General features: G+C 47.7%; 1 protein-coding gene across 1 annotated transcript; it reads left to right on the forward strand.

The window, feature by feature from the left end:
• Positions 1-4738: 4738 nt before the first annotated feature.
• On the forward strand, positions 4739-51897 carry Atp6v1c1 (ATPase H+ transporting V1 subunit C1). Its single transcript, XM_051159493.1, has 13 exons — positions 4739-4948; positions 28440-28603; positions 29743-29810; positions 31909-31994; positions 33510-33604; positions 34526-34617; positions 36300-36398; positions 37695-37763; positions 46089-46181; positions 46292-46385; positions 47431-47528; positions 49569-49695; positions 51031-51897. Exons 2-13 carry the CDS (start codon positions 28472-28474, stop codon positions 51124-51126), a joined length of 1149 nt encoding a protein of 382 aa, XP_051015450.1. The 5' UTR covers positions 4739-4948; positions 28440-28471; the 3' UTR covers positions 51127-51897.
• Positions 51898-71064: the final 19167 nt, after the last annotated feature.

The raw sequence follows: 71064 nt of genomic DNA on the forward strand, positions 1-71064 counted from the left end.
AGACTTGCCTGTCCCTCAGGCTCTTGTCTCAACCATCGTAGCCAGTTGGCCGTTGCCACCACAGGAGCTGCTTCTGAAACTTGCTGAGGTAGCGAGCTTCTGCCATTTGTTGGCCATTACCTTCTGGGCTTCTAGCAACTGTTCCGAGCTCCATCCGCCTTGGCCTAGAGTCAGGCAGTGCTTGGATGGTCCAGGGAGAAGTGTCCTCCCTCCGGACTCAGTGCCGGGCAGGAGTGTCCAGGAACCCCGGAAAGGAGCAGAACCACAGTCATACTTAGCTAATGTAATTAAGAGGTAGTGTTAACTTTTTAAATTTTATATTTACTTATTTAGTGTGTGCACGTGTATGCTCATGCATGTGTGCTGTGGAGGTCAAAGGAAAACTTGAGGGAGTCAGTTTTCTCCTTCCACTATGGGCATCTAGGGAGTTGAACTCAGCTCACCATGAGCTTGGTGAGCATCAAACCTTTGTCCCCCTGGGTTTGTCTCACTGACCTGCCTTTAGGTCTTTTTCTGGCTTTTGCCCACACCCCTGCAGCTTGCCTGAAGGCTGCAACACTGCTGTATCGTCACAGGATTTTGAATGCCCATGTTTCCACTGATGTCTGGTACCAGCAATCTCATTCTAAAAGAGCTGACCGTGACGCCCAGGGGGAAACCCATTTCCACCTCCCCGATGAGACACAGAGCCCAGACCAGCACTGGGCAGAATGACAAGAGCCCGTGGCGGAACCCTGTGCTCTGGCTTGCCCTCTATAACTTGCTCGGTTTGCTTTCTTACACGATCCAGAACTGCGTGCCTAAGAGTGGCACTCAGCACAGTGGCTAACTCTCCCACATCAATCATAAATCAAGAAAATACCCCACTAACATGCCCAAGAGGGCCAGGAGAGGGCATTGGAATCCTTGGAACTGGAAGTGGTTTGTCAGCTGTCTGATGGGGACTGTGACCTGATCTCTAGTCCTCTGGAAGAGCAACACACTCTCTTAACCACTGAGCCATCCCTCTAGCCCTTTAAGTAGTTGGTTTTGAGGAAGGACCTTTCAGCAATACTCTCCTGAAGTTCTCTCCTTTCCAGTTAATTTATGAAGTGATCAGTGTCAGCCCAGGACACCCCAAGAACAAGTTCCCAGGACAAAGGAAATTTATCTTTTTTTTTTTTTTTTTTTTAAGATTTATTTATTATGTATACAGTCTTCTGCCTGTTTGTATACGGGAAGGCCAGAAAAGGACACCAAATCTCATTATAGATGGTTGTGAGCCACCATGTGGTTGCTGGGAATTGAACTCATGACCTTTGGAAGAGCAGCCAGTGCTCTTAACCTCTGAGCCATCTTTCCAGCCCCAAAGGAGATTTATTTATGCTGGGACAAAGGGCTGGCAATAAGAAACAAAGATAGAGGTTGAGGGAAAAGAAGAAGGTAACAAGGTGGCAAGATGTGTGTGTGTGTGTGGGTGTTGGCGTTGGTGTTGGTATTGAAGGGGTGTTTGTCCTGGAGGGGAGGAGGAAGGACTGCCTTTGTATAGAGAGGAGACAGATACGGCCCATAAGAACATAGCAGTTTATAAATGTACAAAGGGAAGCACAGAATTAAGATGGGGTGTTTTAAAAAGTGGCTTTTGGTTGTCGGTAGTCAGACTCAGGAGGAGGAAGTGGTCAAGTAAGAGACAGACCTTGGTAGCCTTAGGAATATAATCTAACAGTATTTAGCAAGGCAGAGAGAATGCGGGAGATGGGCAAAGCCTGCCAGTGCCCCACTCGCTCTGCTGGCCTGCCAGTGCCCTGCTTGTTGTCCTGGCCTGCCAATGCCCGGCTCCCTGTGCTGGCCTGCCGGTGCCCCCGCTCGCTGTCCGGGCCTGCCAGTGCCCCCTCCCTGTGCTAGCCTGCCAGTGCTCCCCTTGCTGGCCTGGCCTGCTGGTGCCCCGCCCCCTGTGCTTGCCAAGCTCAGGCTGGCCAGAGTCCCTTCAATTTGTGTTTCCACAAGTCGGAACTCTCCATGAACACCTGCTTTTTCTGTGTCTACCCTGCCTGCCATTTATTCGAGACCTCTCACTCAAACTGCACTTTTCACGTATGTCTTTTTTCTGATTAAGAGCTAAGAGCGGTGAGCAGTAACCGTTCCGCAGGCTGGGTGTTACACTGTCATAAAATCCCTTGCTAAATAACTTAGGCCATTACTTTTGAGCTTAACCTTAAATTTTTAAAACTTAAAATTTCAAGACACAGCTAGAATGCAGCCAAGTTCTTTCCCAGAACGGGACACACAGGGTTCTAGCCTAGTTCCCCATGGAATCTTTGTTCCCGGCTGAGACCTAGTGAGTCAGGACTCCATTTACACGTCTGTGGGCATCTTGGTCTTCTCCACCCCACTCAGTATTGCTCATTAAACTCTGCTTGCAGCCTTCGAGAGCGGTTCCAGGCCACAGTTCCAAACTCTGTCGCATTGCTCTTGCAAGCCAGTTTCAAAGGCTTAAGAAACACATGTTCAGGTTTTTTAGAGTGAGGCTAACCCTCACTCTAATTGCTAACAATTTTGTGTATCTTTTGCCCTTCCCCTCATTGCCCCAAGCTCTTGACAAAAGCAGCTTAAGGAAGGAAGCTGTGGTGCTTTGAAAAAGACAAATGGGCACAGCCTTAGGCATTTGAATACTTGGTCCCTGTTTGGTGGGACTGTTTGGGGGAAGTTTAGGAGGTGTGGCCTTCCTGGAGGAAATGTGTCATTGTGAGGTGGGCACTGAGAGTTCAAAGACTCACGTCACTTCCAGTTTGCTTCCTACTTCCTGCTTCCTGCTTCCTGCTTGTGGTTTGATTTGTGAGCTCTCAGCTGCTCCCATTGCTGCCACACTTCCCTGCTGTAATGGTGACAGAGTGGAAGGCCAAATAAATATTTTCTGCTCTGAGTTGCCTTGCTTCTGTCCTCTGTTTTGGGCAGGGTGGTAAGAGTAACTCTAGCTCTGAAGGCAGGAATCTGAGAGAGCGGGTCACATGGTATTGGTAGTGGAGAAGCTAATGGGGATGAGTGTCAGGGCTTAGCTTTCTCCTTAAAAATATTACTCAACACTTTTTATTACATTTATTTACTTGTGGGTGCTACAGTGTGCATGCCTGTGGAGATCAGAGGCTGTCTTGTGTAGTTGGTTCTTTCCCACTATTTGGGTCTTGGGGATACAACTCAGGCCAATAGCCTTGCTGGTGCAGGGTGTGGTGGCGCATGCCTTTAATCCCAGCACTCTGGAGGCAGAGATAGGTGGATCCCTGTGAGTTCGAGGCCAGCCTGGTCTACACAGCGAGTCCAGGACAGCCAAGGCTAACACAGTGAGACTCTTGTCTCGAAAAAACAAACAAAACAAAACAAAAACATAGCCTTTCTGGCAAATGCCTTTACCTGCTGAACCTTCTCTCTCTAGATTATTATTATTATTTATTATTATTATTATTATTATTTGTTTTTTTCCAAGATATAGGTTTCTCTGTGTAGACTAGGCTGGCCTCGAACACAGAGATCCGCCTGCTTCTGCCCCCCACCCCAGTGCTGGCATTAAAGGCATGGGCCACCACGCCCAGCTCTAGTTATTGTTTTTTAAGATTCATTTTATTTGTAACTGTGTGTACGCATGTTCGTCTCTCCAAGTGGGCACGTGATCACAGGTTCTGGAGGAGGCCAGACGAAGCCATCGGATCCCCTGGGGGTAGCTGGAGTCATCGACACTCGGTGTGGGTGCGGGTAACGGGATTCAGATACTCTACAAGAGCCGTATGTGTTCTTAACCTGGGAGCCATCTCCCCAGGCCTTGAAAACAAAATTCTGTGTTGGCCCCCAGCCCACAGGATGGTGCTGTTCATACACAGCAGTGTCTAAGTTCAACCTGTCAGGAAATTCCCTCAAAAGCACACCCAGAGGCTTGCCTCCTCGGCAATCCTAAAGCCAGTCAAGCTGACAATGAGAATCTATTATTGCACACGCTAGTGAGGACAGGCGGGACTTAGTGTCAGGAGGGACAGTCCTTTGTGCAAACAGCTCCATGAACTCTGGGTCTTCACTTTGCTAAGCTGTAAAGTTAAAAACGATTAAAATAGAAAACACTCCAACCCCCGAGTTTATAAAATTCTGAGATATGTACCACCTAACTTCCCAAGCAATGAGATGTGCATGGTTTGGGAGAACAGCTTGGTATATTCTCCTCTGGAACCCAAGGCTGATGGTTTCCCTGACCAAGCCTCTGTCCTGAAACCTTCCTTGACTTCCTGTATCCATTTTGGTGCCCCTAAACCAGATATGGACGTCCTGACAAGGGATCACCCACTGACTAATCCCCCCCCAAAAAGCAGATCAACAGTGTTCGCTGTGCAATAACTAAACCTGAACGTTTTATGGAACAAGGTGGTACCAGATTGGATGAAAACTGTTACTCCGCTAAAGTGAACTATTAGAAAGATTTCCCCCGAAAACTGGACTGTCAAAACTTGCAGTGGAAAAGTCGCTACAGGAGGTTGGGGGCGTCTGAATCGCAGAAACCTGTGGTGGTCGACTTTAGGGTGAGCGGGGTGGGGGGGGCAAGGGGGAGACGGGGGATGTTGCCAGCTGGCCGGCGAGCCTGTGCAGGTGCACTTAGAGGAGCGGCGGGCCCCGCCCACCCGGAAGTCCGCTCGGGGCTCTTTTTAGCCCCGCCCACCCCGGAGGCCGGGCCGCGTCGGGCTTGCGCGCACAGCTGCGCGCGCGCGTAGGCGGAGCGGCGTGCGCCGCGGTCAGCTGATTGCTCCGGCTGGCACGTGACTTGCTGTGGGCGCAGGGGTCGAGGAAGCCGAGAGGCCAGAGCTTAGGTCCGGGAGGGATGGAGCGCTGAGCGGTTAAACGTCTGCCAGGCTTCCTGCCTCCGCACCTGTCGCCGCTGCCGCCGCCGCCACCGCCGCCACCGCCGCCACCGCCTCCTGCGACACCTTCCCGGGTCAGTGAGCGACAGTCCAGCCCGGAGCCTGGCGCTGCAGTGGCCGCCGGGGAAGGATGGGGGCGGGCGCGGGGGCCTAGACTGTGGCGTCGGAGCTGCAGCCGCCCTGGGCGCCGCTTCTCCGCATCTCGGGGCCTAGGGTTGGTGTCTTTGGAAGAAGGAAGGGGAAGGGTCCCTGGCGGGGAACTCAGTGGCAGAAGGAAGAAGTATAATACACTAGGGCCCTCCTTCTTGGGTGGGAGTCCCAGCGTGCCCTGGTCACTTGTGATAGGGTGGACCGTGCTAGAATGGCGCGGATGGGGATCTGGGCTGGTGTGTGTATGTGCAGTCTCCACTGGGCGTTCTTGTCTGTATATGAGTAGAGGGATTGCCAGTTTTCAGGGCCGAAGAGGTACCTACTGCAGGCAGGGGAGAAGTCATAGAGGACACAGGGTCATTGTAGGCAGTGGACGGAACAGGAATACAGGCAGCAAAAACCATTTCACTAGAATGGGGGGGGGGGTTGTCTAAGCAAAAACCCCTGAAAAGGAACTTGCGGGCAGAGTCTCTTATAAGGCAAATTGAATCACCTATGAGACACAACAGGGAAGCTAGTATTCTTTTCAGAGGAAAAAAAATGTAACGTGGGGGGAGGGAGCGGGGAGGGGAGGGGGAATTGTCTGGTTAGTAATTAGTGCTGCCCTGGGAATGGAGTGATGGGGTGTGGATAGCCCAGCCCTAGAAGTTCACACTGATGATGGTAAAATAAGTCACAGGGGAAAGATGAGGTTATACGGAACTAGTAAAAAAAAGAAAGCGGACAAAAGTATCTTGGAGGAGCTGGAGAGATGGCTCAGTGGTTAAGAGCACTGCCTGCTCTTCTAAAGGACCTGGGTTCAATTCCCAGCACCCACATGGTAGCTTAAAACTGTCTATAACTCAAAGATCTGACACCTTCATACCAATGCACATTAATTAAAAGTAAAACAAAAAAGTATCTTGGAGGAAAGAAAACTTGAATTTAGGTCTTGGCAAGTCACTGGGATTGGAGAGAATCCAGAACTTTCTAGTCGGGGAAAGCCCCATTATTTGAGGGCCAGATGAGAGAGAAGACAATGTTTTAGGGATGCCAAAGGCCAGGTTTGTAGTAGGCTGCACTGTGTGAAAGTGGCAATAGTTTTGAGGTCTAGTGGTACTTGCTCATAGTGCATGCTCGATACTATGGGGGCGCTAAGGCGTGAGAAGCAGACAGGGTCTCTGCTCTCACAGAACTTACAGACAAATATGGAGGAGATAGGCTTTAATGATAGACAGGGGTGTGTGGCAGCACACACATTGAATCCTAGCACTTGGGAGGCTAGGCAGAGCTAAATAGTGAGACTGTGTCTCAAAAAAGAAAAATGTTAATACAAGGCTATATGTGCTCTGAAAGAGCAATAGGGTGGTACAGAGGTGTTCAGGAATATGACCTTTGTGGAAGACTCAGAGAAGGCTTTGCTGAGGGTGTGAGTTGACCTAAGGCCTGAAAAGTGGATTGTGTGAAAAGGGGACGAGCAGGCTGGAGTGAAAAAAAAAAAAAAAATCCAAGCTGAGGGAGCAGAGTTTTCCAAGGCCTGGATATGAGAGGAAGAATACACATTTCTAGAAATTGCAGGGGGCCTGGAGTAAGAAAGGTATGGCAGCAGGGAATGGACAGCAGGCAAAGATGCATACGTGTGGGGACAGCTGGAGTCAGACTGTGCAGGAGGTGAGGACCAGTGAGGGTTATAGGCACTGGAGAGAGTCAGACCGTGGCCTTAGAAGAAAGAGTTTTGTGAAGATAACGAAAGGTGGCAAAAGTCACAGAGACCAGCTCAGGGGGACACAAGTCCTGCAGGCTGCTGAGGGGTTTGGAGGCACCCTCTCCGCACGGAGGGATTCAGGGCGAAGCGAGAGAAAGGTTACAGTCCACTTGCCCTGTCCCGAGGTAGTTACCCCAGAGCTGTGCGGAGACCTGAAGTGCACAGTGGCGGCTGGAGTGTCCTGAAGTCAGTTGGAGGAGACTCTTGCCAAAATGTGTAGTCTTTCTCATTTATCCTTTGTGGTGTCGTCTGTTGCCCCATTTCATCTTTCTTTTGTTCTCCGGGCTCTTTGAAGGACAGTAGCTGAAAACACTATTCATTGTATAGATAGGAACCCGTTTAGACTCTTGGGACTAGAAGCAGAGAAGCCAAACTTCCATTTTTTTTGTTTTGTTTTGTTTTTTGTTTTTTGAGACAGGGTCTCTCTGTGTAGCCTTGGCTGTCCTGAACTCACTTTGTAGACCAGGCTGGCCTCGAACTCACAGGGATCCACCTGCCTCTGCCTCCCGAGTGCTGGGATTAAAGGCGTGAGCCACCATGCCCGGCGAAACTTTCATTTTTTGTTTTTTTGTTTTTTGTTTTTAACCTCAGACGAATTCTTGCTGTTACCTGTGTTGTAAGCATGGCCACGTGTAGAGGGAAGGATAAGGGTTTTGAGGTGTGTGATGCCGTTGGGTCAAAGCTTTTGGTGAAGCTCAGCTAGTTAGGACAGCCTCAGAGATTCTGCAGTTGCAGTTTGCGCTTTAGAAACTGCTTCTGAGGGCTGGAGAGGTGGCTCCGCGGTTAAGAGCACTGACTGCTCTTCCAGAGGTCCTGAGTTCAATTCCCAGCAACCACATGGTGGCTTAAAGCCATCTATACTGAGATCTGATGCCCTCCTCTGTACATGCGGATAAAGCAGTCATACACATAAAATAAATAAATCCCCCCCCCCTTTTTTTTTTTAAGAAACTGCTTCTGGGCCTAGTGTGACACATGCCTTTAATACCAGCACTTGGGAGGCAGAGGTAGGTGAATCTTTGTGAGTTCAAGGCCAGCCTGGTTTACAGAGTGAGTTCCAGGACAGCCAGTGTGGTTGCACATAGAATCCTTGCCTGAAAATAACAATAACAAGAGGAGGAGCAGGGAAAGAAAGAGGTGGGGGGGGGGGGCTGCTTCTATAAGCTGTGTGTGGTACACACTTGTAATTCTAGTACTGGGGAGGTGGAGGCAGGGGAATTCCCTAAGTTTGAGCCAGTCTGGCATATATAATGAGTTGCCGGTCAGCCAGGGCTGCGTAGCAAAACTCTGGAGAACCGCAGAAGTGCGTTTCTGTGAGTGTGGTGTGGGCTTCTGTGTGCTGGGGAGCTGCAGCGTGAGCTGAAGGCGTCAGTCACAGCCCTTTGGCGACAAGTGAGCCACAGTTGTGCTGAAGTTGGAGCCTCGGGTTTTCGGCTCAGAACTACAGGATCCTTTTCCCTTCTGGTTGCTTTGTAGCTACCAGATTAGATCTCAGGAAATAGTCCTCTGCATCCTGAATGTTGAGAGCAAGGTGGCTGCTGTAACTGCATTTAAAGCAGCAGGGCTTTATTTTACTTTATTATGACAGGGTCACTAGGACTCCCTGGCTGTCCTGGAACTCATTGTGTAGACCAGGCTGGCTTTGAGGCTGGCTTTGAACTCAGAGATCTGCCTGCCTTTGCACCTTGAGTCCTGGCACGTGTGGTGAATGTATTTGTGTGCCTGTTCATACTTTTTTTTTTTTTTTTTGAGACAACAGGGTTTCTTTGTATAGTCCTGGCTGACCTGGAACTCGCTCTATAGGCCAAGCTGGCCTACACTGCCTAGCGTGTCTATAAATCTCAGCATCCTCGTTTATGTTAGTTGAGTTTTGTTGTTTTTAACCTAAAACTTGTGGGCTTCAGAAACTGGATTCTGTGATTCTTGCCGCTTGTGGAGTAATGTCCATTGGTCAAGAGCAAGACTGCAGGACTAGCCACAGTGGACCTGGCAAAGGGCCTCCGCCGTCCACATGTCCCTTAGACTAGCACGCCACACTGAACCTGGCAAAGGCCTCCACGTCCACACGTTCTTACGCCTCCTGCAGCCCAGGCTGGCCTAGGGCTACCCGGTCTTCTCTCCCGCCTCCCAGTGCTGGGACACAGGTGTAAGCCTCTCCCCTTCTTTTGTACTTGATTTTGCTTAGGCATAGCAACAGTTTTGACTCAGTGCCTTTTATAGTTTATCTTTGTACAGATTGTAATCTGTCTGTGGGTGCATTGTTGTCACTGTTTGGATGTGGAGCTATATTTCATTTTAGCTGCAAATACTTGCATTTGATTCCATTTCATCAATTTTTTTTTTTTCCCCCTCTTGAGACAGGGTCCCTAGCTGTCATGAAATTTCATTTTGTAGACCAGGCTGGCTTCAAACTCTCAGAGATCTGCCTGCCTTTGCCTCTGAGAGCTGGAACTAAAGGTTTGCAGCACCATGCCTTGCTATCATCAATATTTTTAAGTCAGCATTAGTGTGATGTTCTTGGAAAGAGCTGAGGCCTTAAACCAAGGTGGTCTGAGATTTTTTTTTCTTTTTGTTTTGAGGTAAGGTCACACATGGCCAAGGGCAGCCCTGAAGTCCTGATCCCCCTGCCTCTGCCTCTCGAGTATCAGTGTTGCAGACATGCATCGCTGGGCTCATCTTTCACCGTCGATCCGGATTAGTATTCAGCATTCTCCAGTGGGAATGGATTTGTAACAATATTCTGTTGTGCACATGTGCCATACATTTATCAGGTGACGAACTGAGTCAAGTAGTCAGTGGAGGAGAGGTGCTGATGTTACAGAAGATGTTCATTAGCTGTGGATCTAAAGTGAAAAACATGTGCATTTGATCGTAGAACGTTGGGTTGGTGCAAAACTGGCATTCTTTTTTTTGGTTTTTCGAGACAGGGTTTCCCTGTGTAGCCTCGGTTGTCCTAGACTCACTTTGTAGACCAGGCTGGCCTTGAACTCACAGCGATCCGCCTGCCTCTGCCTCCCGAGTGCTGGGATTAAAGGCGTGCGCCACCACACCCGATTTAAAACTGGCATTCTTTAGAAAGAGGCTGACGCCGGTTGTAATGCAGTCCTTTAATCTCAGCTCTTGGGAGGCAAAGGGACTAAAGTGTCTGAAACATGTAGGGGAGGGGGAGGAGGCAGGCATTTCCTAAGCGCTTAAAGCAGATTGAATGAATAGGAAGTTATTTATAAGCTTATAAGCTAAGTGGTATATTAACTTCTAAAAATAAGTTATTTATGTGTATGAATGTTTTGTCTGCATGTATGGTTTTGATTTTTGGTTTTTTGAGACAGGGTGTCTCTGTCTAGCCTTGGCTGTCCTGGAACTCTCTTTGTAGACCAGGCTGGCCTCAAACTCACAGAGATCCACCTGCCGTTACCTCCCAAGTGCACCACCATGCCCAAATGTTTTATATACCACATTTGCCTGGTGCCTGTGGAAGCCAGAAAAGGGTATTGGAGCCCCCTGGAACGGGAGTTACTGGTGGTTGTGAGCCACCAGGCGAGTGTTAGGAACTGAACCTGGTTCTGCAAAAGCAGGAAGTGCTCTTACTGCTGACACAGCCCCTGTCCTGTTAACTTCACCATTCAGCTTGGACTAGTTCAGTGCTTCTGAGCCGTATGCTTGTGGCGTTTTAGGCAGGCCTGTCCCATAGTTAGACTCACCCACCAAGTTCTGAATAGAAATCCTCACACTGGGACAACTGGATTTCTCAAGGAGACAGGCAAGCGTGTGTTATCAATACATACTTGGGCAAATACTCAGTGTTGAAGACACGGAAAATAAGAGTGATACTTCTTTGAATTCAGTTTTTGTTTAATGGATCTTAACTATTAACTGCAAAAAGTATGTATTAATATTTCTAATTAATTGTATGAAAAACTTAAATAGGTTTCTGCCAGGCCCAGAAAGTGTAGTTAATAGCTATGTTATCGGACATATTTATATCTTCATTAACTGTGCTCTGCTCTAAAGGAATTTAGCACCAAATTGTTTAGCAGATTGAAGTACTTTTCTTTTTTTTTAAGATTTATTTTATTATTTATACAGTATTCTGTCCACATGTGTGCCTGCCCACCACAAGAAGGTACCAGATCTCATTACAGGTGGTTGTAAGCCACCATGTGGTTGCTGGGAATTGAACTCGGGACCTTTGGAAGAGCAGATGTTGCTCTTAACCTCTGAGCCATCTCTCCAGCCTCTGAAGTGCTTTTTATTACTCATGATTCAATATGTGTTGTCCTTGGAGCAGTAAAAGACTCAGATGAAGCCAGGCGTGGTGGCACATGCCTTTAATCCCAGCACTTTACAGCTTAGCCATATCCCTAGCCACGCTTTTAAGCCTTTAACTTGAATTTCAGACTCGAATGTGTTCTATCGGAGAGATCCTCTTACATCAGAGTGCATTGTGATCCAGTCAGGATTGTAAAGGACCATCTCCAAAGAAAGTTGGCATTACAGCTGGGCGCAGGGGGTTATGAGGTTTTTGTGGAGGTCAGAAGACAACTTGGAGGAGTCGCTTCTCCTCTCTCTGCTTCTCATCTATATATGACATGCTGGGATTACAGTTGTGTGCCACCCAAGCTGTCTTTTTACTTAGGTTCTGGGATAGAACTTGGATCACCAAGCTGTACAGTGAGGGCTCTTACCCACTGAGCCATCTCCTTGGCCCTACGATTTTTGTTTTGTGAACTAGGGTTTCACACTGTCTGGTGCTCCCTGTAAAGTCCAAGCTAGCTTCACACTCTACCTTCTGCCTCCTAGATGCCGAGACTCCAAAGGCAAGCCACCTTCCCAGGCTGAGAGAGTTCTAGCTTATGGCTCTCAGTGACAGACATACTGCAGATGTTGGCCAGTATGCCAATTCAAGTATAATAGCTTTACCAGACATTACTAGGTACTTTCCAATATTATAGTTTGTATAGCGATGTGCTTTTATTCTTTCTTTTTTTTTTCTTCTTTTTTTAATTTTATGACACAGGGTTTCTCTGTGTAGCCTTGGCTGTCTTAGACTCATGTTGTAGACCTGGCTGGCCTCGAACTCAGAGATCCACCTGCCTCTGCCTCCCAAGTGCTGGGATTAAAGGTGTGTGCCACCACCACCCGCCTCTTTTTTCTTTTTGTAAAGATTTATTTAATGTATGCGAGTGCTGTATCTGCGTGTTCACCTGCAGGCCAGAAGAGGCATCAGATCACATTATAGATGGTTGTGAGCCACCATGTGGTTGCTGGGAATTGAACTCAGGACCCCTGGAAGAGCAGCCAGTGCTCTTAACTGCTGAGCCATCTCTCCAGCCCTGTTCTTCTTGAAAGAGTCTTATGTAACCTAGGCTGGCCTCATCTAGAACTGTAAACCAAGGATGGCTTGAACTTTGGATCTTCCAGCCCTTATCTCCCAAGCACTAGGAATACAGGTAAGTACCCCTACCCACAGTTTACGTGGTGTTGGGGATAGAACGCAAGGCTTCAGGCTTCCTGGGTGAGCACCATGCCAACAAAGCTATCTTCCCCAGCTCCAAGGAGTGGGTTTTGAGTACATTGGAGACGTTAGTGCACTTGGTAGCTACAGTACCATTTGCTTCTTCCCACGTGTTTGATAGGCACCTGCATGAAAGCAGGCTCTCTTTAGAAATCTATTTCTTGACAACTGGGGTGACCGATACAGCCATTTATGAACTAAGCTGATTAATGATTATTTTCTTTCATTTAAATATACTGAAGATACTTTAATAAATATTGTTTCACTTAAAAATAAAACTTGAAGCTGTGGCGCATGCCTGTAATACCAGCACTTGGAAAGGCAGAAGCAGGTGGACCTCTGTGAGTTCAAGGCCAGCCTGGTCTACAAAGTGAGTTCAGGATAGCCCTGGCTACACAGAGATACCCTATCTTGAAAAAACCAAACAACAACAACAAAAAAAAACAAAAGGGAAAAAAAATAACTTGAAAAAATTAAGATGTATTTATTGATGATCTATGGTCTGACAATTCTAAGATCTCATATGAATCCTGGAAATAGTGAAACTAAAGTTCTTCCTTTAGTTGCTAGAAACAAACAAACTAGGAGTAGGCCCCTCCCACAGCCATAACTGAGATGCTTCCGCTGTGAAGGGTGACATTTATCTGTATAGTACTAATGATGTTGTGGTGGCAAGATGTGACAGCTTTAAAACAAGTGGCTTGTGATAACTGTCTCATCTCGGTCACCTCTGTAAAGGTGGGAGTGCTATTTGGAGGGCTGCCCACTGTCACCTCAGCACACTTTTTTCTGTGCCTGATGGAATAAGCTGCTGTAGCAAGCTTGGTTGTCTTTAGTGTCCAAGGACTTCCTTCAGCATCTCCCCTCTTTCCTGATGATGTCAAAATCAAAGATGCCTCAGTGTTCTCTATCAAGTGGCCGAGGGTCTCCATGTAGCTACACACATGCCCCGTGCACTCTAAACCATCTCAGTGTTGACCTGAGGCGACGAGCATGTGTGTGAATAGTTGTTCTGCTTTAGGGAAGAATGAGAAGGAAAGAATCTACACAGATTCACCACCGCCACATATGTCCTCACAGTAGTGCCTGACTTTTAAAGATGTGTATTTAGTGTGTATGTGTGCCTGTGTGTGCATGTGCCACAGTGCTCTTGTGTAGGTCATCATACAACTTAAATGTGTGGGTTCAGTCCTCTCCACCATGTAGGTCCTGGGAGTTGGGTTCAGGCTTGGTGTCAGGTGCCCTCCCCACTGAGACGTGTCACGGCTCCTCCAGATGTGAGTCCTTGGACCTGGAAGGCGGATGGTAATTTCAAGGGCCAAAAAGGACGTCATTGTGCATCTAGACCATTTTCCAGCCTTAGTTCACATGGATTCAGTTACTTTAGAGATGAGTGCGTTGCAGAGTAAAGTGGCCTGCCTGCCTGCCTGCCTGCCTGCCTGCCTGCCTTTTAAGACAAGGTCTTACTGTGTATCCTTCTGGCTGCCCTGGGCCTTGTGATTGTCTTTCAGGCTGCCCTCAAACTTGCTGCCTCTGTTTGCCAAGTGCTGGGACTATAGGTCCATGCACCGCAACTGGACTACAGTGTTGGTTTCTTGAAAGCACTCAGCTCAGGGCTGGGGTACTTCCTGGGTGCTGTCCTGTGTTTTGTAGTTGCTCCTGATGGAGCTTTATCTTCTACTGCATTCACTGAAGCAGCGCTAGCCGATCTGTGCATTTAAATCAGTGTGGTAGAATAATTCTATCCTTCAAATTGCCATAGGTAAGAGATGTAATTAAACACAGATAATTAAACAGTATCAGAGCTTTGGACCCAGGCTTTCCTTTGCATTTGCTTTGTGCCTGTGTGCTGCTAATGCATTGTATTGAGGTGGTTCTCCTGTCTTGGCCCCTGCACGGGCCTGCCCCTCATACTGTGTCTCTTTACCTACATACATTTGCCTGCCTTTTTGTAGATCTCTGTGGCCATCTTTGGAAGTTCCTTGATGACAGGACTACATTACATTTGTTTTGCTTCCCAGAGGCAACCATAGTTCTAGGGACTTGAGATGAATAAGATCTTAAATTGAAAAAAATTACTAGTTAATAAGACACTAGACGTAAGATCCCTGTCTGCCTTAGTGCCGTTAGAGTGTTTACTTGGGCCCAGTGGACATGGATTGAGACAGATGTGCTTGGGTGGATGTTGACGCATTTGGTGGGTAGATGGCTTGGTCGAGAAAATGGCTTGGATGGGTTTATAGTCAGAGAGTACTTTGTGCAGTGTGGACTGAGTAGAGGCAGACTGGGAAAGGGAACTAAGGGCAGGCTTGAGGTTAAGGTGGAAAAGGAGGATACAGGAAGGCTGTCAGGATAAGGCAGGAAAAAATGCAGCTAAGCATGATGGGCAGATTCAAATTTCATTCCAAGTGGGTGCCAGAACTCGGTGCATGTGTGTAATGAGTTACTCAGCTTTCTGTTACCTGGAGAGAAAACAGTGTGGGCACAAAGCTGTCTGTAGCTTGTACATACGACGTGCAAAGTGGTTTATATTCTGTCCCTGTTAAATTCATCTATCCCCCCCCCCCCCCAGTGCACACACACACATTCAAGACAGGCACTCACTGTGTTGCCCAGGCCTGAGTTCTAGATCCTTCTGCTTCAGCTTCTCTAGTGCTGAGATTATAGGCATGTACCATCACACCTGATACGCATGACTATGCACGCACTCGTGCATGCACACACGCACACACAAACCTATTATATTTATTTATTTTTATTTTATGCGCATTGGTGATTTTGCTTTTGTTTTTTGGGAGACAGGGTTTCTCTGTGTGTATTGCTGGCAATCCTGGAACTCACTTTGTAGACCAGGCTGGCCTCAAATTTACAGAGATCCACCTGCCTCTGCCTCCTGAAGTGCTGGCATTAAAGGCCTGTGCTGTCACAGCCTAGCTAAAACTTTTTACTTTTCTTTTGGAGACACCGTTTATCTTTGTAGCTCTGACTGTCCTGGAACTCACTATTTAAACCAGCAGGCTTCAAACTGAGTCATCTGCCTGCCTCTGCTTCCCAAGTGCTGGGATTAAAGGTGTGCGCCACTATGCCCAGCTTTCTTTTATTACATAATTTTCTATCTCTTATAGCATTAAACTCACTCTGTCATCATGGGAATACCTTTTTTTTTTTTTTTTTTTGATACAGTGGTTCTGACATCTGATAATCTGATTTGTTTGTAGGATTTTTTAAAATTAATTTTTAAATTATTTACTTTAGTTTATTATTACTGTGTTCATGATGTGTGTGTTGAATGCATGTATGCCATGGTGTGCATGTGAGCAAGAGTTGACTCCCCTTCCACAGGGAGATAGAACTCAGCAGCTACCATCTGTCTCACTGGTCCCCTCCTTCCCTTTTATGTGCAGTGATGAGCAGAACTGAGATTAGCTTCCATGACGTTATGCGGTCCTTGCGGTGCTTGTGCTTCCTGGAGCTGGTTAGAGTCTCCTTGAGTTGTGACTCACATTGGGATGAAGCTGCTGTAGGCCAGCTTTGATCTCGTGCGGCACATGCAGCTGTTGTAATACTAGCCTAATGTAGCTGTGCCTTTCCTGTTGCATTATCTCCAGGGGTGGAGTCCTGACTCTCTCTCTCCATCCTCCTTCTTCCCTTTACCTCTGCGCCGGTGCGTGCTTCCCACAGGGCATTTGTGAGGCCGGAGGACAGCTTTGTGGAGTCTGTTTCCTCCCTTCCACCTTTACATTGGTTCTGGGGATCTAGTGTCTTTACTGCTGGGCCATTTGCCAGGCTCTCAGTTTTCTTTGTTGTGATGCTGTTTAGTTTGAACTTTTCAACTTCTTCAACTGTTGTGACAGGGGCATGTTTCTGGTCTTTAAAGGTAAAGACAGCTGGTAGGCTGGGAATGTAGCTGGTGCTAGAGTGCATGGCTAGCACATGTGAGGCCCTAAGTGTGATCTGCACACACACACACACACTCTCTCTCTCTCTCTCTCTCTCTCTCTCTCTCTCTCTCTCTCACACACACACACACACACACACACACACACACACACACACACACACACAGAGCAGAGCCAGATTGGGTGGTCCACACCTTATTCCCAGCTACCTGGGAAGCTGAGGTGGAGCGTCTGCTTGAGCCCAGGCATTTTACATTTTAAGATCCGTATGGGAAGTATAGGGAGACCTGGCGGTGGGAGTGGGAGGTGTAAATAGTAACAGTGTGTGCTTAGATACAGTCTGTCTAAAGCATCACTATGTGAGATATTAAGAGTTTGAAATCAGTTTTGCTATGTAGCTGTCTTGGTTAGGTTTCTGTTACTGTGATAAACTGACCAAAACAACTTGGCGAGGAAAGGGTATAGGCTGCAGTCCTGAGAAGCAAGCCAGGGCAGGAACTACAGATGAAGGAATGGAGGAGTGCTGCGTGCAGCCTTGTTCCTCAGGGCTTGCTCATGCTGCTTTGCTGGTGTTGTTGTTTTCAATATTTTTTAAGTATTCTGTGTTCTGTCTTCATGCACACCAGAAGAGGGATTCACATTCTGTTACAGATGGTTGTGAGCCACCATGTGGTTGCTAGGAATTGAACTTAGGACCTCTGGAAGAGCAGCCAGTGCTAAGCCATCTCTCCAGCTCCCTCACGCTGCTTTTTAAACACAACCCAGGACCATCAGCCCCATGGAGGCACTTTGCCATTAATCAAGACACTGTTCCTCCAACTTGAAGGCGGTATTTTTCTCTACTGAGGCTTCCTTCCTCTTCCCAAATGGCCCTAGCTTTGTGTCAGGTTGACAAAAATCTGATCAGTACTGTAGCCAGGCTGGCCTTGAACTTTTGGAATTATAGGCATGTGCCATCATGCCTGGCTTTAGATTATTCTGGTCAATGATGACAAGTTGTTATAACTTCATTAGCTCCTTTGAATGAACTTATAGTTTGCTAATCAAGACAGCTTGTCAATAATGTACAAATAATGCAATAAAAATTAGCATCTTTCCCATTATTATCAAAATAATCCATGTTGGTATTGCTTCATTTTTTTCTGCCTATCTTAGGACATTTCTGGTGCTCATTGTCTTTTATCCTATTTCTTTTTTAAATTTTAAGCTAAATGTAAAACACAAGACTGAGAAAGGAGGGAGGCTTAAGAATATGGCTGAATTTCCACACAGAAATAAATATATTAGATAATATACCAAAGGTTGTGACTAATGTGTACAGCAAAACCAGAGACCGGCTTCTGGCTAAAATGGGCTCACTTTCCCACCACAGACAACTAGAAGTATAGTCAAGCTAGAGGGAGGACCTGCTTCTAGGCCGTGGGTAACAGGCAGTGCTGGAGCCAGAGAGGGACAGAGCGAGCTCTGTGATCCTTCCGGCTCTCTCCGTTGCTGCAGATACAAGTTGCTCTAGCTGAGGTTAGGCTAGGGGAGGCTTATCTACTTAAATCCTGTGTTGACAGAGAGAGATAGCAGCAGCCTCTGTCTGGCCTTTGTTTTGTTTTGTTTTGTTTTTTTGAGACAGGGTTTCTCTGTGTAGCCTTGGCTGTCCTGGACTCACTTTGTAGACTAGGCTGGCCTTGAACTCACGGTGATCCGCCTGCCTCTGCCTCCTGAATGCTGGGCCACCATGTCCGACCTCTCTGTAGGGTTCTTAATGGGAGACTAAGCAAAGAATGAGCAGACAGCTGTAACCTGAAAAATTGCCAGCGCAGTAGCAACAACCCCCCCCCCCCGCCCCTGTTCCCTATCCCCCACCCCGCCCCTGTTCCCTATCCCCCCACACCGCCCCTGTTCCCTATTCCCCACCCCGTCCCCAACCCCCTCTTCTCCTCCTCTGTCTTTTCTTGAATCCAGACCTGAGAGATTTCTGGGTAAGTGGTTGGTCCCTGAGCTATGTTCCTGTTCCAGTAAAATGCCCTTAAAAGGAAAACAAATTCCAGAAAAAAAGTGCCTCAAGAACGAAGCATAACGTTGTCTTTAAAAAAAAAAAAGGCTGGGCTTGGTGGTACATGCCTTTGATTTCAGCAGTTGGGAAAGCTGGTGTCTGAATTTGAAGCCAGTTTGGTCTACATAACAAGCTCCAGCTAGGGTTATATAGTAAGATCCTATCTCCAACATTAAAAAAATTATATGATGTGTATGTGTTCACACATGCGTGCATGAGCATGTGTGGAAGTCAGAACAGCTTGCATGAGACAGCCCTCCATCCGCCATGTGGGTCCTAAAGGATAGAACTTGGTTGTCAAGATTGATGTTACGTGATTTCACCCACTGAGCCATCTGTTCAGCCCTCCAACAGTCTCAAAAGGAAGATAAAATACAGTAATCAATAGTGTAACATGATGAATTAGAAATATGATCAGTGATTTAATAGAAAGCATCATAAAGAGCAAGTAAGTAGAAAAATGTTAAAGATGGAACTTGAAGCTGGAAAGTGTATCTGCAGTAAAAATGTAACTGCATGAGAAGACGGGCAGACGAGATAGAGACCAGCGAGAAGTCAGGAAGAGCAGGGAAATCCTGGGTTCACTTCCCAGCGCTGACATGGAGTCCACACAGCCATCCGTAACTGGTTCAGGGCATCATCTGAGGGCGTGTGCACACACATGCACACAAACATGCGCACACACAGGCGCGCACACGCAGGCACTCACACACAGTAAGTCTCTAAAAAAAGAAGGTAACGCCAGTGAAGTAGAAGACAGAGTGAGACGAGTGTGCCAAGAACAGCTGAGAGCAGTGTGCAGAGTTGAGGGGCTGGGGCTCAGGGTCAGGGCTCTAACAGGACTTCGTCTCAGAGGAAAGGGAACAGACACAAGTTTGAAGGAAACAGCAGCTAAAAAATTTCTAAGGTAGATGAAAACTACATGTAGGGTCAGGGAGTTAAATTCTAAACAGGGTGATATTTGGATTTGTGGCAACCAAGTCTTTATGTGGCACAGCAAAAGAGAAAAAAAAAAATAAAGCCAATAGATTGGACATTGGCACAATTGGACATATCTTTTCAAAGCCTCCATTAAGAAAACAAGGATTAGTGATCGGCAAGATGGCTGAGTGGGTAACGGTGTCTGACAGCACATGGTGGGGAGAGCTGGAACTAGTTGTCCGCTGACCACCAAGCACATAAGTGCACACACAGCTACACAATATAAGCATACTTAGAAAAATAAGGTCAGCCGAGGGGCTTGTGTCTGAAATCCTAGTTCTTAGAAAGGAAGGGGGCATCAAGACGAGCAGTTCAAGGCCAGTCTGAGCCACATGAAACCCTGTCTCCACACCACTCCCCTCCTAAACCTAAAAAAATAAATGTGTGTGTGCGTGTGTGCGCGCGTCTGTCACACATATGTATGACACCACAACTGGAAGGGGCACTGCTCATCAGGGAGGAAGAAGCCTGAAGAGGACACAGGAATGTGTTTTTATTGTGGAATTTAGATTCAATTTGCATACACTCAGATATGAGTGTGATTTGAAAACAAGAGGGACTGCAGGAAGGAGGCCAGCAATGGGGAGACACAGGGTAGTGTACAGTGTGAGGGAGGACAACAATGGGGAGACACAGGGTAGTGTACAGTGTGAGGGAGGACAACAATGGGGAGACACAGGGTAGTGTACAGTGTGAGGGAGGACAACAATGGGGAGACGCAGGGTAGTGTACAGTGTGAGGGAGGACAACAATGGGGGAGACACAGGGTAGTGTACAGTGTGAGGGAGGACAACAATGGGGAGACACAGGGTAGTGTACAGTTGATGGGAGGACAACAATGGGGAGACGCAGGGTAGTGTACAGGGTGAGGGAGGCCAGCAATGGGAGACACAGGGTAGTAACATGTGATGGAGGACAACAATGGGGGAGACACAGGGTAGTGTACAGTGAGGGAGCCAGCAATGGGGGAGACACAGGGTAGTGTACAGTGTGAGGGAGGCCAGCCATGGGGGAGACACAGGGTAGTGTACAGTGTGAGGGAAGACAACAATGGGGGAGACACAGGGTAGTGTACAGTGTGAGGGAGGACAACAATGGGGGAGACACAGGGTACTGTACAGTGTGAGGGAGGACAACAATGGGGAACGCAGGGTAGTGTACATGTGAGGGAGGCCAGCAATGGGGGAGACACAGGGTAGTGTACAGTGTGAGGGAGGACAACAATGGGGAGACAGGGAAGTGTACAGTGTGAGGGAGGACAACAATGGGGAGACACAGGGTAGTGTACAGTGTGAGGGAGGCCAGCAATGGGGAGACACAGGGTAGTGGTACAGTGTGAGGGAGGCTAGCATGGGGAGACACAGGGTAGTGTACAGTGTGAGGGAGGCCAGCAATGGGGAGACACAGGGTAGTGTAACAGTGTGAGGGAGGCTAGCAATGGGGAGACACAGGGTAGTGTACAGTGTGAGGGAGGACAACATGGGGGAGACACAGGGTAGTGTACAGTGTGAGGGAGGACAACAATGGGGGAGACACAGGGTAGTGTACAGTGTGAGGGAGGCCAGCAATGGGGAGACACAGGGTAGTGTACAGTGTGAGGGAGGCTAGCAATGGGGAGACACAGGGTAGTGTACAGTGTGAGGGAGGACAACAATGGGGAGACACAGGGTAGTGTACAGTGTGAGGGAGGACAACAATGGGGAGACGCAGGGTAGTGTACAGTGTGAGGGAGGCCAGCAATGGGGAGACACAGGGTAGTGTACAGTGTGAGGGAGGACAACAATGGGGAGACACAGGGTAGTGTACAGTGTGAGGGAGGACAACAATGGGGGAGACGCAGGGTAGTGTACAGTGTGAGGGAGGCCAGCAATGGGGGAGACACAGGGTAGTGTACAGTGTGAGGGAGGACAGCAATGGGGGAGACGCAGGGTAGTGTACAGTGTGAGGGAGGCTAGCAATGGGGAGACGCAGGGTAGTGTACAGTGTGAGGGAGGACAACAATGGGGAGACACAGGGTAGTGTACAGTGTGAGGGAGGACAACAATGGGGAGATGCAGGGTAGTGTACAGTGTGAGGGAGGACAACAATGGGGAGACGCAGGGTAGTGTACAGTGTGAGGGAGGACAACAATGGGGGAGACACAGGGTAGTGTACAGTGTGAGGGAGGACAACAATGGGGAGACACAGGGTAGTGTACAGTGTGAGGGAGGACAACAATGGGGAGACGCAGGGTAGTGTACAGTGTGAGGGAGGCCAGCAATGGGGGAGACACAGGGTAGTGTACAGTGTGAGGGAGGACAACAATGGGGAGACACAGGGTAGTGTACAGTGTGAGGGAGGACAACAATGGGGAGACGCAGGGTAGTGTACAGTGTGAGGGAGGCCAGCAATGGGGGAGACACAGGGTAGTGTACAGTGTGAGGGAGGACAACAATGGGGGAGACACAGGGTAGTGTACAGTGTGAGGGAGGCCAGCAATGGGGGAGACACAGGGTAGTGTACAGTGTGAGGGAGGCCAGCAATGGGGGAGACACAGGGTAGTGTACAGTGTGAGGGAGGCCAGCAATGGGGGAGACACAGGGTAGTGTACAGTGTGAGGGAGGACAACATGGGGGAGACACAGGGTAGTGTACAGTGTGAGGGAGGCCAGCAATGGGGAGACACAGGGTAGTGTACAGTGTGAGGGAGGCTAGCAATGGGGAGACGCAGGGTAGTGTACAGTGTGAGGGGGGACAACAATGGGGAGACACAGGGTAGTGTACAGTGTGAGGGAGGACAACAATGGGGAGACGCAGGGTAGTGTACAGTGTGAGGGAGGACAACAATGGGGGAGACGCAGGGTAGTGTACAGTGTGAGGGAGGACAACAATGGGGAGACGCAGGGTAGTGTACAGTGTGAGGGAGGCCAGCAATGGGGGAGACACAGGGTAGTGTACAGTGTGAGGGAGGACAACAATGGGGAGACACCAGGGTAGTGTACAGTGTGAGGGAGGACAACAATGGGGAGACACAGGGTAGTGTACAGTGTGAGGGAGGCCAGCAATGGGGAGACACAGGGTAGTGTACAGTGTGAGGGAGGCTAGCAATGGGGAGACACAGGGTAGTGTACAGTGTGAGGGAGGCCAGCAATGGGGAGACACAGGGTAGTGTACAGTGTGAGGGAGGCTAGCAATGGGGAGACACAGGGTAGTGTACAGTGTGAGGGAGGACAACAATGGGGGAGACACAGGGTAGTGTACAGTGTGAGGGAGGACAACAATGGGGGAGACACAGGGTAGTGTACAGTGTGAGGGAGGCCAGCAATGGGGAGACACAGGGTAGTGTACAGTGTGAGGGAGGCTAGCAATGGGGAGACACAGGGTAGTGTACAGTGTGAGGGAGGACAACAATGGGGAGACACAGGGTAGTGTACAGTGTGAGGGAGGACAACAATGGGGAGACACAGGGTAGTGTACAGTGTGAGGGAGGCCAGCAATGGGGAGACACAGGGTAGTGTACAGTGTGAGGAGGCCAGCAATGGGGAGACACAGGGTAGTGTACAGTGTGAGGGAGGACAACATGGGGGAGACGCAGGGTAGTGTACAGTGTGAGGGAGGCAGCAATGGGGGAGACACAGGGTAGTGTACAGTGTGAGGGAGGACAGCAATGGGGGAGACACAGGGTAGTGTACAGTGTGAGGGAGGCCAGCAATGGGGAGACGCAGGGTAGTGTACAGTGTGAGGGAGGACAACAATGGGGAGACACAGGGTAGTGTACAGTGTGAGGGAGGACAACAATGGGGAGACGCAGGGTAGTGTACAGTGTGAGGGAGGACAACAATGGGGAGACACAGGGTAGTGTACAGTGTGAGGGAGGACAACAATGGGGAGACGCAGGGTAGTGTACAGTGTGAGGGAGGCCAGCAATGGGGGAGACACAGGGTAGTGTACAGTGTGAGGGAGGACAACAATGGGGAGACACAGGGTAGTGTACAGTGTGAGGGAGGACAACAATGGGGAGACACAGGGTAGTGTACAGTGTGAGGGAGGCCAGCAATGGGGGAGACACAGGGTAGTGTACAGTGTGAGGGAGGACAACAATGGGGGAGACACAGGGTAGTGTACAGTGTGAGGGAGGCCAGCAATGGGGGAGACACAGGGTAGTGTACAGTGTGAGGGAGGCCAGCCATGGGGGAGACACAGGGTAGTGTACAGTGTGAGGGAAGACAACAATGGGGGAGACACAGGGTAGTGTACAGTGTGAGGGAGGACAACAATGGGGGAGACACAGGGTAGTGTACAGTGTGAGGGAGGCCAGCAATGGGGAGACACAGGGTAGTGTACAGTGTGAGGGAGGCTAGCAATGGGGAGACGCAGGGTAGTGTACAGTGTGAGGGAGGACAACAATGGGGAGACACAGGGTAGTGTACAGTGTGAGGGAGGACAACAATGGGGAGACGCAGGGTAGTGTACAGTGTGAGGGAGGACAACAATGGGGGAGACGCAGGGTAGTGTACAGTGTGAGGGAGGCCAGCAATGGGGAGACACAGGGTAGTGTACAGTGTGAGGGAGGCTAGCAATGGGGAGACACAGGGTAGTGTACAGTGTGAGGGAGGACAACAATGGGGAGACACAGGGTAGTGTACAGTGTGAGGGAGGCCAGCAATGGGGAGACACAGGGTAGTGTACAGTGTGAGGGAGGCTAGCAATGGGGAGACACAGGGTAGTGTACAGTGTGAGGGAGGACAACAATGGGGGAGACACAGGGTAGTGTACAGTGTGAGGGAGGACAACAATGGGGGAGACACAGGGTAGTGTACAGTGTGAGGGAGGCCAGCAATGGGGAGACACAGGGTAGTGTACAGTGTGAGGGAGGACAACAATGGGGAGACGCAGGGTAGTGTACAGTGTGAGGGAGGCCAGCAATGGGGAGACACAGGGTAGTGTACAGTGTGAGGGAGGCCAGCAATGGGGAGACACAGGGTAGTGTACAGTGTGAGGGAGGACAACAATATGGGAGACGCAGGGTAGTGTACAGTGTGAGGGAGGCCAGCAATGGGGAGACACAGGGTAGTGTACAGTGTGAGGGAGGCTAGCAATGGGGGAGACACAGGGTAGTGTACAGTGTGAGGGAGGACAGCAATGGGGGAGACACAGGGTAGTGTACAGTGTGAGGGAGGCTAGCAATGGGGAGACGCAGGGTAGTGTACAGTGTGAGGGAGGACAACAATGGGGAGACACAGGGTAGTGTACAGTGTGAGGGAGGACAACAATGGGGGAGACACAGGGTAGTGTACAGTGTGGAGGAGTGGGAGACGAGCAGGGTCCAACAGCACATGTGAGAATGCCATAATGAACCCTGCTATTAATTTGAAGAAGACACCTGGTTGTGGGGGGACACACCTTTAATTCCAGCACTCGGGAGGCAGAAGCAGGCAGATCTCTGTGAGCTCAAGGACAGCCTGATCTACAAAGAGTTCCAGAACAGCCAGGGCTACATAGAAAGGCCTTATCTCAAAACAACAAACCAAACCAATCCAAAACTAACCAACCAATGAAAGACAAACCACTTGGGTATAAGTAAACCTGCCTATGGCCTTGGATTGTTTGTTTCTTTGGTTGGATTTTTTGAGACAGGGTTTCTCTGTGTAGCCTTGGCTGTCCTGGATTTGCTTTGTAGACCAGGCTGGTCTCGAACTCACAGCGATCTGCCTGCCTCTGCCTCCTGAGTGCTGGGATTAAAGACGTGCACCACCACACCCAGCCAGTTTGTTTTTTGAGACAGGGTATGTCTGTGCAGCCCTGGCTGCCCAGGAACTCATTTTGTAGATCAGATTGGTCTTAAACTCAGAGATCATCCTGCCTCTGCCTCCCTAGTGCTGCCATTACAGGTGTGTGCTACCTCTCCTAGGGCTCCTCTCTTCTACGTGCTTCTGTGGTGACTGTGGTGACATGCTGTCTTAACCACCTGCCTGAATGGGATGCCATCAACTGATCGTTTATCTCAGGTTGTAGTGGAACAGAGCTAATGGTGCAAAGCTCTGTGCATCAAAATTTATCAATATTCAAAGCTCTAGAATTCAGTAATAACTCAGTTTTGTTTTTTAATGGGTACACAGGAACAGGGGAGATAGTGAAATGTTTGCTGTGCAAGCCTAAGGACCTAAATTCAATCCCTAGAACTTCTGGGAGAAAGGCAGTAGCCAAATGTGTTTGCTGGTGCTCGTAATCCCAGTGCTGGTGAAGCTGAAACAGGCGGGGCCAGCCAGGCGAACCTGCTGTAGAGAGACCCTGCCTCACAGAGGAGGGGTGAGTGGGGAGCCCACCTGGGGTTGCCCTCTGTCCCTATGTACCTACATACATACCCAAATGTGTGGACAGATAATTTAAAAAGAAACTATAAAAGAAGGCACATGAATGGCAGGTAACATGAAAAGATACTGAATTTCACTAGCCTTCATGGACGTGCATCGTGGGAAAGCAGGAGACCGCTGCAGCTACTGAGAGGCTGGAGGTGAGGCAGAAAGCATTGGTATTAGTGAGCAAGAGGGACAACTGCAGCAGGAGGGTTTTCATAATTGGAAACATGGGATGTTTTCTCTTTGCTGGAAAACAAATTAGCAGCTGCTGTACGGCCAAGCGTACCATAGTTATCTGCTTAGAAGGCACACTTGTACAACTCTGTCCCAAGGTAATGGAGTCTTTGTTCATAAACCAGCAAGTGCAAATGTGCATCTGTAGTGAAAGCATAATGGAGGCAGCAGTGGCATGCACAGCTAGCTGCGCATGTGTGTGTGCGCCCACGCGTGTGTGACACACACACACACACACACACACACACATAAAACACACGGCGTGCAGAGCCAGGTACCGAAGAGCCTCACATGTGCTTCCAGCACACACTAACTGCCATTCTGGACCATGCATAGCTGATCAACAGGGCTGACAGCAGAGTAGGAGAGATCGGACTATGTATTTGGAGGCGGTCTTGGTAGTTCTGAATGCTGAGATCACAAGCATGGGCCAGCATGGCTGACTTTCTGAGTTTTGAGTCAGGGTCTTGCAGTATAACCCAGTCGGCCTTGAACTGGTAACCCTGTTTCAGCCTCTCAAGTGAGTCACCCCTCCTGAACTAAAATACTTTATTCTCTCTCTCTTTCTTTCTTTCTTTTTGAGATAGGGTCTTATTGTTTTGGCAGTGGGTCAGCAGGTCCTCAGGAACTGGTTGAAGTCTTTTTTTTTTTTTTTTTTTGTTTTTCGAGACAAGGTTTCTCTGTGTAGCCTTGACTGTCCTGGATTCACTTTGTAGCCCAGGGTGGCCTCGAACTCACAGCGATCCACCTGCCTCTGCCTCCCGAGTGCTGGGATTAAAGGCGTGCGCCACCATGCCCGGCCTTGGTTGAAGTCTTAAGATGGTACATTCATTGTGTACAGATTATAGTTCAAGAACAGGAAGGTGAAAGTAGATAACAAGCTATAGTTGAGTTACTAATCCTCGGGGCTGTATATTCAACACTATTCAAGAAATACTGGACCGAGAAGATGTTAGGTGGGTGAAAGCTCCAGCTGCACAGCCCTATGGTCCCCAAAGCTGAGTGCAGTAGTGCACCCTGGTAACCACAGCACTCCTGTGGTCCCAAAGCTAGGTGCAGTAGTGCACCCCGGTAACCACAGCACTCCTGTGGTGAGAACAGTGTAAAAAACCCTGAGAGAAGCTACTCCCACAGTGAGTCCTCTGACCGCCACACATGTGCGTGGCACGCACACAAGCACACACATGCACCAGCACTCTTCTCTAGCACAGCACAGCACAGCAAAGTCCTGTAGGAAATGGAGCCTTCAGAGTCCAGCGCTAGACTGGGATCCCAGTTGTGTGTTGTGTCCTCACGTAAATGAGAAATCTGTACGTATCTCATAGGGTTCTTGTGAGAATGGAACATGACAGTTGGCATGCTTGTGTGCACCACAGTAAGAACCAAATGCAAAGGCCACTTTGTCCTTTCTTTCTCATCTCCCCAAAGGGCTCCAGTTAAAAGCAAGATTTAGAGAGCATTCATGATTTTCACAGACACTGCTCCACCATGTGTAAAATGATTTGTGACATTATTTTCTTTTATCTTTACAAAAGCTCAGTGGAATATAGAGGCAAGTATTTGTAGATAAGAAAATAGGGTTTTCTTTCCTGTTTCTGGGAGTCTTTTGGGCATCCGGGGGCTCAGAAAGGTACTTTTGAGTGGTGAGATGGATATCTGCTGGCTCACACTGCCATAGAGACACTAAGCTTAGGGGCCTGACACTACTGTCAGGAGGAATCAGAGCAGTTGCTTTCCTTACCTGCCCTCTGGGGAGACAGCAAGTAGGAAAATATAACCACAAGTAGATTCACAATTCCCCAAAACTGTGGTCACCTAGGAAATCAGCATTATTAAAGGTGGCTTAACAGGCCTGTAATCCTATCTACTGGGGATTGGCAAGGAAGGAGGATCGAAAGCTCAAGGCCTGTCTGGCCTATGAGAGTGCAAGGCCAGTTTAGGCAATTTAGTGAGACCCTGTCTCTGGAAAGGACTCAGTCATAGAGTGCTTACCTAACATTGCCGGAGAGGCTGTGGCTTTAATCTCCATTCTGCTAAACAAACAGAACAACCAGAGGCTTAACCATGCAAGTCGATTCTCTGATAAACTGATGGTGGTACAGCCAGCATAGTCTCCTGATTGGTATCTGGGGTAAGTTAGCTCTATTTAGTAACTGTAATATTAGGTGCAGGAAACCGGATACGGGAAAGCAGCCAGGAGGCAGTGAGGAGGCTGCTGGCTGCTGGACTTCCACTGTCTCAGTGCATCAGGCCTGCTTGTGTAGCTGAAAAGTCTTGTTTTCTTCACGGCAGTGAAAGCAGGAAGGAGAAGCTGGCGTGGTGGCACATTCCTATAACTGCAGCTACTTGGGGTGCCAATATGGGAAGACTCCTAAGCCCCAATCTTTAAGGCCAGCTTGGGCAAAATAATGAGACCTAGCTTAACACAGAGGGAAGGGAGACAGGGCCAGGGTCCCAGTCCCAAGGGCATTTTCCTAATGACCTAACTGCTTCCCACAAGGTCTCACCCCAACCCCACTGCTGTTTTCTAGCCTCCCAGTACTACTGGTAGGGGATCAAACCTTTTAACATTAGGACTCCTGGGGCATTCTAGATCCTAACTGTTGTAAGGCTGTGCTTTACCACGTCAAGTGTCACTGCTCTGTCTCAACATTACAGCTTCTCCATTGACTACCAAAGAGGTAACAAACATGACTGAGTTCTGGCTCATCTCTGCTCCTGGGGAGAAAACGTGTCAGCAGACATGGGAGAAACTGCACGCAGCAACCACCAAGAACAATAATCTTGCCGCCTCTTCCAAGTTCAACATCCCTGACTTGAAGGTGAGGCTGCTTGGGGCAGAGGACGGAGACCACAGGGCAGCCCAGCCGGCTCCCTTGGTTTTGGCAGAAGTGAGCTGAGTTCCTTGAGAAGAAAAGTCACTCGTCTCCAGCTCTTGACATAACTTAGAGTGCATCTTAGGCTTTGAATGTCATGAGAAAACCACTGACGTCACATCTTGTTCCTGTTAGTCTTCTGTTTTTCTAAATTATAAGGAAGCCTAGATATTCCATCACAAAGTAGGGTTTTCAGAAGGGAAAATTCTTAGCATATATTTTAGAATATCACAGCAATATTTCTGTTATTAAAGTTAAGTTCTGTTGCCACGGTGCTTTCTTATCTAGTCCAGTTAATGCATGTAGCCCTGAGTAAAGACCGGCAGTGTGGCGACTGTAGCACAAAGCGGGCTGCTGGGCTCCTGACTGGACTTCTGTGAGGCAGCGTTTTACTTCACAAGTGTGCTCTTTGGCACAGTTATGCACATGTGGTCAACAGCAGGCTCTGTGATGGCATCTGCAGGCTGCACATCACCCTGGGCTTGTTCAAAGCAAGCACAGGCCTGCGCACCTAGTGCCACGTTGTCACAGCCTAAACGGTGCTTTCTGACTTAGAGAATTAGCTCATGCATACAAATGCAATTAATGTTCAACAAGTTTTTTTTTTTTTTTTTTTTTTTTTTTTTTTTTTGCTATACTTTATGAAATAAGAAGTGCAGAATAGAAGGTTTGTGTGGAGCTGGGAGAGGTGGTGCAAGCCTGTAATCCCAGCACTCAGTCAGCAGAGTCAGGCAGATCAGGAATTCAGGACGAGCCTTGTCCACATATCAACTTTGAGATGAACCTTGACTGGATGGGACTCTTATGTAAAAAAAAGAAAAGAAAAAAAGAAAAGAAAAACCAAGACAAAAACAGCCTGTCTCCTCATAAAAGGGATTTTTAAGAGTTGGCAGGCAGGCAGGGAGCCAGCTACGGCAATGTGGGCCTCTAATTCCAGCACTGCCGCGACAGAGAAAGGAAGAATGGAGTCTAAGTTCATCCGGGTCACATAGTAAACCTGTGTCAAAACAAACCAAACGAGCCCCCTTCAATCAAAAAAAATGAAAGTGGTGCAAGCTGAATACTAAGCTGAATTTCCCTTCTAGGTTGGCACGTTGGATGTCTTGGTTGGCTTGTCGGATGAACTGGCCAAACTGGATGCATTTGTAGAAGGGTAATGTACCTGCATGTGTGAGACTGAACAAAGTGCGACACTGTCGCTATCAGGCTGTCTGGAGAGCGTCTTTCCAGAGACACTGTTCTAGTCCATTGTACTCTACACTAGCTGAATGATTTAGGACATGCCTATTTTTCTTTGTATACCAGTGTTTTATGTGTATTTGTATGTGTGCATATGTGCATCTCTCTGTACACGGGCTATGAAAGCACATTCATGGAGGTGTACATGTGTGTGCGGGTGCACATGGATGTCAGCCATCTACCTTGGTGTTTGTTTTGTTTTGTTTTTTCTTGGTGCAGGGTTTCTCATTGGAACCTGTAGGGCTTGCAGATTCAATTGGGCCGCCGACCGGCGAGCCTTAGGGACCCTCCTGTGTGCCTCCCCAACACCGGGAGTGCAAGCACACACCACCACGCCCAGCTCATTATCACATGTACTCAGTCATGTATCATGTCTTGTCAGTCCATCAGCTGGAGAACATTTAGTTGGCTGTCTTGGCTTGTGTGTTTCCTGTGTGCTGTACGTCTGTTTCTCTTGAGTATGTGTGCACCTGGCAAGGGAATCATTGGGTTCTCTTGGTTCTTCTGTGAACAGTTGTTTGCAGAGTGGCTGTACCAGTGCATATTTGCCTTGCCAGGTTTTATTGTTTTTGTTTTTTGAGGCACGTAGCCCAGGCTGGCCCAGAGCTTATAGCAATTCTGCTTCAGATTCCCCAGTGCTGAGATGACAGGGGTGAGCAGTGCTGAAGCGGTTTGATTTTGCAGCATGTGTGCTAGGACCTACCCTGCCTCATGCTTACTGCAGCCCTCCTGGTGGGTACCAAGCAGGATCGCATTCTGGTTTTGTTTTTGTTTGCTTTTGAGACAGGGTCTCACTTTGTAGCCCTTACTGGCCTCGAACTTGCTCTATATACCAACTAGCCTTAAATTCATGGAGATAACCTGCCTCTGCCTCCCAGGTGCTGAGACTAAAGGCGTGCCATGGTTAGCCGCATTCTGATTTTCATTCACATTACTTTAACAATGAGGTATGGGAGATTCTTACAAGGATTTTTTAATATGTATATGTGTGTTATCAGTGTGTGCGTGTGCGCGCGTGTGCGATGTGAGTACAGGTGCCTATACCCGCTGGACCTGGAGTTAGAGTTGATTCTGAACCACCTGACTTGAGTGTTGGAGCTGAACTTGCCGTCTTTGGAAGTATGTTTTTCTGTAGCTTCTAAGCCATCTGTCTCTGGAGCCACCCCCCCCATCCCCTTCTTTTTTCAGATAGTTGAGTGTGATCCTATTGCTTTATGCTTCTAAGTGCTGGGATTACAGTTGCACACCACCATGCCCAGTTTGAGAAATCATTTTAACAAAGCACATGAAGGGAGGAAGTAAATAGTCCCAATATTGTATTGGTTTTCTGTAGTATTGAAAGCAAGAAAAGAAGGCCTCCTGTGGGGAACACTTGTACATAGAGAAGAGGTGACTGGAGGCAGCGGTTGTACATAGAGAAGAGGTGACTGGCTGGAGGCAATGGTTGTACATAGAGAAGAGGTGACTGGCTGGAGGCAATGGTTGTACATAGAGAAGAGGTGAAAGCTGGGAGACAGTGCTATTTACGTGTTTTCTCAGTTTTTGAGGGGCCGAGTCACGAGGATTACCTGTTCAAGCCAGCCTGGGCTATATAATGAGACCCTATGTTAGAACCAAGTTGGGGGAAAAGCCTCAAATGAGGTCAGGGCTTGGCTACTAGAGGCAAGGATGAAAAAGCAAGGAGAAAAGAAAGGTAATAGTTGCTTTAGGGTTGCAATTCTATAGGTAGCAGAGGATGGTCTTGAAGTTCTGGTCCTCCTGTCTCTACCCTGACAGTGCTGGTATTATAGGCCAGTGCCACCATGACCAGTTTTCATGACTTCCTTTATAGACTGAAAGACACATTGCATGCAGTTGATTTTTGCATATAAACAGATATTGATCCACTTTATTCTTTACATGGTTTATATAAGGATTCATTAAATAGTATATCCTTCTGTGACAATCTGTATGGATTTTTTTCCTAAAAATGATGGTTTTTTTCTTTCTTTCTTTTCTTTTTAACTCCCCAGCGTGGTCAAGAAAGTGGCTCAGTACATGGCTGATGTGTTGGAGGATAGTAAAGATAAAGTTCAGGAGAATTTACTGGCCAGTGGAGGTGAGCTGATTGTTCATGATCTCTAATTATCCATGTATAACGTGAGTACATGGAAACATCAAAAACTGGGGCATGTGTGTGTGTGGGGGGGGGGGGGGGTGCAGGCCTTTAATCCCAGCACTCGGGAGGCCGAGGCAGGTGGAGCTCTATGAGTTCGAGACCAGCTGGTCTACAAAGTGAGTCCAGGACAGCCAAGGCTACACAGAGAAACCCTGTCTTAAAAAACAAAAAACCAAACCAAACCAAAACAAAACAAAAAAAAAAAAAAAAGGGAAAACATATTGAAAAGGCCGCCGTCACCCATAGATGTGGGTGCTACTTGAACAGAGAGCTGCGAGGGGACTGCAGATGACGTTACCAGCACAGCTGCCCCGGAACAGAATTCCATGTTCCTCTTAGGTGATGCGTGTCTACGTACCTGGCCTCCTGCAGAAGCACTGTTTGTTTGGCTCAGTCAGAACTCTTTCCTGACTGCAGCGGAACAGCTCAGCTTTATTGCAGTTACATGCCTCCTGTTCTCCACTTCATAGCACCCAGGAAATGATTGATTTCATTACAGGGTAATGCCCTTATGCCATCAGATTAGAATGTTGCTTTTCTTAGTACTCACAATATAGACCATTAACGTATATGCCTGCAGCTATAAGTTCATATTTATATTGAGTCTCCTCTATTAACAATGGCTTTATAAAGAATATTTTTATTTCATTGTTGACTTTAAATAATTAATTCATTTTTTAAAAAGATTTATTTATTTATTTATTTTATGTATGTAAGTGTTCTGCCTGCAAGAGGGCATCAGATCCCAGTGTAGATGGTTGTGAGCCACCAAGACTTCAGGAAGAGCAGGCAGTGCTGTCAACCACCGAACCATCTCTCCAGCCCAATTCATTCATTTGTGAAACAGGGTCTGGAACACTAGGCTGGGCTTGAACTCAGAGAAATTCTCTTGCCTATACCTGGGACTAAAGGTGTGCACCACCATACCCAACAGTACTTCTTAATAATTCTACTTTTCTGGAGTCAGACAGATGGCTCAGTGGTTAAGAGCACACACTGTTGTTGCAGAGAACCTGAGTTCAGTTCCTGGCACACACATTGGGTAGCTCACAACTACCTATAACTGTAGCTGTGGGGAGTCTTTTGGCCTCTGCAGGCACCTACACTCATTTATATAACCTGCCCCCCCCATATACGTGATAAAAAAATAAAATAAGTCGTAAATTCAGTGTACTTATAGTCTTATTCATGTTAATTTAATCAGTACTCCTCAGAAATTATATCTTTGCCTATGTTAAGAAACAAGCAAACCCTGAGTGCATGCCTTTAATCCCAACATTCAGGAGGCAGACGCCAATGGAGTTGTAAGTTCAAGGCCAGCCTTGTCTACAGAATGAGTTCCAGGACAGTCAGGAGCTCCACAGAGAAACGCTGTGTTGGGAAAAAAAGAAAACAAAACATAACTCACAAACATGCTACTCTTTGTTGAGTAATTAATTCATTGCTTCCTTTCAGTTGACTTGGTTACTTACATAACAAGGTTCCAGTGGGACATGGCCAAATACCCAATCAAGCAGTCTCTAAAGAACATCTCTGAAATAATTGCCAAGGTAAGACACACCGAGGCAGGTGGGCACACTGATGTATAGAAGATTTGTTTAAACTATGTGTATATGTGTGTCTCAAGTGCTTGCGTGTGTGCGCGCACGCGTGTGCAGAGAGAGCTATGAAATAATACCTTTTATTTTGTATTTATTTATTTATTTTTGGTTTTTTGAAGACAGGGTTTCTCTGTGTATCCTTGGCTATTCTGGACTCACTTTGTAAACCAGGCTGGCCTCGAACTCACAGTGATCCGCCTGTTTCTGCCTCCCGAGTGCTGGGATTAAAGGCGTGCATCACCACTCCCCGGTTTATGAAATACTTTTCAAGTTTTTCCTTTGTTTTGTTTTTTGAGACAGGGTCTCTCTAGTAGCCCTGGCTGTCCTAGACTTGCTTTGTAGACCAGGCTAGCCTTGAACTCAAAGTGACCCACCTGTCTCTGCCTCCTTGTGTGCTGGAATTGCAGGCGTTTGCCAGCACGCACGGCTTATAAGAAAATTTGTTAATAGTGTTTGTTTTGTTTGTTTTTGTTTTTGAGACGGGGTTTCCCTGTGTAGCTCTAGCTGTCCTGGTACTAGCTCTGTAGACCAGACTGCCTGGGATTTAAGGTGTGTGCCATTACCAGCAGAGTTGATTTTTATTTTGTTTTATGTTTTCAAGACAGGGTTTCTCTGTGTAGCCTTTGGCTGTCCTGGAACTCACTTTGTAGACCAGGCTGGCCTTGAACTCACAGAGATCCACCTGCCTCTACCTTCCTGAGTGTTGCGATTAAAGGCCTGTGCCACCATGCCCAGCTAGTTGGTTATTTTTTTAAATCCCCTTTTAAAGTTGTATTTTAATGAAATCACATGTTTTTTAAACCAGAAAGTACCAGATTGTACTAGTAGACGCAGACCTAGGAACGCTTGCCTCTTTCTTCTCTCTTGAAGGGAGTCACTCAGATCGACAATGACCTGAAGTCGCGAGCGGCTGCGTACAATAACCTGAAAGGGAACCTTCAAAATTTGGAGAGGAAGAATGCGTAAGCTCTCAAGTCTTTGTGGATACTAAGTGCGGGAGTGCCCTAGCACGTGCTGTGTGGGACACAGTTGGGTTAGAAAGTTCTAGTGTGTATTGTGTCTGTATTCAGAATGATTTGTGGGGAGCTGAATAGATGGCTCATCAGTTAAGAGTCCTCTTGCAGAGGACCTTGGTTGGTTCCCAGCACCCACGTGGCAGCTCATACTCCTCTGTAACTTCATTCCTAGGGGATCTGATGCCCTTTGCTAAGCTGCAGCCTCCTATACACAGAGCATACATAAACACACACAGAAATCCTTCTTAATGATTTTTTTTTTTTTTAATTTCATGGGGAAAAATTTTTGTGGAGAAAGTTCACTAATTATACGGACTTCGAGCAATTCAGAACAAATAGTGAGGCTGATTTATTAAACTCTCTGAAATGTATGTGTCGCCTGAACTCTGGTGTATTTCCCTATCCATTTGACATTTTACTGAAATTTGTGTAGAATTATTTTAAATCAATTCAGTTATTACATAGCAATTGACTCGCATGCTGAAAAGATTTTTATATAACAACCTGTTTATGCTATAATGATTATTTTCTACTCTCTCTGTTTTCCAGGGTTAGGTTTTTAAGCATTAACTTATTTGGCTCATCTTCCTGTAATGGCACTGTAGGTGTTTGGTTGTTGGTGATATGTGTGTGTGGTGTGTTTGCGGAGATGGCCCATGTGCCTGTGTGTGTACATGCGGAGGGCGGAGGGCAGGAAGTCACAGGTACCCTCCTGTCACCCCTTGCAAGCCGTGGGGTCATTCTGTGTCCACTCCCCGTGGTTTCTGGGCTGTGGGTATGCATAGCACACTACATGGATGCTGGTATCTGATCTCAGGTCCACGTGGTTATACAGCAAGTGCTCTGAAGCACTGAGCCATCTTTCTAGCCACCGAGTATAGTTTTAGTACACAGCTGCTCAAAGCTGTGTCATCATCCAGGGGAAATGCTGGATGGAGATGGTCTGTGGCACACACAAGACAAGGCATTTTCATGACTGAAAGACCAAACGAAGACTGATTTGAAAGTTGATTATTGTGTTAATTAACCAAAACTATCAGGTATCACATGATATCCAGGGAAAGAGAGAAGCAGCAGAGGTTGCGCTTAGATGACATAATTTCATAATTACAATGAAGTAGGCTCTGGTACCTGATGACTGTACTTTCCCAGTCAAGGTATATAATTAAGAAAAGAGCTGAGCTACAATAATTAAAATAAGCACAAAATTCAACATTACAGGCAAATTCTGACAGACATTGACACTCCTTGTGTTGCAGGCGTGGGGTACATTGCCTCACTGCTGATGTCTTAAATGGTTTTTAAAAAATTAAAAATCTTTATTTTTCATCTATGAGTGTTTTGCCTGCTTGTATGTATGTGGATAAAGTGTATGCCTGGTGCCCTTGGAGGTCAAATGAGGGTGTCAGATCCTTTGAAGCTGAGCTGCTGCGTGGGTGGGAATTGAACCTGGATCCTCTGCTAGAACAGGTACTCATAAGCACTAAGCGTGTCTCTAGCCCCTAACTGTTGCCTTCTTGTAGAGCAGAGTCCTTCTGAGGTGTAAGATGTGACTAGCCTGCCCTTCTTTCCTTGTGCCACAGAAGCTAGCGCACAGGTATCCACCGCGATCTCTTCTTATCCCTCAGGGGAAGCTTGCTAACGCGAAGCCTGGCGGACATTGTGAAGAGAGACGACTTTGTTCTGGACTCGGAGTACCTCGTCACGCTGCTGGTGGTGGTCCCCAAGTACGTCTGTTACAGAAGACTCCGTAGTGGCGCCCGCCTTTAATCTCAGCACTCGGGAGGCAGAAGCAGGCAGGACTCTGTGAATTCGAGGCCAGCCTGGTCTACAGAGTGATTTCCAGGACAGCCAGTAGTAAGACTCTGTCTTAAAACAACAATGGCAACAAAAGCCTGTGTGAGAGAGATGCTCTTAGTGGTCTCAGATCTTACACACACGTCTTGCTGTTGACTGCTCTGGGGAATGGTAGCTGAGGTCAGAGCATCTTGGTTGTGTTTGTATCTGGTTAGGGGACTGGGAATAAAAGAAAACAGTGGCTCCTGGACGAGGGTGGAGAGGAGCATTAAGGGGAGTTGGTCCCCTGGTGTCACCAGGCTGAGGCGTTCTCTGTTGGAGTGTAGGCTCTTGGAGTTTTCTGTGGCTGTGAAGAACAGCTTGGCTCTGAGGGGTTTTGTGTTTTCAGGGCTGTCCTTGGGTTGGCCTGGAGCTTTGCTGCTCCCGCCTGCACATCTCAGCACTGGGGTCCCAGGCACGTGCTGCCGAGCCCGGGGTGGAAAGCTTTGCCCCGTGCTCTCCTGACTCACCTGTTCCCTGGGACATTGGAGCACATTATTTATTCAGAATTCCTATCTCTCTGTGCGTTTATATTGTTCTTGCTTAGCTTTATTTAAAACTTATGTTTAGAAAAATTTAGCTTTTTGTACCTTAAAACGGGAACATAAGACTACTATGTAGGTCACTTTACGTAATGGATTACCTGTGCCTGTGAACCCTTACTATAAGTCATGCACACTGTCGTCTCTCCATACCCTCCAAAGGCAGTGGCCTTCCCAGAAAGCTGTTGCACAATGTTCTGAGGCACTATCATTTACTGTCACTGTTTCCTTGATGCTTCCTGGGGTACGCCCTGGTTTCTGTAAATAGAGTTTTATTCATTCCTTTGTAATGGGCACCAAATGGTAGTGATTTCTCATGGCCTCTTCTGTCTTTTAAATGAGGTTATGATGTTTTTCAGCCATGTAGTATAAAAATAATGTGGATTCTACTGTGCTTCGCTGCCTTAACAACCCAACTGTGCCTCGGTCACAGCCCTCACTGGCTGTGAGAGAGGCGACCCCGACCTACTGCTTCACTCAGTATGCTTGAGGCACATTCTCAGTAGGAGACCGGATGGTTTGCTGCATACCTAGGATGTATTTTGTTGGAGCCACATTTCCCATCGGCCCCGTATGTCCTCTTCTTGTACGTGGCAGAAATCGGCCTGGTCTTCCCTCCCAGTGTTTACTGTGCCTTTCCTGCAGGTTGAACCACAATGACTGGATCAAGCAGTACGAGACCCTCGCAGAAATGGTCGTTCCAAGGTCGAGCAAGTGAGTAGCCGTCTTGCAGCAGGGCTTCGTTTCCTTGCAGTCCCTGACAGCTTGTGGGATTAGGCAATGTCTTTGTGGTCTGTTTCCCTTGCAGTAAATGGGTAGTTTTAGAGCCGTCATTCTCACGTTATAAATTGTCAACTCCGGTTATCATCATTTTAGATCTAGAGGGACTTGGCACAGCAGGTTTGAGCCCTTCTTTCTGTCTTTCTTTTTTTGGTTTTTCGAGACAGGATAGCCTTGGCTGTCCTGGACTCACTTTGTAGACCAGGTTGGCCTCGAACTCACAGAGATCCACCTGCCTCTACCTTCCAAGTGCTGAGATTAAAGGAGTGCGCCACCACTGCCTGGCTTGCTCAAAGCCACACTTGTTGATCAATAATGGCAGGACTAGGGCCAGAGCCAGCCGTGGGACTGTGTCTGCTGCCCTTTGCTGCCTTCTGAAGCCTTCATCCACTGTCAGTGTGTCCCTCTAGGAACTGAGTCATATCTGCCTTGCCGAGGAGTCCAGCAGGCAGCTCCTGGATGCTGTGTTCACCTTGTTGCTTTGAGCAGAGATTTGATGAGGCCAGATCTGTGCATTCTTCAACAGCAACAGAATGCTTGCGTTTTTGAATTATGCTTTAATGTGTACTCTCTTTGTTAACTTCAGCAGTGTGATGAGGCAGTTTAGGCAACTCATTCCCTCATAGGAGGGGAAGCCATGTTTAAGTGGTCTAAGGCATGTGGCTTTCAGTGCCCAGTGGCAAGGCAGGGCTGACCCATGTCATCAGTCCTTGTCCTGCTATTGCTGTACAAGATACCCTTGTTAAAGAAGGTATGGAGGACAGTGAGGAAGTGGATTCAGCAAGATCAGGCCGGAAATACTTCCTTTCCCAGTTGTTTGCATCATATGGGAGTTAGCTTTGTATGGCTGAAAGTCATGGGCCTGCTGATGGCTCCTCCTCCAGCTCTATCTGTGACCGGGTGTGTCCTTGAACTTCTCTGGGTCTCACTTTCTTCTCTTAAATGACAAAGACATTAGGAAGATAGTTTAAGACTTGATAGAGTATGTAAAATACAAATGTGTGACATCTGACAAGTGTTGGTCTTTTGAGAATAAGCCACAAACCTGAGCTCACTGTGATTTCCCCCTCTATTTAGATAATACCCTTTATTAAAACCAACTCTTCCCGTGGTAAACTGAAGACAGTGGTTGTGTCTTGACATGCAGTCTGCTTTGGGCTGTTGGTCTTGACCGATAGTAACTCCCCTGCAGGGCGTTTGAGCTCAGAGATGACAGTGTGCAGGAGGGTGAGGACTCAGCGCACAGTGTCCTCTAGTGGTAGACATACAGAAGGCAGGCTCCAGGTTGGGTGGAGGTGCTGGGTAGGTCAGTTGTAATAGGCCTTAATTCTGAAAAAACTATACCATTTCAGAGAGAAACATCTTTTATTAATCGATTTTATAACTTAAAGGAAGAATAGGGAAATGCAGACAATACTTTCCCTAATTGCTTTCCGGGGTCCTGGCCCCACCTCACAGTGTAAAGTGCATTTGGCACCCTGACTAAAAATATGGCTGTTCAGATGTCCATGGAGAACACAGAGCTAGTGCAGGTAGCACCAGGAAGAGCCTATAATTCACATAAGCCAGCTAGGCCTTCGGGGCACTGCTCTGACACCCACTATTCAGGAAAGAGGTCTTTGGCTTGATGAAGATTTTAGTTTGGCTTGTAGCTGACGTTTTCCTTTGTGTGGTGTTGGGGTCAAACCCAGCCCTTGGCACACCCTGGGCAAGCAGTCCACGCTGAGCCCCGTCGCAGCTGGATAACTAGCATTTAATTACCTTGAAGTAGTCGCTCTTCAAGTTCTTTACTCAAGTCAATTAAAATTTGGATAGTAATGGGGCTAAAGAGATGGCTTAGCAGTTAACACATTTGCGACTTTTGGAGAAGGTCTAGGTTTGGTTTCTAGCACCTGCATGGTGGCTCACTATTGTCTATAATTCCAGTTAGTGGGAGCTGACTCTTTTGACCTGCAGTGACACCAGGCACACACGTGGTGCACAGACAGACATGCAGGCAAACACCAGTACTCAGAAATAAATCACTTGATCACACTGTCCTTCCTTCCTTTTTATTTTGAGACAAGTTCTCATGTCGCCCGGGTTGGCCCAAACTCTTAATTTGCCTGCCTCTGTCTCCCAAGGGCTGGAATTATAGGCCTGTTCCACCTGATTTGCCTTTGTACAAGAGTTTATTGACTAGCCTTTTCCCTTTTGTGCAGTTTTACTAAATTTCTTTCTTTCTTTTCTTTTTTTCTTTTTTCTTTTTCTTTTTTTTTCTTTTTCTTTCTTTTTCTTTCTTTTTTTTTTTTTTTTTTGGTTTTTTGGTTTTTTTTAAGACAGGGTTTCTCTGTGTAGCCTTGGCTATTCTAGACTCACTTTGTAGACCAGGCTGGCCTTGAACTCACAGTGATCCGCCTGCCTCTGCCTCCTGAGTGCTGGGATTAAAGGTGTGCACCACCATACCTGGCTAAATTTCTTTGTTGTTTTTAATTTTTAAAAACTTAAAGAGATTAACAGGAAATAACTCAGAGTCTTGTTCTCAGCAACTGCCGTCGCCCTGCTCTGGCAGGTTCTGTTGGAGGGGACCAGTGGGGGCTCATGCGGCTGAAGCAGAGCCGAGGGAGCTCTGCTCCATTTCTTCTGTAGACAGTGTTGCTCACTCTGTGAGCCTCTGACATGCTAGGCAGGTCACACATTGGGCATACTGGTTAGCCCTTTGTTTTAAAAGCTTACTGTATCAATGGTGAGTCTTGGGGGTAATGAATGAAAGATGAATTTTGAAATAGAAGAAAATACTTTAAAATACCGTCAGAGCTGGGTGTGGTGGTGCATGCCTTTAAGCCCAGCACTTGGGAGGCAGGCGGATCACTGTGAGTTCAAAGCCAGCTACTCCAGGACAGCCAAGGCTACACAGAGAAACCCTGTCTGAAAACAAAACAAAACAAAACAAAACAAAACAAAATCCTCAGAAAGTGCCATAACGAAACATAATACTGTGCATGCTAATTTTTAAAATAAAATGTCACGCTCAAACCTGGAAGTGGGAATACTGCTTGTTGTTTGTTGAGGCAGGCTGCACTGTCCAGTTGGGGAAGGCCTTTGCCTCTCACTCACCTTGCTGCTGCCTCCTGCGTGCTGGGTTACAGGTGTGCCGCCATCCTTGCCTTCACTATACAAAAGGGCTCCTTTTAGTGTGTGTGCAAGCTCACATGCCATGGGGCCTGTTGGTGGAGGCCAGAGGACAGTTCGGGTGGCGGGAAGGGAGTGTGCTCCTTCCTCCTTCGCCATGTCAGTGCCATGTGTCAGGCTTGGCAGGAGGCGCTCTGACCTGCCTCGCCTTGCTGGTCATCTCACGTTCACTATTCAGTCCACAGAGCCTCCTTGTTTGCAAGATACTCTATGAGCTATTTAAACATCAGCTAGTTTGAGACCCAGCAGCATACTAGGATGTATATAGATATACATGAAGCTAGGTCAGCGGAGAGCTTTGTGCTGTTTTCAATCTTTTTATTGGCACATGTTCAAGGAGACTTGGCACTTTTCCCCTTGTCTTTTAGCCATTTTTCCTTTTCTGTCTCCTGGTATGTGTTTATTGTTGTTTGGGATTTTGTTTGAAATAAGGTCTCACTATATCACCCCAGCTGATCTAGAACTCTCTAGGAAGACTAGGCTGACCTCCAACTCAAAGGCTTGTCTGTCTCTGCCTCCTGAGTGCTAGGATTAAAAGTGTATGTCTGCGTGCATCTCTCCTCTTGCTTCTTAAAATGTCTGACTAAGACTAAGCGGGGTCTTAGCTCAGTGGTAGAGCTCTTGCCTAGCATGTGGGAGGCCCTGGGTTCAGTTACCTGCACCAGAAATTTATAAAAGTCAGATTGGGCCAGCTCATTAGGGAACCTTGACCTTTCTTCATCTTTGGAGTCACTAGAGCTTCAGAGGGTTTGTTTAGGGGGCTGGAAGTGCTGGGTGGACATAACACTCTGTACGAGGCACTGTGCATGTCTCCCATGTTCTGGATCTGGGTTGCAAGGGTGCACTGTAGGAAGCATGGGGAAGAGCCAGATGGAGTGGACTGGGAGCAGAGAATGTGAGTGCCCCACGCCTTAGGAAAAGGAACAGGAGCAGTAGGGGGAGCCTGGACGCTCTAGAGAGCTCTGCCTCCCATGGGGTCACTGAAAATGTCCTGAGGCTTTCAGCAAACATGAGCAGTGGGCTGACTTCCAGTTCCTTCTAGGCCTCATGACATCTGTATAACAGGAGAGCAAACAGTTGGATCATCTAGTTGCATCTAGTAGCTGTGGTGCCCATTGGGTTAAACTAAGCATCCTGGCAGCCATGGTCCTGGCAGACACTGCTTCTGGAGAGAGTGCAAGTCTGGATGTACTCATGAAGAAAGAGATGCTACCTGGATTGTCAGGGTGGCTCTGCTGGTAAAGGTGCTTTTCACTGAGCCTCATGACCTATGTGGTAGAGTTGTCCTTTGACCTCCAGGAAAACACCATGTGCACATGCCTACACACACACACACACACACACACACACACACACACACTCTTTTAAAATGAGGCATGATTTTTTTCCTTTTTGTTTGAGACAGGGTCTCAGTATGTAGCCTTGGCAGGCCTAGAACGATAGAGATCTTGCCTCTGCCTTCCAAGTGCTGGGATTAAAGGATGGCTTTTGTTTTTTAACCCGTTTCCCGTCCTTGTGGTTTTTGTTTTGTTGCTCTCCCATGGTTTGAGATACCACTGAGGAAGATGCTTGGTTTCATCATGTTTGAAATCTGCTGGTTGCCTCACACACAGGCTCTAAGAAGGTTGTACCTCTGGAGTCTGGTGCAACTCTTTACCAAGCTGCCTTCATCCTTGGGCTCTCTAGGAACCTGCCCTTGCACCGTGTTCTCATGTCCACGTCAGCCCTTTGTTTGCACGCTGTTGATTCCCTCCAGTTGTGCTGGCTCCTCTGCTGAGCCTGGACTGCAGTGCTCACGTCAGCCATTCTCCCTTCAGGTGAACTTTCTTGTGTTGGCCCACACAGGCTCATATCTCTGAATGCTTAGTCACCAGGGAGTGGCACTGGTAGAGAAGGGGCTGGGGCCTTGTTGGAGGACGCGTGTATTGGGGTGACATGCCAAGACTGCTCTTTGCTTCTCTGCCGGTGGATCTGGGTGTAGCTCTCACTGCTTTTCCAGCACCATGCCTGTCTGCATGCTGCCATACTCCCTGCCATGTTCCCTACATGATGGTTAAGATTAAGGACTGTGCTGCTGAAACTGAAAGCCAGCCCCCAGTTGAATGCTTTCTCTTATAGGAGTTGTGTCGGTCATGGTGTCTCTTTCTAGCAATTAAACAGTGACTAAGACACTGGCCTTCATAGCACCAGCCTTCCCTTATAGTTTCAGGACTCTTAAGTTTCCTCCTGTGTCCTGTCCTGTCCATAGTTTTGGACTTACCTACCAATCCCTATGGGCTCCCCATGCAGTGCACCTGGGACACAGTGTGATTTACCCAGTATCAGCCCAGCTCCTCATTTTTCTTGAAGTATAAAGTAGCAACAGTGTCTGCCCCGTGATCCACACCAAAGCATGGTGGTCCCTCATCGGGACTCCTTTCAGTCTACTGTCTGGTTTTTGGGCGTTTCTTGTTTGCTTGTTTTTGAAGCATGTGACGTCGCTGTTTTGTAAACAACAACAACAATAATAAAGGTCAGGCGGGCTTTACATGGCTTGTTCTGCTTTAAACACCCTCTGCCTCTGGCTGCTGCTGCCGCCTCAGCTCAGGCCTGTGTGGTGTCTGGCCTGTTGGTGGCTGTGGCTTGGTCTCCTTTAGCCTGCCCTCATGTTGCTGCCATTTTACCTTGCCATATGCCAGTCTGTGAGTCTTGCTTCATACCCTGCTTTTGTTCCTAATCTCAATGCCCATTAACGCCCCCCTGCCCCTCCACTTCCCACCACTGCTGCCTCTTTTACCTCCTACATTTCGTTTTGAGGCAAGGTCTCAAGTAGCTCAGTCTGGCTTGGACCTCGTGACCCTCCCAAGGTGCTGAGACCATGGGTATGGGCCACCACACCTAGATTTTGGGTTACCTTTGAGAAATGCTCTCTTGGTAGCCCAGACTAGCTTAAAGTTGATTGCACGGCCCAGGTTGTCCTTGAACTACTGGTAATCCCCTTGTCTGAGCTTCCCAAGTGTTGGGGCTATAGGTATGATCCATCACATCCAGGTTTATTTGTTTTCAACTAATTTTCTTAATTAAAAAAAAAAAAGGACTGTGTTATGTGTGAATGTTTTGCCTGAGTGCATATATGTTTACCACATGCAGTCCTGGTACCCAGGGAGGTCAAAGAAGGCACTGGCTCCCCTGAAACTGACCATGTGGGAAGCCAGCCTGAGTCTCCTGCAAGAGCAACCAGTGCTCTTATCTGCTGAGCCATCTCTTTAGCCCCATTAAAACCTTTTTGATAGATCACTGTCCACTTACGTTTGAAAGGCAACAGGGACAAGAACGAGGTGATCAGTTCTATAGGGTGTGGAGTAGAGGAGGCTGATGTGCTGTGAGTCAACTGATGTCAGGGGTGAGGACCCCGAGGCGTCTGCCTGCTTTGTGCTGTGGAAGTGGCCTCTGATACCTGCCTGGCTGGTCAAGAGCCAGGGCAGACTGAGTTCTTGGTTTGGTTTTTTTTGGGGGGTGGGAGGCAAGGACAGGGCGGTTAAGATAGGGTCTCTTTGTATAGCCCTGGCTATCCTGGCCTCACCTTGTAGACCAGGCTAGCCTCAAACTCACAGTGATCCATCTGCCCCCACCTCCCTAGTGCTGGGGTTAAAGGCGTGCACCACCACCACCTGGCCCAGATTCAGTTCCTAGAGCTAGCTTTCAGATGATCATGGTAGTTAGCACCTGAGTTTACTTGGCTAATGACTTCACTGGGCTTCTGGGAAAAATGAAACTTAAAATACCTTATCTAACTTTATTTTATTTCTTTAAAGAAAGTATTTAAATTCCTCAAGTACCCCAACAGTTTCATCAGTCTTCTGGTTTAAGAAGTACCGCATTATAAGTAAAAACTAGGAGGCTAAAGACATGACTCTGGTTCCAAGAGAACTTGAGTTCTGTTACCAGCACCCACATTGAGTGCCTCACAACTGCCTGTAACTCCAGCTTTAGCATCCAACACCTTCCTCAGGCACGTGCAAGTGCACTTGTGAGTGAGTGTGTGTGTGTGTGTGTGTGTGTGTGTGTGTGTATGTGTGTGTGTGTGTGTCCTGCATAAAAGTAATCTTAAAAACCCTAAACATAACTAGGCATAAAAAGAAAAACCACAAAAGCAAAGGCCACAACGTAAGTTCAGAAGGCGGGTATTTTGTGGTTGTGCACCTGTGTGAGCAAGCTTGGATGCAGGTGAACATTGGAAGATCCCCATTGCCCAAACGGCAGAAGGTCCTACTCCTCGGTAGCATCGCCCCGCCAAGGGTCTTGGCTGTTGAAACGTGCTCAGCTCTGCTCCCTCCATAGTGAGTCAGTAGGTGTTTCTAAATCAGGGTCATACTGTCGGCCATATCGTTGCCCTTCCAAATAGTGGCCTTCTCAAGGTGTTACACGTTTCCTGGCAGTTGGTGTCTGGGAAGGTCTCAAAAGTGATGTCCATGGGAGTCTGCGGGGAGTTGTGAGCTCACTGACGCCAAGAAGCCTGAAAGGACCCAAGACACAGACGTTCGGAGCTGCTGAGACTGTTGCTTGTGAAGTTGGGGTGTGCTGGGAAATCAGGGGTGGATGAACACCTGGCCTATGAGTTGAGTTGATTGCAGTGCAGAGTGGCCAGGTTGGACTGGAAAGAGGAAGAGTAGTTCGTGACACAAGAGACAGCATGAGCCGGGAATGGTGGCGCACACCTTTAATTCTAGCACTCGGGAGGCAGAGGCAGGTGGATCGCTGTGAATTCAAGGCCAGCCTGGTCTACAAAGTGAGTCCAGGACAGCCAAGGCTACACAGAGAAAACCTGTCTCAAAAAAACCAAACCAACCCCCAAACCAAAAAAACCCAAAGACAGTTGGACCAACCAGGCTGACGCTGGAAATTGAACAGCATGCTTTAGCACGTGGCTCAGATCATTTTATTAGCTAGTAAGCGTGGACGGTGTGAAGGCGTCTGAGCCAGACACCATCATGACAACCCATCGCCTTCCCTGCTGGGGGCGGTGCTGATGAAGTGAGGAGGTGCCTCCCCAGCTTCCTGTTTCGGACTTTGACAAGTCTAGAATTTAACATGACTTTCCCTCTTTAGTGTTCTTTCAGAGGACCAAGACAGTTATCTTTGTAATGTCACCTTGTTTAGAAAAGCAGTTGATGATTTCAGACACAAAGCCAGAGAAAACAAGTAAGTCTGTCTGTTTGTCTCATATATATGCAGAGATGCATGTGCATAATTTAAACTTGTTGGATTGGCTCTATATGTTGTGGACAAGTGTGTTTTTCTTTCATGTGTAGGTTCATAGTTCGTGACTTCCAGTATAACGAGGAGGAGATGAAGGCAGATAAAGAGGAGATGAACAGGCTGTCTACCGACAAGAAGAAGCAGTTTGTATGTGCTGTCCTCAGCGTTGTCAGGCTGCAGCACAAGACGAAGTAGCATTTCCTGTCTTTGACTTGGAAAAAGACAAAAGTTCTGGTTTTTCCTTTTAAGATAATTTGTTTTAGTTACTTTATTGCTTCACTTCTTTCATATCCTAGTCCAGGTGGAGCTCACTGCGTGGCCCAGAGCCGCCGCCTTAAGCTCTTGGGAATTCTCCTGCCTCAGCTTCAGTGTTGGGATTATAGGCAGCAAGCAAGCCCCAGACCCCTCTGTCTACACTCCTGCAGCGCTGCGGTTACAAGGATGTGTGGCCTTTCTTTCTTTTTTTTTCTTGTTTTCTTTTTTTGTCTTTTCCTCATTGGTTCAGGGTCCATATTTGTCACAGCAAACTATCTTTCCCCTGAGCCATTGCTCTCATTTTGCAGTCTTTTCATTGGATTTTTTTTAAGAGCTTGTTGTAATTTTGAATCTTAGGAAAATTGGAAAATATATTTTGGAGATACTGAAAGCCTGGAAGTGTCGGAAAGAAACATTATGAAAAAACAGTTTATAATTTGGTGCTAGAAAAATGTGTTGGGCCTGAAGATGTAGTCTAATAGAGTGCTTTCCTAGCACACAGAAGCCACGGTGCCACTGAGAGAAGCTGGTTGTGGTGCTATATACCTGTAGTCGCAGCATTGGAGGGTCAGGGAATTCTAGGTCAGCCTTGGCTGCAGGAGAACTTGTCTCAAAAAAAATAAAATAAAATTGCCGGGCATGGTAGCGCACACCTTTAATCCCAGCTTGGGAGGCAGAGGTAGGCGAATCACTGTGAGTTTGAGGCCAGCCTGGTCTACAAAGCGAGTCCAGGACAGCCAAGGCTACACAGAGAAACCCTGTCTCAACCCCCTTCCCCCTCCCAGAAGTCACATAAGAGTGTGAAGTGAGGTAATGGGTGTCTAGTATAGTATTTGAAACATTCATAATGTGGCTAGTCACATCTTTAAAGATGTTTGATTATCTATTGCCATTTACAAACCAATTTTGTGGTAATTTTGTGTATTTCTTTTTAAAGGGACCCCTTGTGCGGTGGCTTAAAGTGAATTTCAGTGAGGCGTTTATTGCCTGGATTCATATAAAAGCATTAAGGGTTTTTGTCGAGTCTGTTTTAAGGTAAGAAAATTCACTGAGAAAGTTGGAGTTGCAGAATTCTGTATACCTCGTTTTATGACATAGTCCAGCCATAGGAGGATGATTTGGAACAGCCAGAGGGCCAGTTCTGAGGCTACACAGCCTGTCAAGCCCGTGCTTATCTTTTCCTTTGACACCAGGTTCAGGAAAAGAACCTCCCACTGCCATGCTGTCTCTCACATATAGTCATACACAGTGAATGAGGGTAGGTCTGAGCAGTTAGTGACTGCACTGTTGGTACAGAGTGTGCTGGTGACTGTGTCTAGTTGGTATGTGTATCAGCTGCTCAGCATGGCAGCTTGTTTTGTTTGATAGGTCTCTTCCAGGCTGACCTTGAACTCAGTTTGAGCATAGGCCGGCTCAGATTTTGATCTTCCTGCCTCAGCCTTCTGAGTGCCAGAATAGCAGGTGTGAGCCATCGTGCTTGCTGTCCAGAAATTGCTGTGTAAGACAGACCTCTAAAACTCATCATCAGAAAGGCCTGCGCTCTGCTGATACAGTGCAATCTCGTAAATACTGAAGCAGTAACTCAGGGACTTAGGGCGGTGATCGTGTGTTGTGCACTGAGTGATTATGGGGGTCGTTTATTTACAAGACTGAAGCTGCCCCACAAACTCCAGGACTGTGTACAGTGATGGACACTCTAAGCAAAAGACTATGAGCTCCATAACTAGAGATGCACCACCATTTAAAATACGTTTATTTATTGTGTTTGGGTATTTTGCCTGCATGTATGTCTATACCACAGTGCATGAGGGTGTCAGATCCTCTGAAACTGGGCTTACAGATAGTTGTGAGCTGCCATGTGGGTGTCGGGAATTGAACTCAGGTCCTCTGGAAGAGCAGCCAATGCTCCTAACCCCTGAGACATCTCTCTAACTCCATGGGACCACCATCATTGTTTGTTTGTTTGTTGTTTGTTTAGTTTTGAGACAGGGTTTGTCTGTGTAGCCTTGACTGTCCTGGACTCACTTTGTAGACCAGGCTGACCTTGAACTCACAGAGATCCACCTGCCTCTGCCTCGCTGAGTGCTGGGATTACAACACCACTGTGTCCTGTCTCACCATCATTTTTGTGGTCCTTGTGTCAATAAATACATTGGTATGGCTGGGCGTGGTGCCACATGCCTTTAATCCCAGCACTTGGGAGGCAGAGGCAGGTGGATCACTGTGAGTTCGAGGCCAGCGTGGTCTACAAAGTGAGTCTAGGACAGCCAAAGCTATCACAGAGAAACCTTGTCTCGAAAAACCAAAAAACAAACAAACAAACAAACAAACAAAACAAAAAACATTGGTATGTGGCATATGATTTGTAGTTAGTGCAAAATGAGTTATAAGATACTAGCTGAGTTGGGTGTGGTAGTGCACACCTTTGATTCAGTCGACAGGAAGCAGAGGCAGCAGCTCTCTGGGTTCCAGGCCAGCCTGGTCTACATATTCAGTGAAAGCTTGTCTTCAATAAGAAGGGCAATGTTTGTTTAAAGTGAAGGTTTCTCAGATAATTTGCATGTAGTTTGATGTACAGCATAGACTTTAAGATAGCTATAACAGCAGTTGTGTGGAGGCCCTCTACACATGCTTTACAACTCACTTAAAGACTTGTCTGTAGCTGTGCTTCTCATTTTTAAATTTCTTAACACATTTAAAGTAGGCATGGAAAGTCTCAGTTTTTAATTATAAACATAATTCTAGCCCTGTATTGTTTTTATGTATTGGGCATACTCATAGATTATGGTGAAATTGAATATTAATTAATTCCAAGTGACGGGCTTATGTGCCTTCCCCTCCTCTGCAGCCCAGCAGGCCTCAGCTTTATACAAGCCCTCACCCTCCCCAGGGCTGGGATCGCAGGCATGAGCTGCCGTCCCGAGGCGGCTCACAGGGCTGTGTTCCCATGCTAGTGTAAGCAGACTTGTAAATGGGTTACTTGACATGAAGAGAGAAGCAGGCGAGTGTTTGTTGTACTAAAGAGAAAGTGCCTGTGTGTGCTTGGCCTGCATGCTGTTTCTGCTGCTTTTCAAGGTACGGCTTGCCGGTGAACTTCCAAGCGATGCTCCTGCAGCCCAGTAAGAAAACAATGAAGAAGCTTCGAGAAGTGTTGCATGAGCTGTACAAGCACCTGGACAGCAGTGCGGCTGCTATCATCGATGTGAGTTCAGTCGGCCTAGGGGCGAGCACTTGGGAGCCACAGAGCACGCTGCACGAGTGTGTGCAGAAGGACGCACACATGCCCCCTGAACACGGCCGTTGGGGTTCCTAGGAGAGCTTTGTGTGTTTATATACCAGCTGCAGCTGTTCTTGGTGTTTTTAGGAGCTCATGGTCTTGTGTGTATCAGATGTTTATAGTTGCAGAAGTTCAGAAACAACCATTGCGTCTAGTTGTTCTTAAATTATAGATTGCAAAGAGGAAGAAAATATGAAATTATTTTAATTTTGTTTGATAGAAATAATGGAGTCAGTAGATTAGCAATTATTTATTTATTTATTTATTTATTTATTTATTTTGGGAGGGCGCACATGGTGTGTGTGTGTGTGTGTGTGTGTGTGTGTGTGTGTGTGTGTGTGTAACTTTTCCTTTCACCTTGTGGGTCCTACTATTCAAAGTCAGGCCACCAGGAAGCTTGCAGCCAGCACTGAGCCATCTCTTTGATCTCTTTGGCTCAGACGAACAGACGAACATTTTGAAGGGAGTTGTCATTTGTCTAAAATGGTTTTGAAATGTTAGGTTTGTGGGTGTTTTGCCTGCGTGTATGTCTGTAGCAGTGAATGCCTAACAGCCAAGGAGGCCAGAAGGAGGAGGCAGATCCCTAGAGCTGGGCTCACCGTGTGAGCAGCCACGGGGACAGGGAACTGGACCTGGGTCCTTTGGGCTCCTTGTGCTGCGTCAGCACCACAGCCCGCCTCAAGTCTGCCAGACAGACGGCAACAAGCAGCACGCGTGGTGGTGGTGTCGCAGCGTGTGTGTGGGCCTTTATTTTACAGTTTGAATTTCCCAATCTTGTTGGTTTTCTCTTTACATAAGACGACAGTATCTGATGTATCAGAATGATGGAAATTAGAGACAGTGACTTGCTAGCTTTTCATAAGATCGTGGAGAAAATAAGAAGCCTAGGTCTTCGAAACAGACTTCGCTCCCAAGTAAATTCTTACAAGGTGCAAATAGAACTTGAGTCTTTAAAACCACACTTGGTTTATTTAGATACGACATTTTGTAAAGCCTTTCCCCCTAAACCCAAGATTGAAAAGGTTACCTTTTGTAGTTGTACACAATAAAGCCTGGGGAGGCCGCGGTTTAGTCACACAGGACTGTGTGTCACAGCTGCTCGCTGTGTTTCACAGCGTGACTGTGCAGGCTCAGCTTCCTCAAGCACTTAGAGCAAAGTGAGCACGTAGCTGAGGTTAAATTAGTCTCAGTGCACTCAGCGCAGACGGTGCCCATGAAGGGCCTGTGCGTGGCTAACTGGCCTTTGTGGTTTCTCCATAGGCTCCAGTGGACATTCCTGGCCTGAACCTGAGTCAGCAAGAGTACTACCCCTATGTGTATTACAAGATTGACTGTAACTTGCTGGAATTCAAGTAAATGAGCTCCTCCCCCGGTCAACCCTGTCCTGTGTGGCTGTGCTCACAAGGTTAGCTCGCACAGCTCCCGCGCCCTTTGCCTGCTCTGTGCCCTTTTCCCCAGGTGGATTTTCTCATGTGGTCCATAACTCAACATTTGCTGTTTAATGGGAAAAATATATATATATATAGTTTCTTTTTATTGATCAGGTCTGTAAATGTGTACTGAAAACAATCAGAGTTTATTTATAAATAGAATTGTTTATTTAAAGAGGTATTTTCCTCTGATATCATGGTCTGCATAATTCTGTGTGTTACTGTTGTGCACAGCCTTGTTTACAGGGAATGGCGTAAACGTACCATTTTGTTCACTGTATTTAGTAGACATAATTGCTCAGTAGTTACTAAGTCGTGATATAGAGCAATGTGACAACATTCAGGTGTGTGCTTTCAGAATCTTCCCAACACTATCTTGTCAGCACCTACAGGACAGAATAAAAGACCCTGTGCCCGGTGTGCTGTGTGTGTGACTGGAGAGGATGTCACTGCAGTGCAGGCTAATCGCAGGCTGCTGTCAGGATGCACTGCTGCCGAGAGGTGTGGACATGTGTGTCTGACTTGCATATGATTTAACTGTGCCAAATTTGGGTCAGAGCACAAATCTGAAGGTTATTTTTCCAACACATGGTGATATTTATATTTGGACGCTGGACGCTTAGTTCTTTTAAATAGAAGTGGGGCCAGTTTTGAATAAAGTGTAGCAAAACTCTTCAGTATTAGTCATTTATTTTGTCTAAGTCTTTATGTTTCTTTTCTAACATTCATAATTATAAAGGCTTCACTTTGACTTTGCCAAGCTGACATAGCCTGAAAATAGTCATTTCTGGCCTTTAAAATCCCTGAAGTGAATGACTTGGCTTAAAATCTAGAAAGAATCTAGAGTAGAATTGTGTGGTAGTGCTGTGCTCACTGCGCACACACACCGCTTTGCAAGTGCGAGAATGGCTCTGCGCTGCGCTGTGTCTGCTAGAGAAATGCCCGCAGCCGTGACTTCCATCCTCAGGGGGAGTTTGTGGCTGTTTTCCATGTCCAACATCCATTTCCCCGACTTCCCGCCCTCTTTTCTCCCATCGTCCCCTTGCCCTCAACTTAGAGCTTGCTTGAAGAAAGCAAGGGTTACACTACACACTCCTGTCGGTTGCTTGTGTGGATTAATGATTTGTCCACGATCGCCTCTGAGACTTGAGCGCCCACCTTTCCTGATTGACGATGCTGTTCTACCAAGTGTCTGTCAGCGAAGTCAGCAGTGGGTGTTAGGGCGCCAAGCTGTGCAGCTTTTCTCTTGACCCAGCCTTGCAGAGGCCTCTGCACTTTGAATAGCACCCTTAAGAGAGTCTATAGCTGTACATAGTAAATTTTGTCACATGCTGCCAAATTATTGGTCAGAATTCTAGATCCCAGATATGCTAGAAGCATGGGGTGTGATTGGTGTTGACACAGAGTCTCACAGATCTCGAATGTAGCTCTAGTTGGCCTGGAACTTGATGTGTAGACCAGTCTGGCCTTGAACAGAGATGCCTGCCTCCGCCTCCACCTCTGCCTCCTGAGTGCTGGCAGTTTTGTTTTCACTTTAGTGTCAGAAACTTCTATGGGCTTTTCTTTCTTTCTTTTGCAAGTGTTCCCTGAACCTTGGTTGTCATGGGGATATGGCTATTCTGCACCACAGGGAATGTGTCTAGACATGAGTGACCAGTGGGCCACAGGAAGGCTGTGATTCTGACGTGAGTGGGTAGGGACTGGGTTCTGGTGTGAATTAGTGTGTGTGAGGCTCTGGGTATGGTGCTGCAGAGTGCTGGGGCCATCCCCATTGGAGGAGCTTAGCATGCGTATTTACTTAGGGCTGGGAGCTGCCTCAGTGTGATTAATATGACAATTCGGGGTGCACCTGATGGGGAGTCTAAAGGTTAGAAGTGCTGACAAGTAGGGTTAGCGTTTGTGTTGGCACACAGTCCTAAAGCAGCTTCTGTGTCGTTCCATGCAGTCCACGCTGTTTGTATTGGTGGTGGTGACCAGCGTGTGGGAAAGGACTGGTCTTGCTCACTTGTCTTCCTAAGGGCTCTCCTGGGTCGGTAACCATAGGTAACCGTTAGATCGTGGACATTCAGAGACCCTTCTGACCTGTTGCCTCAGCCTTTCTCTGGTGATGGGAGGACTGGTCAGCCCTGGTCATAGTGTGGGGACTGTATGTGTGTATGCATGGTGTGTTTGTAGGGTGTGTATTGTATGTGAGTTCTGGGGATAGAACTCCTGCTAGGCGGTTAGTCATTCCACTACTGAGCTACAGTCCCCGCCCTAACAAGCTGGCTTCACAAACTTTGAGTCTTATTTAAATCTAATATTTCTGATTCTGATTCCCATCATACATCTGTTCTCCAAAAAGTGTTACGTGAGTGGCCAGAGCACAGCCCTTATTCTGTCCAGTATGGACGTGGTAGACAGTGACTTTGGAGGACGGGTACCGATGACTAAATTGCGTTGCTGTTTGGCAGGAGCCCAGCGCAGGTCTCAAGTGGTACGTGCTCACTGTAGTAACCGCAGCTCGCAGCCCAGGAGATTGCTTGCCTCTGCAAGCCTGCCAGAGTTGCTCTTAAAAGAGCCCTCTGTAGACCGTGTCCCAAGTGGATTTTGGAACAGGTGTAGATCACATAGTGTCATGAGAGCCATCCTCCGCGCACACCCACTCAGTAGCGGGAGTCACTGCCTGCTCTCATTCCTGTCTTATACTCTCAGGTACTGGAAACGAAACAGAAACTGATACAGACATGAGTGACTACAGACTGTTACAGTGAAAACCTTTGCTGCCTTTAGAAAAATGTATGGTTATTGTGTTAGTGAGAGAAAAGTCACTTCTCAGTTTGTTGGTTAAAATCAAATGTAATAAATCAGTGAAAGATAGTTTGTTGTGAGACGTTTGGAACAGTCTTGTGTTCTAGGGAAAACATTACAGTTTAGAGACATGTACTTGAGTGGAAATTAGTCATGGCCAGGTGTGATGGCACACACCTTCAATCTTGTCACCCAGGAAGTAGGTGAATCATTGACCAGGCTAGCCTGGTCTACATAGTAAGACCCAGGACTGCCAGGGTTATGCAGAGAGAAGACCTTGTCTTGAAAAACAAAACAGAACATCAAAAACCTTCATAATATTTTTTTAGAATTACCATATCAGTGTAAACTTAGTCTGCATTTTTTTTTAATATTAGATTTTTTAAAGACAGCTGAATGAGGGGCCAGGCGTGGTGGTGCATGCCTTTAATCCCAGCACTCCGGAGGCAGTGAGTTTGAGGCTGGCCTGATTTACAAAGCAGCCAGGGCTACACAGAGAATCCCTGTCTCCAAAAAACAAATAAATAAAATCTGAAAGACATCTGAGTATGCAGACTGGCAAAACGGCTCAGCAATCGATGCTCTTGCAGAGGACAGCGGGCCCAGGTTTGGTGACCAGCACCCCCAGGCTCACAGATAACCTGTAAGTCCAGCTCCGGGTGACCAGTAGCCTCTGGCTTGTAGACACTGTGAACGTGGCACACATACATGGAGAGACAGGCTTTTAGAACTCTGGATGGAATCCTGGTCTCTTTATACCACGTTGGAAGTGTGTCGCTGTCCAGAGGACCTGCCTTCAAGGTGTGTTTAGATCCAAGCTCCGTATCCGAGAGAAGGGTCATTCCGTCAGGCCTCTTGCTGTCGGGTAGCTCTGCAGAAGAGACAGCCAGGAATAGTCAGGATGGAAGCCTTTTAAAGCCAGGCATAGTAGTGCACACCTTTTAACCCAGGGACGCAGAAATAAACAGATCTGTGAGTCTAGGACAGCCAAGGCAACACAGCGAAATCCTGTCTCGAAAAAGGTAAAAATAAAATAAAATAAAATAAAAAGGTTTTTAAAGCAGAAGGCAGCAACAAACCAGAAATTTCCTGCCTGTTACTCAGGACTGAAGTGTCCCATCCATAGCGGCACTTAGAAATTTAATAAAAGTGCAGATTCATTACGAACCCCTCAAGAGGGGTAGTTTATAGTGCTTCATAGATCTGAGGAGTCACCTACACCGTAATCCAACACCCAGGGGCTACTGAGGCTTGTGGTGGACTTGGCTGCCTTTGAAGACGCTTCCTCTAAGCTGTACTAGGAGTGCTGACTGGGGTGGCTGGACGCCCCGTGAGGCCTTATTCAGATATGGTTGGCACATATGCGTCGCAGATCATCACGGTCCTGTCATCCTAGCAAGTGTCCCGTTGTGTCTCTGCCTCCCTAGGCTTAGCCACACATACAGGTGGCGTCATGCAAGGCTTTAGTGTCGAACTGACTGTGAAACCTGCCCATAGCGATCAAGGTCACATTTTATCTTCTGCTTGAGAGCCTGTTTGCCATCCATACATTTATGAAATGTACAAACAAGACTTGGAAAGAATGAATGGCTTGTATCAGGGGACCATAGAAGGTAAGAAAGCATGGAAGGAAGGGAACCTTGCCAGAAGACAGGACAGTCACAGTACTGCGTTGAGCTTGGAAATGGGTGTGTGGTCAGGAAATGGAGAATACGAGTCCAGCAGGTTTCATTGTATTCTGTGATGACTAGGCACACGGTTGGCCTCAGCAGATAAACTGTGGCAACTGTCTTTAAAGGAGGACTTACTTTGCTCAAATAGTTTTTTTTTTTTAATTTATTTATTTATTATGTATACAACACCCTGCCTGCATGTGGGCCTGCCCACCAGAAGAGGGCGCCAGATCTATTGTAGATGCTTGTGAGCCACTATATGGTTGCTGGGAATTGAACTCAGGCTCTTCAGAAGAGCTGCCAATGCCCTTAACCTCTGAACCATCTCTCCAGTCCCCTAGTTCCTTTTTTCTTAAGAAATATTGCCATGTTTTATATTATCATTTTATATTTTGCCTGATTTGTGAAGAGGATGTAACCTTGCCTTAGGCTGGGTCCAAGGTGAAAGTAATCCTGGGTGGCCTGACCCCACTGAGACTTTGTCTCTACAAACTGATAAAGATCTTACGTAGACTCAGAGAGAGAGAGAGAGAGAGAGAGAGAGAGAGAGAGAGAGAGAGAGAGGGAGGAAGTTTCAGCACAAGACAAAGACAGGCTCCGGAGACTCCGCCTGGCGGGGTATTTTTTTATTTTTTAAAGATTTATTTATTATGTATACAGTATACATCAGATCACATTATAAATGGTTGTGAGCCACCATGTGGTTGCTGGGAATTGAACTCAGGACCTCTGGAAGGGCAGTCGGTGCTCTTAACCACTGAGCCATCTCTCCAGCCCCCTGGCGGGGTATTGTATTGCAGAAGGACCATCATTTTATGAGGAAGCCAGAGGAGGAAGAGGAGAATGACTTTGGGGAACCGGAGAGAGAAATCCAAGGTTCCTGCCCATGGAGCTCAGCTTCGGTCCATGGACTGTGTGGCTTCTGTTGGATAGAGGATCTGCTAGACTCCTGGGAATTATAAAGTAGAATCGTTAAGGAATCAGAGCCAGCAAGTGGTGCCCAAAGTGCGGTGCCACTTGTTAATTAACCAGTATGGCCCAATAGTGTTTATTATTATTAGGCCTATAATTATTCTTATTACAGTATTTTCTTTTTTGTTTGTTTGTCTTTTTATTTTGAGACAGGGTTTCTCTGTGTAACCTTGGCTGTCCTGGACTCACTTTGTAGACCAGGCTGGCCTCGAACTCACAGTGCCTGCCTGCCTTGGCCTCCTGAGTGCTGGGATTAAAGGTGTGCGCCACTGCACCTGGCTATGACAGTATTTTCTAACCTGCTAACGATCATTCAAGACATAGACACCTGTTATATTTTAAAATATCCTTAGTTAACCTGGGGCAGGGCAGATATTTAATCCCCTAAACTATGGGATACCATCTGGTTCTAATAATTTCTATCAAGCTACCTCCCATCCATAATCCCAAATACTTGTTCATGTTCTTCATCTGGGCCAAATCTCCATCCACACCGGCCATGTGCTTCTCCTCCACCTAACTCATGGCGCCCTTCCTTCTTCCTCTCCTCCTCCGGTCTCTCCTTCCCAAGATTCCCTCTGTCTCTCCCAGCCCAGGGACCTCAGCCACACCTTTCCTGTTTGCCCTGCCCAGGGTGATGGCCTTTTATTGGTCAGTTAGGCTCTTACTCAAGGTGGGTCACAGAGACAGCAAGCAGTAATTAGCATCAAACAACACTGATTCTCAAGAGAAGGGATCTGTACAGATTTCGTGGTTATTCAAAGCACAAAGTCACTTTTGCTTCCTATGAAAACTACAAGCATGCAATCCCTGCGTGTTGCCACAAGAGGGCAGTGTCGTGCTGCTGAGAAGCACACACTTTCTGGTCCTCCACCCGAGTGGTTGGTTCTGAGATGTGCACGTGGTTAAGACAAGCCCACACTTGACAGTATTCTGGTTGGGGGTATTTTATTAAACCACATTAGTAGGACAATTCCAGAAAACGGTAAGTCATTCATCTTGTGACGTGTGTGCGCGTGTGCACACACACACATATACTGAAACATTGACTAGTTACTGAGCTTGTACTGTGAGCCATGCATTACTCTGGGCCCCAGTGGTCTGCATTTCCAGACTGAGTAGAAACAGGAAGCAGGAGGCGCATCTGTCTCCTATCGTGAGTCAGGCGTTGCCACTGGCCACTCCCGCCCACCCGTGCCGCCCTAGCATGGTGGACCATCCCTTTCTAAACCAAGAGCGCACATGTGTCTTCCTTCCTTTGAGGTGTTGTCTGGTGTTTGGTCACAGAGAAGAAACATAACTAATATGGTGTCACCTGCCTGTAGGGACATTCAGCCTGTAAGCCTGTACTCGGCCATGCCCATCCACACTGTAGGTCTGGCTGAAGATACCATTGTCCAAAAGAATTGTCTGTGATGATGCTATAGACAGTCTGGGTCTGTGCTGCCCTTTGGCCCATTGATGTGGATCACTTGAAATGGAACGAACATGACAGGAACGGACATTTGACTTTTAATAATAGTTAGCTCTCCCTGGCGGCTGTACCTGGCAGTGGCCGTCACGTGACCTGTATCTGTTCCTCCCCACCACGCGCCCCCGCCCCCCCAATGATCCCATAACTAGAAGAGCCAGCCCAGCCCCTGTTGCTTTGATCTGCAGATTTGACTTCCCGGCCATCTGAGGACGGCCTGTGAGTCACGTTTGATCACAAAGGCACTGCACACATCCTGTGCCTCTGCGCATGAGGACAAACGGCCGCAGCACCAAAGGATCAGAAGCTGTTTCCGATGGGAAATATTGAATCAGCAGAATTGAAAACACAGCTGGGCGCGTCTGATGGGAGCATAATTTCCTGTCAGTCAGTGCCTACTTAGCATTCCTTTTGTGCAGGGCATTCACTAGAGCGGCTCCAGGGACACATCAAAGAGATGATGCCCCTGAACGGCACGGTTAGTCTCCGCCAACAGGATTTGCAGTGCACAAAATGTGGAGGAGCTAAGGCCTCTCTCTGGCAGGAATATGCCCTCAGGAAGAGGCATTCTGTTTAGAGCTTTGTGTTGGTGCACAGGTAAAAGTCTTGTCGCTTCCCTGGGCCCCATAGGCACTGTGCTGCCCAGCAGCAGGCAGCGGGGTGGGGGCAGGGTGCTGAGGGTGTGCTCTTTCTCTTCAAACTGGTGCTGCCACCCCATCCCACCCCACCCCACCCCACCCCAGCCCTTTTCCTCTGGGCTCTCGGCCTTTGCACCTGGTATGTGGAAAGTTCTGGATGTAGGCCCTCTCCCCCAGCTTTCCCTTTGCTGTCTCTGCTGTCCATATCTTCTCCAGTGCATTTGACAGCTCCTTAGTGGCCACTCTGTCCCCCCATCTCTGCTTACCTTCCCTCTTAGCTCTGAGGCAGGGGATGGCGGGTTACTGTTCTGAATCATGAGCCCATTGCCCACAAAGGCCTCATTCACACTGAATTTTTCTGTCTTTTAAACTTGGCTTCTCTGTGTTTTCTGGAAGCAGGATCTTTTTTAATTCTTGCTTTGATGGCAACTTTGTGTGTGTGTGTGTGTGTGTGTGTGTGTGTGTGTGTGTGTGTGTGTGTGTGTGTGTTGCCTGTGTGTCTATGCACCACATGCATGCAGTGCCTGCAGAGGACAGAAGAGGGCATCAGATCCTCTGAAACTGGAGTTACAAGTAGCTGTGAGCTGCCATGTGGGTGCTGGGAGTTGAACCCAGGTCCTCTGGAAGAGCTGCCAGTGCTCTTAACTGCTGAAGATCTCACACACCTAAGAAATCTGAAACCACACAAAACAAAAACACAAGAAATTCAAGCATGCAATGTATGTGGATGAACCTTGAAAACATGCCAAGAAGCCAGACACAAAAAGACACGATGTCATTATGTGAAACAACATAGGCAAAGCCATCCACTCAGAAAGCTTAATGGTTGGCAGGTACCAAAGAGGAAGAGGTTGTGGCAACAGCCAATCGGTAGACAGCATTCGACGGTGTTGGTGATGGTTGTACAACTTGGTGAATATACTGAAAACCAAGTGATGAAAGTATTAAGTTCTGTTAGTTTTTTGTTTTATATGTATGAGTGTTCTGTCTGCATGTAGGTGTGTCACTTGTGAGTCTGGTGCCCGCAGAGGGCAGTGTCAGATTCCCTGCAACTGAAGTTACAGTTGGCTGTGAGCTGTCACATAGCTGCTGGGAACTGAACCCAGGTCCTCTCAAAGAACAGCCAGGGCTCCTAACTGCTGAGTCATCTCTCCAGTCCCAAGTGACACAACTTTAGAAAGGTAAATTTTTGGGATATGTCTTTCTCACGTACTCTGGTGCCTCACATTTGACCATGTCCCCTGGAGGGGGAGACCTGGTGGCACTCAGAGGAAGGACAGCAGGTTGCCAAGAAGAGACTTGATACCCTATGAGCATATACAGGGGGAGGTAATTCCCCCTCAGGAACAGTCATAGGGGAGGGGAATAATGGGAAGATGGGAGGGAGAGAAGAATGGGAGGATACAAGGGATGGGATAAACATTGAGATGTAACAAGAATAAATTAATTTTTAAAAAAGAGGTAAATTTTATTCTGTGAAACTCAGTTTACCCAGGGATATCTGGAATTCTCAGGCGTGATCTGCTTACTGTCTGTCTATACAGTTGGAAGACATGGACACACTGCCCCATACTCCCTTGATGCATAAGGAGTCCTGAGCGCTAAGGTTTCACTTTCCACTTGCCCACACCTGCAAACCTTCCTCAACTTCCAGGCTCGGTGTTCCAATTACAGTGTCCACAGTAGCCTGTGTTCTCAGCACTCTGGGAAGCTGCCTGGCTGAGGAGCTGCTGTCTGGGACCTGCCAGTTTGAGGGTGTCTTTGTTGCTTTAGTACGTGCCACGCCCATGTCACAGTGCCCTGAGGGTGGGGTCCGCATCAACACCTTTTGTTTTTGTTTTTGAAAGGGTCCCACTGTGTATCCGTCCCCTGAATGCTGGGATTAAACTTGTGTGCCAACACACCCAGCTTTTTAATTTTTTTTTAGTCGGTCTTTCTATGTGGCCCGGGCAGCCCTTGAACCCACCGGATGGTTTGAGGATCTGTGTTAGTTTTCTCATCACTGTGGTACCTAAAAGAAGCAGCGAGGGAGGAGGTGTCTACGTTAGCCCACGGTTTGGGAGGGTGAAGTTCAGCATGACAAGGAGGGTGGGGGGTGGGGGGGCGTGGTGGCAGTGAGTGCTTGGTACCGTCTCAATGGGCAGGGGGCAGAGGGGTCAGCTGGAATTGGTGACTTGGAGCTGGGATACGACCCTCAGTTGATCACTTCCTTCTGCTAGGCTGCACTTTCAAATCATTCCACAGTACAGGCCAGATGGCCCCACCAGCCAGTGAGCCCGTGGGGTGTTTCACACTCAGACCATGCTGCTCCACCTCTGACCCTCATAGCTTCATACTGCAAAATGCACTCGATGTCACTTCAGAAGTGGCTAGTTTTATAGTTCTAACAGTGTTCAAATGCCCAAAGTCTTTTCTGAGACACGGCAGTGTGTGCACGCCGTGTGTGTGTAAACATTTCTGTTCCAAAAGAGGAACAGGGCCAGCACAAGAAGAGGTGGAACAAAAACAAGACCAAATTCCAGCAGGAAAACTTCAAATCCTTGTCCAGCATCTTAGGCTCATGGTGGCGTCATCTGGGCTCCAAGAGATGTAAGTCGCCCCACCTCCGCGGCTCTCTGCTGCCTGTGGCACAAGCAGCCTTTATTTTGAGTCAGCTCCACTCTGCCTTAAAACAAAGTATCTGCCACATCCTGGGGTCATCAAGGCAGCTCAGGCTCTACCTCACAGCTTCACTCAAGGCCTCCTTGTGGCATTTGGACACAATTGCTTGGCCTAGAGCTTTCTGGAACCTTGGTATAAGCCTCTTCAAGCCCATAACCCTTGGCTTTGGGTGCAATCAGCACTGTGGATGCTGCCAGCTTGGGCTGTGTGCTGGCCCCATCACCACAGCTGCACAGGTGTGAACACTCTCCTGGTAGGCATGCTGCCAGCTTGGGCTGTGTGCTGGCCCCATCACCACAGCTGCAGAGGTGTGAACACCCTCCTGGTACACTCAGTTCTAGAAGTGTACTCCTTCCTTCTCACCATATATGTGTTCCAACAGTTTATTAGAATGTAGACATTTTTAAAAGTGCCCACTGTCATGAACACAAAAGCTTTTCAGCCGAAATACAACCTAGAGTCAAAATAAAAGTCCAACAGTATAGCTGGGTGTAGTGGCGCACCCCTTTAATTCCAGCACTGAGGAGGCAGAGGCAGGCAGATCTCTGGTCTACAGAGTTCCAGGACAGCCAGAAGCATTATACAGACAAACCTGTCTTGAAAAACAAAGAATTCAGCAATATATTAACCTTTTTTCACTCATTTGCTGTACTTACCATGCAAATTAATCTGCCCTATGATGTGTGTTCTCTCTCGTCATCCATGCTAAGAGATGGTGACTTCTTCAGGTTAAACAGTACCCAACGCAGAGACTTCAGAACCGCCTTCACTGGGGCACTCACCGGTCGGCGCTGGCTAAGACATATCTAGGCACTGACTGACCGCTGAGTTAGGCAATGTTTCACTGAATCTGCTTTACTTTCTGACAGTTACTGACATGACAGGAACCTCTCTGCTTAGGGAAACTCACTGAATGTCAGCGTCTAGAATTTGGGCTTTAAAGTGACTGAAAACAACCTACCTGTGGTTCCCTCCAGTTTTCTCAGGAGTGTTCCACTGAAGTAGGTTTTTCCCCCCAAGACAGGGTTTCTCTGTGTAGCCATGGCTGTTCTGGAACTCACTCTTTAGACCAGGCTGGTCTCAAACTCACAGAAATTCACCTGCCTCTGCCTCCCAAACCGGGATTAAAAGCGTGCGCCACCACCGCCCAGCTTGAAGTTTATTTTAGAACACTATTCTTCATTTGATTATACAAAGTGAGTGGTCACTTCCAGGATTCCAGTGAACACTTTTCAAATCAAAGGGGTTTTTTCTTAGTAGTTTTTGGTTGCCACACCCTAAAGTCCTGGGTGACGTTGTGCTTTCAGGGTATCTGACCTTTTGTTCTCATGTAAATAAAGCATGCTTGTAGTTGTGTGGATCTCTAATGGTCACCACTGCTGTGTCCCCAGCTGCACTCCACACTTTTTTCCTTATCAAACTGCATATTTTCATATCATCAGTTGACTTTTCACTGTAAAACTCGCTAAACACTGTGAGCAGCAACCATGTGGCTTTTGTATTGTGCTGTCTTGATGGCTTAGCCATAGTTAATCATTAATTAGTCCTTTGCTTTTGAATTCACTTCACTAAAATTTTCAGGAGACACGATGAGGGTAAACTTTTCAGCAGTATGTAATCTTGTGTCTAATCCAATTGCTGACCAACACCCCCTACCCCCGCCCCCCAAAGCTCTAAGCAGTCTTTGTTGTGATCGGTTTTTTTTTTTTTTTTAAATGAAACGTCATCCCGGAAACCTCCCACCAAAATCGCCCACTAAGCTCCTTTAGCCCCCAAACCATGCCACATTCCTTCCACAAACCAGTTCCAAATGCCCATGAAACGCATGGTGAGGCTTCTTGACACCAGTCCCCTCCTGTGTTAATCACTTCTGTGGTTGATGTGATAAAATATCTGAAAGAAGCAACTTAAAGGGTGAAGCGCTTTAGTCTGGCTCATGACTTTACAGGGGACTGACTGGCCATCTCGCTGGGAAAGGGACATTCAGGAGGAGCCCGAAGCCGAGAGGGTAACAGGGCGAGGGGCGGAGCTATAACTCTAGCACCGCCCCCCTCTGAGGGCAACAGGAAGAGAGGCAGACTATAACTCTATCACATATCCCTATGAGGGCCACAGGAAGCAGGGCGGAGCTAGAACCCTAGCACTGCCTCCACTGCCCCGCCAGTGACTTTTTTTTTTTTTTTTTAGCTAGGCACACCTCCTACAGGTTCTACACCTCCCTAAACAGTGCCACCAGCTGGGGACTAAAACAGTCCTCAGCTGCAGTGCTATTTCAGGAGGCTCTACAGAGGTTTGACCTTGCTGAAGAAAGTCAGGGGGACTGGTTCCGGTCTCCGTGGTGTGACTCGCTCTGCTTTCACTTGCTCCCACCACAGTGATGGTCTGCCTCGGAACTGGCACACAATCAAGGAGACGATGACAAGATTTAGGCAAAAGAAATGATTTTTCGCTTCAGTTGTTTATAGCAGGTATTTTGGTCCCAGTAACAAAACTCAGTAGCGCCGGGGCTCACCCACATTTTCAAGGCTAGCCCTAGCAGCGGTCTTACTCGAGGGTTCAGGGCGACAATTCCTTTCATTGTACTTAGCACATTCATAGTAGGCTCTGGGTCCTGGCTCTCGAGTGGGTGAACTTACCGAGTCTAGTACTTCACCCTCTTCTACAAGTGACCATGAAATTTCAGATAGAATTTAGTCATTTATAAGCTTTATTTTTGTTTATTTTATGTGTATGGGTATTTTGTCTTTGTGTATGTCTTTATTTTTTTAAAATATTTATTTATTTTATGTGCATCTGTGTTTTGCCTGTATGTATGTCTGTGTGGTGGTGTTGGATGCCCTGGAACTGGAGTTACAGAGCTGTGAGCTGCCGTGTGGGTGCTGGGAATTGAACCCTGGTCCCCTGGAAGCGCAGTTAGTGTTCTTACCTGCCGAGCCATCTCTCCAGCCCCTTTGTGTATGCCTTGTCCCAAGTGCGTGCTTGGTGCCTGAAGGAGCCAGAAAAGGACATCGGATCTTCTGGAACCTGAGTTACAGACAACCGTTATCCTACATTTGTGGGTGCTGGGACGTAAACCCAGGCCTTCAGCAAGCATAAATGCTCTTAACCGCTGAGCGAGCCGTCTCGGCCCTGAGATTTGTAAACTTTATGGTCTCAGTTCCTTTTCCGTTGCTGTGATGAAACACCATGACCAAGGCAGCTTTCAGCAGGCCTAACACTCCAGAGGGTCAGAGTCCATCAGCATCGTGACCGCGGAGTGTGGCAGCAAGCACCAGGCGTGGCGGCAAGCACCAGGCTGCGGGGACAACTGACAGCTGAAGTGCCACAAGTCTCATAGCTCTCAAACGGCACCCCTACATCCCTCCTCCTGCAAGGCCGTGCCTCGTAAGCCCGCCCAGTCAGGGCCACTAGGGACCAAGTACTCAAATGCCTGAGAATGGAGTTGGGGGGCGGGGGGATTCAAACCACCGTACTTTACTACTAACTTTTTGTAGCTGTTCTGTCATTTTAAGTAATATTTAATGTATAACGGCCCCTTAGTCAAGTATAGTAGTCTTTCAATAACATACAATCACAACACACGAGCACAGGGGCTTTTTGTGCTTTTTGTTTGAATTTTTGCTGGGGGTGACGCTGTCTTTCTTTTGGATTTTTCCAATATGTTTATGTTTCTCACTTCCACTGCCTCTAGTAGGAAAGAGCTGCCTTTGTTTTAAACTGTCCCAGCTTTGTGCCAAGAGACAAGAGCAATAATTTCTACTTACTCCAAAAGAAAAAAGAAAGAGACAGCGTACATATCATAGAAACTGCTGCTCTTGCTTCCCTCTTACTGTGTCAGTCATGTATAGCATCTGCTTGGGCAGTGGTGCCCAGTCCCGTTCCCCCCCCACCCCTCCCACCCCCCACCCGCACACACCTTCCAGGGCTGTGCAGTTTTAGGGGAGACATGACCCTTGGAATTGATTGCCTGAGAAGTGTTAGCTTTCCTTCTGAGTCCGCGCCCATGTAATTAGGGACTTAGGTTGAAAGGAAATGTAAAATTTTCCATAGTCACAGCTTTCCAGATTTCAGTTGGCTGTGTGCCCTCTAGTCAGTTTCTCCTCTTATCTCCACAGCCAGGCTCACAGCTCCAGCCTTTCCTGGCCACCAAAGTTAACTCCTCAGTCACCATATGGTGCCCGGTGCTGTATCACCCGCCACCCCACCCCTCCCCATCCCCCCCCCCACACCGTGGAAGGGAGGGGCACTTACCAGGCTTCTTTTTTTAATTATATGCCACTGACTATTTATTTATCTCACCTCTGTGTTTGTTTCCTCGTGCCTCACACCCATCCCCATTTCTCTGCTTTGTAATTTATGTGGTCAAAATTATTCCCTATTCTTTTTTTCTTGCTTTCTTTCTAACTGATCTGTTTTTTTCTTTTTTTTCCCTTTTCCTTAAGGACTACAGTGTAAAGAGATCCCGGTTCGTGAGGCATGACAGGGTATTGCTCTACTCAAGGTTACTGTTGCTGTGATGAAAACACCATGACCAAAAAAAAAAAAAAAAACAACTGGGCAGGAAAGGGGTTATTCAGTTCACGTTTGCACATCACAGTTCATCATCAAAGGGAGTCAGGGCAGGAACTCAACCTGGCCAGGAACCTGGAGGCAGGAGCTGATGCAGAGGTCATGGAGGGGTGCTGCTTACAGGCCGTCTCACCATGGTTTGCTCAGCCTGCTTTTATATGGAACCCAGGCTGGGCCATGCTCCATCAATCACTAATTAGACAAATGCCCTACATGCTCTTCTATAGCCTCGTCTTTTTCTTGTTGCTGTTTTCTTGTATTTCAAGGCCGGGTTTCTCTATGTAGCCCTGGCTGTCCTAGAACTAGCTCTGTAGACCAGGCTGGCCTCGAACTAAGAGATCCTCCTGCCTCTGCCTCCCCAGTGCTGGGATTAAAGGCGTGTGCCACCACCACTCAGCTATATAGGCTGCTATTATGGAGGCATTTTTCTCAATTGAGTTTACCTCCTCTGAAATGAATCTAGTTTGTGTTAAGTTGCCATACAAGTAGCCAGCACAACGGAGTGTGGCAATGTACCAGAGTTCTTCAGAGAAAAGAATTTATTTGTAGTAACAAAAGTAGCTATTACAAAGAATTTGTTCACTACCCCACACGCATGCCTATAATCCCAGCACTGGGGAGGCAGAGGCAGGCAGATCTCTGTGAGTTTGAGGCCAGGCTGGTCTACAAAGTGACTCCAGGACAGCCAAGGCTAACACAGAGAGACCTTGTCTCAAAAAACCAAAAAAAGAAAAAAAAAAAAAAGAAAGAAAGAAAGAAAGAAAGAAAGAAAGAAAAAGAGGTGGAGGAGGAAGGGCAGGGGAAGGCAAGGGGGGAGGTGGAATGGAATATGAAATGTTCCCTTCCCCAACATTGGCTTCACAAGCCGCTAATGGGCCTTAGTCTCCAGCTTGACAAACACAGGGCGGGGTGTTGAGTATAAATTAACAAAGGTGACTGCAAAAGGCTCTTTTAAACCAGATACAGCTGTGCCAAGGGAATAAAAGTCATTGCAGTCCAGTTCAGAGTTGGAGTGCTAGCACACGTGAGACCTGGGGGAAAGCCCACTACCCGACCCCAAAGATCCACAGTGTGAGCTGCCTTATAAAGGACAATTCCATGAGATTTCCTTCAGAAAAACCAACCCGAACGAAGAGAAGAAGGCCAGGCTAGGACTCCAGGCTTGACACCCAGATGAAGTGTAAGTTCCTATGGATCCTTGTGCTGGTCCACAAAGCAAGTGCTGTACAGCCAGGGCTACACAGAGAAACCCTGTCTCGAGAAATCAAGCCAGCCAACCAACCAAAAGATCTAGTCTTGCCTTTCACAGCTTGGAGACACTGGATTCCCGCAGTTTATCTTGCTAAGGCTGGTTTGTCTCAACAGTGTGAGTGGTACATTCAGAACTAACTCACCACCCCCTCCCTGTGTGAGTGGGTGAGTGTGAGTGGGTGAGTGTGAGTGTGTGTGTGTGTGTGTGTGTGTGTTGTGACTAAGGGTGGTCTTGAACTTCCCACTTTCTTGCCTCCATCTCCCGAGTGCTGGAATGTGTCACGATGCCTAGAGTATGTGGTGCTGGGGAATCGAACCCAGGGCGCCGTGCACGTTAGGCGGGCACTCTGCCTATGTACCCCAGCACCCAAATGGTCAAAGTGGAAGTTGCTTTGGGGTGATTACTCTTATTGGTTCTCCAAGCGAGTGAGTGAGTGCTGGGTGCCAGGCACCCGGCCCAGTGCTAACCACACTTCCCAGCACCTCTAGACACCCGGTGCCTATATGATTTTCATTCCTAGAAAACCGTCCTCTTCAGCCAGAATGTCCCTTGCCTCTTCCACTAAGACACTGTTCCTTCATCCCGGAGTAACGGGGCGCGGGGGGGCGGGGCGGGGGGACAGAAGGGAGTGCCCACGACTGAGCAGGAGCAGAGGACAGAGTTGGGTCCAGAGCAAATCCCCCAGGGAGCAGGCCCAGGCAGGCAGGCGTATGGGCGGTTCAGTCTGGTCTCTCCATCAGCCAGACGAGGGCAGGGTCTTTGGACCGCTTCTCAAAGATGTCTTGTGGGCACCCGGGATGTCAAAAGGTAAACCAGGAATGGACCGATGAAGTCGGGGCATGGACGGATGCCACTTCAGGAGAGTGGCTGGCGGTTTGCAGACACTGTGCTGGCAGGTTGAAGCACCCCTGCTGGCTTCCGTTCAGTAGACAGCCCACCCACCCCAGCCCTGTTTCTCTGTGGGAGAGCTCACGCTCCATACTTCAGAGACAAGGGTCATTTCGTTGTGTTGTTTTGTGGGGCTCAGGACAGCACAAACGTGCACACAGAACACGCCGGAAGTTAGGGGCGGTGAGCACGTGACTGAGTTCTAACCAATGAGATGTAAGGGCACTCAGCTAAGTGCTTCTAGGACAGAGATTCCTTATGGCTGCAAGGAAAGCCTGCCAAAAATACCCCTTCTTCTTTTCTTTCTGTTGTTGCGCATTAATTTATTTTACGCGTATTTGGTGTGTGTGTGTGTGCTCGCGTGTGCGCGCGTGTCTGTGTGTGTCTCAGGGACTGACCTCAGAATCTCCATGCTGGCCTGTGTTGTTCTGTTTTTTGAATGCAGTCCTATGAAGACGAACCACTTAAGCTATGGTAAGCATCTTGCACGCACGGGGTGATGAGCCGAAGGCAAACCTCAACCTCTGAGAGTGAGTTGCCAAAACAGCCTTAAGATCGGCGTCTGCTGGGCGATGGTGGCGCATGCCTGTAATCACAGCACTTGCGAGGCAGAGGCAAATGGATCTCTGTGAGTTCGAAGCCAGCCTAGTCTGCAGAGTAAGTTCCAGGACAGGCAGGGCTACAAAGAGAAAACCCTGTCTCGGGGGGAAAATTGGTGTCTATCGTTAAGCGGCCTGTGGACAGAAGGCTATTTCAAGTCAGCAATGTTGAGGTGATTCAGCGGGGAGATGTGGGTGAGGCTCTCAGGATGTGGTGCCCGCCGGTGTGGAGGCTGAGGTCCTGACTTGAGGGCACCTTTGTTTATTGTCTGTACTTTGAGATACTGTCTCATTACCTGAACCAGGCTCATCTCAAAGTCTTCATGTAGCCTGGGCAGGCCTTGAAAGTGCCTCAGTCTCCTAGGTACTGGGTACGCAGGCATTTATCACTGTGCCCAGCCTCGTGGCTCGTTCAGGGACACAGTCCCCTAGCTGGAGCCTCTGTTCACTCCTTCTTCTTCACCCTAATTCTTGCTGCCCTCAAAAGCCTGCCAAGTGTTTTTCATGCCTTAGCACAAAAAAATCTGGCTCCAACCTGTCACCGGTTTTGTTTTTTGGTTTTGTTTCTGTTATTGTTTGTTTGTTTGTTGTGGTTTGGTTTTTTGTTTGTTTGTTTTTAATGGATCCTAGGCTTTTGGAGCTAAAAGGAGGCCCGTCCCGCCCTCCCGCTGTAACATTTTCTTGCTTTATGAGAGAATCCAGAAGCTTCTGTGAGGAAGAGTGGAGAGCATGAGGCTGTGTCCGTAAGGCAGGACAGGGGTGAGGTGGGTAGCAAGAGGGTGTCTGACAGGAAAAGAAAAGCCAGAAGCAAAACCGTAAACCGTGAGCACTGGAGCCTTTTATCCATTTTCCAACTCTACAGTCTTTTTTAGAGATGTTGTCACAACACTCACAGCCTTAATATCTACAGGAAGATGTAAAAAGTCACACGTGGTTTTTTTGTTGTTGTTGTTGTTGTTTTTTGTGTTTTTTTTTAGTTTTTCAAGACAGGGTTTCTCTGTGTAGTTTGGCTGTCCAGGACCACTAGGATGGCCTCGAACTCACACGATCCACCTGCCTCTGCCTCCCGAGTGCTGGGATTAAAGGCGTGCACCACTATGCCCGGCTTATTTTATTTCTTTAAGCTGTGACTTATTTTTATCTAATGCGTGTGGGTGTTTTAGCTGCATATATGTCTGTGCACTGTGCAGAGGCCAAAAGAGGGCGTCTGATCCAATGACTGGGTAGTGCATGCAGTGCCTGTAGAGGCCAGAAGAGGGCGTCCGATCCAATGGGACTGGGTTTACAGAGCTGTGAGCGGTCATGTGGGTGCTGGGAATCAATGTGGGTGCCAGAGCAGCCAGTACTCTTAACCATTGAGACATCTCTCCAGCTTCCAAGAAGGTTTGCTTTTAAATATGATGTCAGCGTTGCTGAGAAAAGAGCTGAGCCAAGGAGGAGGGAGTAGTAGAGACAGCAGGAACACCCATGTTGGTGTGGTGGGTGGGGGGTGAAAATTCTCTGAGGCAGGAGATTGCCAGGCAAGGATGGACATGGCTTATGCTGGTGTGGCTGCTTGGAGGGAGCTGGGGAAAACAGGCCAGGCTTCAGAGCTATGGTACAGACTGCTGGCCCAGGGCTATGCTTCCAACAGCAGGAAGGTAGGAAAATATATATATACTTTATTTAAATTTAAATTTTTAGGCAATAGGATTTGCATTTAGGGAATAGGATTTTTAAAAAATCCAAACTCATTTTAAAAAGAATCCTTTTTTGAGATTTTTATTTTTAGAGGCATAATTTCTCCGTTTAACAGAGCCTTGGCTGTCCTGGATCCTCTTTGTAAACCAGGCTGGCCTCGAACTCACAGAGATCCGCCTGCCTCTGCTTCCCAAATTCTGGGATTACAAAAGTGTGCCACCATTTCTGGCTTTTTTGAGAATATAATTAAAACATGTCTCCCCTAATTTTTAAAACTTCATTTGAAATTGGCATCTGGGTCCTTTCCTAATACTGTCTTTCTCTCGATGTAGGCTAAACATATAGCACAGACACAAGGCCTCTGGGGATGAAAGAAAACCAAAATTGGCACTTTAAAACATTGATAATACAGTCAGACATAGGGGGGCGCACCTATAACCCCAAAACCTGGGAGGCTGAGGCAGGGGGACTTTGTTTGAGGCCAGCCTGGCCTACACCTTGAGACTCTATCTCAAAAGCCAAGAGCTATTGTGTAGTTGGTGGTAGATGCTTGCTGACATGGCAAGGTGTGTGTGTGTGTGTGTGTGGTGTGTGTATGCGCGCATGCACGCGCATGCATGTGCGTACATGTGCCTGTGTAGCCCGAGCTACATTTCTACTGTGTGTGGGGT

The sequence above is a fragment of the Acomys russatus genome, chromosome 17, assembly GCF_903995435.1.
Source record: "Acomys russatus chromosome 17, mAcoRus1.1, whole genome shotgun sequence".
Lineage (NCBI taxonomy): Eukaryota > Metazoa > Chordata > Mammalia > Rodentia > Muridae > Acomys > Acomys russatus.

Bases quoted from the DNA above. Each gene is read 5' to 3' on its own strand.
- Atp6v1c1 (XM_051159493.1), top strand. From the start codon at position 28,472: ATGACTGAGTTCTGGCTCATCTCTGCTCCTGGGGAGAAAACGTGTCAG. The intron at 36,399-37,694 runs GTACGTCTGTTA...CCTTTCCTGCAG, and splicing joins CTGCTGGTGGTGGTCCCCAA to GTTGAACCACAATGACTGGA. The intron at 47,529-49,568 runs GTAAGAAAATTC...CTGCTTTTCAAG, and splicing joins TTTGTCGAGTCTGTTTTAAG to GTACGGCTTGCCGGTGAACT.